At 51.0% G+C, this 55,984-nt stretch overlaps 4 protein-coding genes and 1 long non-coding RNA gene across 11 annotated transcripts; 4 read left to right on the top strand and 1 right to left on the bottom strand.

Annotated features, from left to right (window-relative positions):
- Positions 1–7,830: 7,830 nt before the first annotated feature.
- On the top strand, positions 7,831–15,848 carry LOC115503237 (sialic acid-binding Ig-like lectin 5). 3 transcript variants are annotated; one of them, XM_030299334.2, is made up of 9 exons: positions 7,833–8,035; positions 8,116–8,475; positions 8,644–8,922; positions 9,120–9,167; positions 9,579–9,836; positions 9,928–10,215; positions 10,940–11,036; positions 11,375–11,453; positions 15,574–15,848. In XM_030299334.2, the coding sequence occupies exons 1-9, from the start codon at positions 7,999–8,001 to the stop codon at positions 15,751–15,753; spliced, it is 1,626 nt and encodes a 541-aa protein (XP_030155194.1). In that variant the 5' UTR covers positions 7,833–7,998; the 3' UTR covers positions 15,754–15,848. The 3 variants fall into 3 exon arrangements, with proteins under 3 accessions (XP_030155195.1, XP_030155197.1, XP_030155194.1); XM_030299335.2 differs by lacking the exon at positions 15,574–15,848 and having other exon boundaries at positions 7,831–8,035; positions 11,223–11,461; XM_030299337.2 differs by lacking the exon at positions 15,574–15,848 and having other exon boundaries at positions 7,832–8,035; positions 11,311–11,461.
- Positions 15,849–17,906: 2,058 nt separating this feature from the next.
- On the top strand, positions 17,907–23,734 carry LOC115503254 (sialic acid-binding Ig-like lectin 8). Of its 2 annotated transcripts, XM_030299378.1 has the most exons (4): positions 17,907–19,179; positions 19,363–19,641; positions 19,867–19,914; positions 22,341–23,734. In XM_030299378.1, exons 1-4 carry the CDS (start codon positions 18,738–18,740, stop codon positions 22,427–22,429), a joined length of 858 nt encoding a protein of 285 aa, XP_030155238.1. In that variant the 5' UTR covers positions 17,907–18,737; the 3' UTR covers positions 22,430–23,734. The 2 variants fall into 2 exon arrangements, with proteins under 2 accessions (XP_030155238.1, XP_030155237.1); XM_030299377.1 differs by lacking the exon at positions 22,341–23,734 and having other exon boundaries at positions 19,867–20,822.
- On the bottom strand, positions 20,157–26,074 carry LOC115503307. The gene is made up of 2 exons (XR_003965341.1): positions 25,986–26,074; positions 20,157–20,437 (listed from the first exon to the last, which is right to left on the bottom strand). It is a non-coding gene; the product is annotated as an uncharacterized LOC115503307 (long non-coding RNA).
- On the top strand, positions 25,834–29,603 carry LOC115503246 (sialic acid-binding Ig-like lectin 14). Its single transcript, XM_030299361.2, has 8 exons — positions 25,834–26,122; positions 26,236–26,296; positions 26,362–26,745; positions 26,907–27,185; positions 27,379–27,426; positions 28,552–28,809; positions 28,905–29,040; positions 29,169–29,603. Exons 1-8 carry the CDS (start codon positions 25,994–25,996, stop codon positions 29,209–29,211), a joined length of 1,338 nt encoding a protein of 445 aa, XP_030155221.1. The 5' UTR covers positions 25,834–25,993; the 3' UTR covers positions 29,212–29,603.
- A 15,171-nt stretch (positions 29,604–44,774) lies between these two features.
- On the top strand, positions 44,775–53,426 carry SIGLEC10 (sialic acid binding Ig like lectin 10). 4 transcript variants are annotated; one of them, XR_003965321.2, is made up of 12 exons: positions 44,775–44,917; positions 44,998–45,378; positions 45,533–45,817; positions 46,096–46,143; positions 46,302–46,565; positions 47,893–47,940; positions 48,071–48,328; positions 48,415–48,699; positions 49,019–49,112; positions 49,208–49,355; positions 51,930–52,264; positions 52,961–53,426. XR_003965321.2 is itself a non-coding variant. In XM_030299307.2 (12 exons), exons 1-11 carry the CDS (start codon positions 44,881–44,883, stop codon positions 52,212–52,214), a joined length of 2,133 nt encoding a protein of 710 aa, XP_030155167.1. In that variant the 5' UTR covers positions 44,775–44,880; the 3' UTR covers positions 52,215–52,246; positions 52,961–53,426. The 4 variants fall into 4 exon arrangements, 2 of the variants coding, with proteins under 2 accessions (XP_030155167.1, XP_030155168.1); XR_003965320.2 differs by having other exon boundaries at positions 52,848–53,426; XM_030299307.2 differs by having other exon boundaries at positions 51,930–52,246.
- The last annotated feature ends 2,558 nt before the right edge of the window (positions 53,427–55,984 follow it).

The following is a 55,984-nucleotide window of genomic DNA, read 5'->3' as shown; positions in this document are numbered from 1 at the left end:
TGTCAGCACAGAGCCCGATGTGGGGCTCAAACCCACTAACTGTGAGATCGTGACCTGAGCTGAAATCAAGAGTTGAATGCTTAACTGACTGTGCCCCCCAGGTACCCCTGTAGTTTAGTTTATAAGTCAACTTCTAATGCTGTCATTCCCAACTCTGAGATTATATATAACGTATATATAGTACACAATGTATGTGTGTATAAACACACATATTTATATTTATGCTTATATTTATATCCTGCCAAGTTTTCCTCTTTTCACCTCTGCCCTCCACATTTCCACACACACTCCTTCCCTCTTGCCTTACAGGATTAATTTCCACAACCTGAAAATCCAAGGCCATTTCGATCCACAGCTGTCTTGGCTCTGCTCTTCCTTCTTCCTAGCATGCTTTTCTACTCCAGAATCATCAGATGTACACTTCTACTTGTCCATCTTACTCTGCTTAAGTCCCTCTTCCTCCAGGAAGCCCCTCTTGATTGTTGTCTCATTGAGCTGCCTCCTTAACCTGAGTTACTACATCACAACACTCGTCGTCATCATAAATTTCATTAAGCTTAGTACAAATCTCCTGGTATTTTCTTTCTTTTTTCTTTCTTTTTCTTAGTAGTAGAGTTTGATTTTTCTGAGTTTGAGCCTTGACTACTCTCACTGTCTAGCACAATGACCTTTACCTGAGGGTGCCCGCAAATTTTACGTGGAGACCATGTGGGTGTTGCCTCTCCAGGACTTTTTGGTGTCTCTGCAGAACCCCCAGGTCAGACCACATCACCGAGGCTGCAGGTCTCTTCACACCCCAGCCAGACTCTTCCCAGCAGCTCTGATGGGAGCCACCAGATGCTCACCCGGCCTGGGGGAAGTGGAGTTGTCAGCAAGAGAGACTGAGAGATAAAGCCCAGAGGACATGCCTGCTGAGGCCCCAGAGGAGCAGGATGGACCGTACAAGGTATGCAGAAGCTCTGGGAACAGTTCTCTAGAACTTGAGGGCAGACATAGGAAGCAGCAGATTCTGGGTTCCCTGCTCCTGAGATACTACTCAGCAATAAAACAAGTGACCCCCTGATGTATACGATAGCATGCAGGCATTACAAGAAGCCAGATGTAAAAGAGTCTACAATATGATTCCATCTTATGAAGTCCTAGTGTGACCCAAACTAAGCTATGGCGATAGAAATCAGTAAAGGCTGCCTCAGGGAGGGAGCAGTATGATGGAAATGTGTGTAGAGATGAAAATATTCTACATCTTGATTGGGGGGGGGTGAATACATTTATCAAAACTCATTAAAACCTGGGTACTATATATAAATACACTATACAAAATGTATTTATTATACACAAATATATTTGCATGTTATATATGATGAGTATACGTCATGCGTATATGATAACATGTATGTAAGATAGGGTAATGGTGGATACATGATATTATGCTTTTGTCCAAACCCATAAGACTGTACAATACACTAACAGAACCTTAGTTTGAACTATGGACTTTAGTTGATAATGATGTATCAATATTGAGTCCTTAATTGTAACAAATGTATTATGCTAATGCAAGATATTAATAATAGGGGAGACCGTGATGAGACGTGGATATATATGGGAACTCTCTGTACCATCTGCTCAATTTTCTGTAAAATTAAAACTGTTCTAAAAAATAGTCTGGGGGGGGGGCGGTGCGCCTGGGTGGCTCAGTTGGTTAAGCGTCCAACTTCAGCTCAGGTCATGATCTCATAGTTTGTGAGTTTGAGCCCTACGTCAGGCTCTGTGCTGACAGCTCAGAGCCTGGAGCCTGTTTCAGATGCTGTGTCTCCCTCTCTCTGCCCTCTCCTGCTCGTGCTCTGTCTCTCTCCGTCTCTCTCAAAAATAAATAAACATAAAAAAATTTAAAAAAGAAATGGATGGGAAAAGTTGTTTATAATCACACCAATGCAAAATAAAGAAAATATAAATATAAAACTACTTTTCTAATCTTGAATTAGCAAAAGTGAAAAAAAGTCCATCATACCAGGCACTCTTATGGGGTGTCTGCAGATTTAAATGCATTGGAACATGTCATGTTGGCTTCAAATAGAATTGGAAGAATCATCTCCACTTTCCACATAATGTATCAATGAGGAATGCATTTTGCTCTAAATTACGAGGCAGACTTTCAGGAACCTTAATAAATAAGGTTTTATTTTTCTTTCTTTTTTTATGTTTATTTATTTTTGAGGGGGCGGGGGGGGGGGGATGAACAGGGGAGGGGAAGAGAGAGAGAAAGACACAGAATCTGAAGCAGGCTCCGAGCTATCAGCACAGAGCCAGACGCGGGGCTCGGACCCATGAATCCTGAGATCATGCCCTGAGCCAAAGTTGGCCGCTTAACCGACTGAGCCACCCAGGCGCCCCAAGGGGCCTTTATTTTTCTCACAGAACACGATGTCTAGAGATGGGCTGCTAGGAGCTTCGATTTCAGCGGCTTGGCAGAGCCCACTAGACATTCTCCGGGGCACATAAGGAGGAGGGAGAGGGGCCGGCTCCTCCCTGGTTTTCTCACTCCTAGGTGGGCCCAGTCCTGACTCAGCAGCTTTCCTGGACTGAGACCCTTCCACACCGCCCAGATATTCCTGAACTCGGGACCGAATCCTGCTTCAGCACCACGGACAGCGCCACATCCAGCTTTGTCTGGGCGGGAGAGCGCGCTCCCCGGTGGGCAGGTGCTGGGAGAATTGAGAGGCTTGCGGACGGATTTGAACGGGATAGGTGCCCACCACCCCCGCTCCAGTCTAGCTTTGCCCTTCCTAGACTCCTTGACACCGCCTGAAAAGTAAGGCCTTAGGGTCAGTCATACCCTTCGTGTGGGACTGCTCACATGCCCTTGGTTTCTTGCCTCTCAGGGCCAACTCCACCCCCAATCTCTTCAGAGATCCCTCCTTGTCTGGGATAAACCTTTATTCTCTTCCTCACCTCTTACAGGCAGGAAGGGATTCTCTCCCCAATAAGCTGATCTCTTCCTCCCCCTTCCCCTCCCCCTTCTCTTTCCCTCCCCCCTGCTGTATCTCTCTCCCTCTTCCTCTCCACGTGTCCCTCTTTCCTCCTCCTCCTCTTCCCCCTTTCCTCCTCCTCCTCCTCCTCCTCTTTCTTCTTCTTCTTCTTCTTCTTCTTCTTCTTCTTCTTCTTCTTCTTTTCTCTCTCTCTCTCTCTCTCTCTCTCTCTGTCTCTCTCGCTCAGTCTCTGGCCAATACCCAAATGGATCTCTGGAGGACTGAGAACAAGACTCACCACCCTTTCCTGATTCTAGCTGTGTCCCAAATCCTGAAAGATGGTTTAAAAATATGCCTCTGTGTCTGTCAGATAAATGAAGGAATGGAATATCAGGAGCTGACTGAGGCATTGTCTTTGGGAGCCAAGGAAGACATTCAAAGTGTTTAGGCACATGTGGGACCTTGCTTAGATTGGGAAGAGTTCTGTGACCTCAGAGATGGAGCACTGTCCATGGGAGACTGGGAGGCTAAGTGAGCCTCCATGGAGGAGAGGAATTGTGGCACCTGGAAGAGTGTGGGGGAAAAGGGGAGATGTGCAGAGCTCAAGGGAAATGTGAGAAGAGGTAAAGACCCAGTCACAAGTTCTACCTCACCCTGAACCCAGGCTACAGATTCAAGTCTGGAGCTGGAGTCAGGGCTCCAGGCTCAGTCCCAACCTCTATCCCTGCAGACGAATTCAACAGTTCAGCCAGTACTTCCTGAGGTCTCCAGGGTGGGTCTGACATGGAGAGGATTTGTTCTCAGGAGTGTCTTGGTGTTCTGTTCCTCCATCTTCATAAGAGGGTCTCCAAGGGGGGCGCCTGGAAGGCTCAGTCGGTTAAGCATCTGACTTCATATCAGGTCATGATCTCATTATCTGTGGGTTTGAACCCCACATCAGGCTCTCTGCTGGCAGCATAGAGCCTGCTTCAGATCCTCTGTCTCCCTCTCTCTATCCTGTTCAAGCTCTCTCTCTTTCAAAACTAAGCATTAAAAAAAAAAAAAAAAAAAAAAGAGGGTCTCCCAGAAACCTATCTGGGGAAAACAGACATTTAAACTCCACATCTCTCTTGAAGGAAGTGGACTGGTCTTCAGAAGTTGAGAGGCAGGGTTCTGGGGCACAGGAGGAAGGAAACCCCCTGCCCCCCCCACACACACAATGTGGTTCAGAGAGTTAAGGGCTCCACTTTCACTTCCTCTGCAGTGGCCTGAGGGAGAGAGAGGTCTCCCTGTTGAAGGGAGAAGCTGGGGACAGAAACCATCCATTGAATCCAGAAAGCATCCCCCCCCCTTCTACCATCCCTCAGATGCCTCCCCCTCCAAGCTGGGAGAGGATAATCATAAAGTGTTAAGGGAATCTATCTAGACTATTCTCTGCATCCCAGGGATGCCAATGCTGCTGTGGTGGCCACAACTGTGAGGGCAAGAGAGGTCTGAGGAAGAGGTCTGAGTGGGGCTGTGGTCAGACACTCTGCCTGCTACCATGGTCCCTGGAGGATGGTGTAAGTATGATTTGTATCCTTCCATCAGTGACAGTGAAGGAGGCCTGTGCCTCCTATCCCATTCTGGACCGACTTTGACCCATCCACACCCACCTTCAGATCCGAAAAACATCATAATCCTTCTCTGGCCACAGACCCTATCAAAACCAAAAAGTGAGAACCTCCTCTGGGAGGGGCCCCCAGTTGGTCTCTGAGCATCAGATTTCCCCAAATTCAGACGAGTGGAAATAGTTTAGGATACAGAAATATGGGGGCGCCTGGCTGGCTCAGTTAGTGGAGCATACAACTCTTGATCTCGGGATTGTGGGTTTGAGCCCTATGTTGGGTGTAGAGATTACTTCTTTAATCCGCACTCTTAGTGAGGAGCCCAATGAGGGGGTTGGAACTCATGAACTGTGAGATCATGACCTGAGCGGAAATTAAGAGTCAGATGCTTAACTGACTGAGCCACCCAGCCACCCCTGTGTAGAGATTACTAAAAAAAAAAAAAAAAAGGAAAGGATAGAGAAATATGGCTTCCTATATATGAGACTGTCTCTGAACATGACAAACAGCCAAAGCTCCCCAGGAAAGAACCCCAGAGATGGGAACTCATCTCCTTATCTAGAGGGTGGGGAAGATGTACAGAGCCCTGAGGCTCATAGAAGGAGAGGACACTGTAGAGGTTGTACCCAGGATCACACTCCAGGGTCTGAGTCTTTTCCTCTTCTCCAGCTTGTACCAGATACCCCAAGCCTACACCCTTCTAACATGTAGTGCAGAGTCAATTCAGAATATAATTAGCACTTTGCCAGGAGCTTGCGTAAGAGGATGATTCTCTGCTCCCCAGACCCCAAGACCCCCACCCCTGAGTACTCATTCATGTCTTCAGATCCCAAGATCACAACCCCAGCACTACACGTCAGGTGACCTCCCCAGGTCTGTGATGGACAGAACCATCTGAGAAGGTCAGCCCATGGGTAAAACATGTATGTGATTTTCCAGGCCTGATCATAGGCAAATATGAAGGCTTTCCCTGGAGGGCAGACCCCTGCGGGTGGGGGTGGGGGGCTGGGAAGCTGCCCTCCCCACTCCAGACTTGGTGACAGCCAGTGCATCAAAATCCCAGAAGGGAGTTCCTCCCATCAAGGACTCAGACATCTCTGGCTGGTCATATGCTTTGCGCCCTAGGCCAGCTGCCTTCATTCCTACCTCTCTTTATCTGGGTTCTTCAGGTGCCTCTACCGAGGCCTCCTGATGGGGGAAGGAGGAGGAAAACTTGAAGACACTTTCCCCACCCAGACTCTGCACTGCTACCCCTAGCTCCCCACCCCCATCCCTTGCAGTCATTTCCTCTCAGTAATTCTCCTTCCACTGACCCACCCCCTACTCCTTGGTGATAAATTCCCACTTTTCCTTACTGTATTCAGAGTGGAGTACTGGCCTCTCTCCCCTCCTGCCACACCCCATTGTGGTGGTTCCTGTGGCCCCAAATACAGTCTTTACCTTTCCTTAATAAGTGTCACAAATAATTTTTTCCTTGACAATCATATTTTTTTCCCTTTAGCACCCAACCACCTTTCTCTGGGGGGGGGGAGGAAATGGAAAGCGGGGGGTGCTTTCTCTGATTTATCTTCTTGCTTGTACGATATACCATCGCAGTGTGTGATTAAAGGCCTTGTTGTTACCTTTCATTTTGACTCATTGTTGCTTCAATTGCCTACTTAGGTATCTCGCTTAGCTAAGCTCCAGCCACCACCTGGCTCAGCACCTACTACTGTTGCTGGTCAGGACACCTGGGTCCCCGAGGGCCTATGTGACTTGATGCCTGGCCAGAGACCTGGCTTGAGGAAGGAGAAGAAAGCCCACGGACAGCCTCCCCTCACCACCCCTCTGTGGATCCAAACAAAGGATTAAAACCAGCCCCTTCCCACCATTGAATTAGAACATGTTGTCATTCTCTGGTCCAAATATTGATATGAATCTCGCTGTTGGGCCCTGGTAGGAAATGGCGCAGGTAGGGAAGAAAGACTCTGCTCTGGGGCAGTGATGCAAGTGGAGTTTCTGCTGCTCAGGGCAGAGGTGGGGTCTCAGAGCTCCAAGTCAGGGTGAAGTTGGGGTGGGGCTCCGGGAGTCACTCCAGTAGTCCCTCCCCCACCCACCGCACCTGTCTTTCATTTTCAGTTCCTGAAAGTGTCTTAAATCACTCTTGCTTCCATTACCAAGGCTGCTGTCTCCACGTGGGCTTGGGTTTTCCTTTTCCCCAAAGTCACAACAGTTTCCTCTCTGACCTTTTGGCCTCCAGCCTCTCCCTTCCGGCTCTTCCCTACACTGGCCTCAGAGGGATCATGTTGATTACTATATGATCCTGCCCCTTTCCTGCTCAAGAACCTCCCATGGCTCCCCATTGCCTTCAGATAAAGCTCAAGCTTGTCTGTCTTCCCCCACTGCTTGAACTAGTTGAGGGTCAGGACTGATTCAAATCTGTCCTTTTTTTTTTTTTTTCTATGATAGTTTGTGAGTGAATGAATGAATGAACGATATAAGTGAGGGTGTGTGTTACTTGTCCAGATGAGGACTCTTTCATACCTCTGACACTATGTAGGCTAGCCTGACACCCATCCCGAGGAGGGCACCTCCACAAGGGTCCTGAGGCTCTGACTCTCCGGAGGGGCTGGCCAGGTGGGATTGTAACAACACTCCCACCTGCTGGAAGGGTGAACTTGCTTCGAGCTTATGCACTCCTTGCTTGCTGACTTCAGACCCTTTATCTGTACCAGAACTAGCTTGCTTTCTTTGAGGTTTGCAGCGCACTGACCTTGAGGAGTGAAGGACCAGACTTTCCCAGAAGAGAGGCGGGACTCCATTCGAAGACAGCTGCCGTGGATGCCAGCCAGTCTGTTCAGGGTCATGTATCAGGTCCATGACCAACCACTTGGGCACCTGCTTCTCCTGCACTCAGCTCCCCTCCCTTTTCCTGTGCCGTCTTCCCAGGTTGCCAGCTTCCTGAATAAAGCACCATCGACTCGTCTCTCGAGTATCGATTTTTTTTTCTTTTCTTTTAATTCCAGTATAGTTAACATGCAGTATTATGTTAGTTTTAGTTGTACTGGTTTACATGACTATTATTTATTTCCAAGCGGTGAGCAGCCGCACCTGACTTCAGGACCAGCTTTCTGTCCAGTTAACAGCTCTCGGCTACAGACAACTGGGCATGAGCCCAGGAGGCAGGGCTTGGGGGCTCCTGTCCTTCCTTACTGCCTTACTTGAGCAAGACCCTTGCCTCCTCTGAGTCTCAGGACCCGCCTGCCCCACGCAGAAAGGGGACCAGATTATCTCAAAGATTAATCACAGCTGACTGTGAGTCTGAAGTTCCCTTTTCTAGGTTTGTGGCCTCTTGTACCTACCACAGGCTTCCTGTCTGAACTTCCTCTGTCCTCCCACAGCCCACGGATTCCTTTCTCTGTCAGAGGGGCCACAGAAGGCAAACTGTCCCAGGGCATGACAGAGGGATGCCGCTGTGGCTGCTGCTGCTGCTGCTGTGTGGAGGTGAGTGAACTGAGGGGAGAGGGAACCCCATTTGGGGGAGGCATCGAAGCTCCGAGCTGAGTCTTTCCCTCTCTCTCCAGGGCCCCTGCTTCGGGTTCTGGGCTACCAGCTGGAGCTACAGGAGTCCGTGACTGTCCAGGAGGGCTTGTGTGTCCACGTGCGCTGCAAATTTTTTTTGCCCTGGTTTAGCTTTGGATTCATCTCCATATCTTGGTTCCAGAAAGGGGCAGATGTTTACTACGATCCTCCAGTGGCCACAAACAAACCAGACAGGAAGCTGCATGAGAGGACCCAGGGCCGGTTCTTCCTCCTTGGGGACCCCCAGACCGAGGACTGCTCCCTGTACATCACAGATGTCAACATGGGGGACAGTGGGACTTACTTCTTACATGTCGAAACACACTCCTATCTATATAATATGCTTTCTCTGAATGTGACAGGTATGGGAGGGGCCCAGGGAAAGACCCCAGGGTGTGGGGCATCAGAGATGGAAAAATGAAGGTTCTGTGCCTTTTGGGGGTGGTGTGGAGTGGAGACGGGCATGACAAGACACTGGGGAGGGCTGACAAAACACCGAGGGGCCCCAACATTGTGTCTGTCCTCACCAGCTCTGACCCACACACCTCACATCCTTACCCCGGGGACCCTGGAGTCCGGCCGCCCCGGGGACCTGAACTGCTCTGTGCCCTGGGCCTGCGAGCGGGGAATGCCCCCCATCTTCTCCTGGACGTCAGCCGCCTTCACCTCCCTGGGTCCCAGGACGCGTCTCTCCTCGGTGCTCACCCTCACCCCACGGTCCCAGGACCACGGCACCAACCTCACCTGTCAAGTGCAATTCCCTGCAATTGGTGTGATGGTGGAAAGGACCGTCCAGCTCAATGTCACCTGTGAGTGGAGGGCCAGGAGCACCCAGGTGCCTGAGGGGTGGGGCCAGGGCAGAGCTAGGCTGTGGTTTAACAATGGGGTCTTGGTAGCTAAGCGGGAAGGGAATCCCCTTATCTGTGGCCCCGGGTCCTGGGGGAATGGCCCACCACCCACTCCTCCGTTGCCATGAATGCCGAGGCAGCCTCATCCTTCTGTCCAGATGCTCCACAGAACACGGCCATCAGGATCTTCCAAGGAAACAGAATAGGTAGGAAAGAACCTCTTTTCTCCGGGGCTGGGGTGGAAACCCGGGCTCTGCCAGGACAGCCCTGCTTGGCTCTCAAGCTTCTGCTGGCCAGGAACAGGCCTGAGACACACACAAGAAGCCGGACACTGAGTTCAGACAAAGGGAGCGGTGGGCCGGCCAGAGGCCTGCACAAACTTGGACTCCCTGAAGTTAATGTTTGTGCCCCATATGTATCCCCTGTGTCAGCCCTCGGGCCTCCATCTGCTGGACGGTGGGGGCAGCTCCCGGGCAAACCATCCCGGCCTCGACTGCAGGCCTGCTGCCTGGACTCTGCCAGTCCCCTCCTCAGAGCGAGTGTGGACATCACAAGAGGAGAGAGTCACCGGCCTCACCCAACTCCTCTCTCCCTCTCTGCATCTCTCTCCCCCAAAGCCCTAGAGACTCTGCAAAACACCTCGTCCCTTCTCATCCGGGAGGGCCAGGACCTGCGGCTGCTCTGTGCTGCTGCCGGCAACCCCCCCGCCGAGCTGAGCTGGTTCCGGGGGTCCCCTGCCCTGAATGCCACCCCCATGTGCACGACCCACATCCTGGAGCTGCCTCAAGTCGGGGCTGCGGAGGAAGGAGTCCTCACCTGCCGAGCTCAGAACTCGCTGGGCTCCCAGCACGTCTCCCTGCGTCTCTCTGTGGTCTGTGAGTGTGGGGACCCCCGGGGGGGGGGGCGGGACGCCCGGGGCCTGGGGAGCAGAGGCGCCGCTGACCCTGCCCCTCCCCCCCCCCGCAGGCCCCCCGCGGCTGCTCGGCCCCTCCTGCTCCTGGGAGGGCGAGGCGCTGGGCTGCACCTGCTCCGCCCGAGCCCTGCCGGCCCCCACCCTGCGCTGGCGGCTGGGGGAGGGGCTGCTGGAGGGGAACCACAGCGACGCCTCCTTGACCGTCACCTCCAGCTCCGAGGGGCCCTGGGCCAACGGCTCCCTGAGCCTCAGGGGGCCGCTGCGCTCCGACCTCAGACTCGGCTGCGAGGCCCGGAATGAGCACGGGGCCCAGAGCACCGCCGTCCTGGTGCTGCGGCCAGGTCTGGGGGCTGTGGGAAGGTGGGGTGGGTGGGGGGTGTTACCTGGAGGACTAGGAGCTTGGTCCTTGCACCACATCCCTTGCTAGGGAAGCTGTGACAAAGTCCCTCACACTGGGCAGTTCAAACAATGGGGATTTACTCTCTCCCAGTTCTGGATAGAATCAAGGTGTCCACAGATCAGTTCCTTCTGAGACTGTGAGAACTGTTCCAGCCTCCCCCTGGCTTCTGGTGTTTGCTGGCAATCTTTGATGGTCCTCAGCTTGTGCAAGCATCACCCCTTCTCCGCCTTCATGTTTTCCTGGCACCCTCTTGGGTGCGCGTCTGTGTCCAAATATCCCCATTTTATGAGGACACTAGTCATATTGGGTTAGGGCCCACCCTAGCGATCCCATTTTAACTTGATTACCTTTGTAAGGACCCTGTTGCAAGGAAAGTCACATTGTGAGGGTGGAGGGGTGTACCAGAGGGCTGGGACTTCAGCATAGGAATTTGGCAGGGGACAAAATTCAGCCCCCAAGAGCTTCAGAGAGATGGGGCTGGGGCGGGGAGGCACCTAAGGCCCCAAATAGAGCAGCTGTAGGCTTAAGATCTTTAGTCCTGAGGCTAGGGGAAGGGGCCGGTCCAGCGTCCACAGGGCAATGGAATGCCATGTGATGGGTGGCGGGGGGACACCGGATGTCATGTATTGGAACTGGAGCTTACACAGAACTCAAATTTTCTGCAGATAAGCCAGAACCCAGGGCCAGTGGCGTCCTGGGAGTCGTCGGGGGAGCGGGCATCATGACCCTGCTACTTTCTCTCTGCCTTTGTCTCATCTTCAGGTGAGAGTGGGCTCCAGGGATGGAGGGAGAGGCCTGGAGTGGAAAGGGCATGAGGTCATGGAATCTTAGAGAGCCCGAGCTAGAGGAACTCGGGCTGCTGGGAACTCCAAGAGCCAGGAAAGGAGGCTGCGTGGTGGAGTGAAGCATCCCGTAGCCAGTCGGGCCAAGCCTGGGTTCTCTTCCCAGCCCCTGGTCCAGCTCTTGGATTAGGGGAAGCACTTGGAGACTGGACCCACACCCACCTGCCTCCTTCTATGCTCTTCGTGGGATGCAGGGGATGGTCTGCCCGCTGCACGCCCCAAATAACCAGGCTGAAAGTCGCGGGGCTGTTCCCTTAGAGTGAAGACCCTCAGGAAGAGAGCAGCCCAGCCAGTGCAAATCATGGATTTGAAGCCAGCCGGTGACTCAGGCTCTGGGGTGAGTGTCAGACCACGAGCTCCTATCCAGCCTATGCCTTTTGGAAGCCGCCCTCAGCGAATAATCGAGCATTTCCCTCTTAACATCCAACACTTGCTCCAGTTCCAGTTTTAAATTATTGATTCAACTGCTCTAATCCTTCTGCTTCTGATGGAGTGTGGATATAATCCAGTTGCTCGTTGGGGGGTATTTATGCCTCCTATGTCAGAGTATCGCATTCCCCTGGAATATTAGCCTTTTTCTTGTGGCGTTGGTTACCCAGAAGCGTAAGGGCCCTAGCTTAGTGTGGGTCAGACCCACTGAGTAGGGAAGTGGTGACTCGAGCCCTAGGGTAGAGACTGGGGCACCCCGAAGTCACACTTTGCGCATCACTCCCATTTTGCATCCTTCAAATCTACCACTGTCAATGGTAGATAAATATCAACCTCATTTATTGTATGCACTTTACGTATAATAAAACGCACCCATTTGAATGTGAATTTTGACAAACGTGAATGTTTTTTTTTTTAATTTTTTTTTTCCCAACGTTTTTATTTATTTTTGGGACAGAGAGAGACAGAGCATGAACGGGGGAGGGGCAGAGAGAGAGGGAGACACAGAATCGGAAACAGGCTCCAGGCTCCGAGCCATCAGCCCAGAGCCCGACGCGGGGCTCGAACTCATGGACCGCGAGATCGTGACCTGGCTGAAGTCCGACGCTTAACCGACTGCGCCACCCAGGCGCCCCTTGACAAACGTGAATGTTGAGAGCGTATGTAACCATGTTCTCGATCAAGATGTGGAACATTTCCAGGGCACCTGGGAGGCTCAGGTGGTTAAGCGTCTGACTCTTGGGTTGGCTCAGGGCATGATCTCACAGTTCATGGGTTCGAGCCCCATGGGTCTGAGCCCCGTGCTATGACCTGCTTGGGATTCTCTGACTCTCTCTTTTTCTGCCCCTCCCCTGCTCTCTCTCTAGCTCTCTCTCAAAATAAATAAATAAACTTAAAAGAAATAAACCATTAAAAAAAAAAAGATGTAGAACATTTTCATCATGTCCCTAAATTCCTTTGTTCTCCTGCCCAGTCAGTTCAACCTTTCCAGAAATCACTGATTTTTATCACTGTGGATTACTTTTGTCCCCTCTGGGACTTTATATCAAAGGAATCATGCAGGGGCACCTGGGTGGCTCAGTCAGTTATGTGTCCGACTTCGGCTCAGGTCATGATCTTGCGGTTTGTGAGTTCTAGCCCCGTGTCAGGCTCTGTGCTAACAGCTTGGAACCTGGAGCCTGCTTCGGATTCTGTGTCTTCCTCTCTCTGCCCCTCCCCTGCTCATGCTCCCTCTCTGTCTCTCAATAGTGAATAAACATTAAAAAAAAAACAAACTAGGGGGCGCCTGGGTGGCTCAGTCGGTTGAGCGTCCGACTTCACCTCAGGTCACGATCTCAAGGTTCGTGAGTTCGAGCCCCGCGTCAGGCTCTGGGCTGATGGCTCAGAGCCCGGAGCCTGTTTCCGATTCTGTGTCTCCCTCTCTCTCTGCCCCTCCCCCCGTTCATGCTCTGTCTCTCTCTGTCCCCCAAAAAATAAATAAACGTTGAAAAAAAATTAAAAAAAAACAAACTAAAAACAAACAAAGGAATCATGCAATATTTACTAATTTATCTGGTTTCTATCACTTCATGAAAAGACACAAAAATCCTAAACACGTATTCCTTCCATAACAGAGCACCATTCATCAAAATAAGTGTACTTGAAAACTGATAGAACAGCAAGGAGAAATAGACATACTGGCAATCGTAGCTGATTATTTCAAACTCTTCTCTCCATAACTGGTAGAACAAGTACACACAAAATCTTTTTTCTAAGTTTATTTATTTACTTCAAAATGGAGGGAGAGCACAAGCAGAGAGAGAGAGAGGGAGAGAGAGAGAGAATCCCAAGCAAGCTCCATGCTGTCAGCACAGAGCCCAACATGGGGCTCGATCCCACGAACTGTGAGATCCTGACCTGAGCCGAAACCAAGAGTTGGACGCTTAACTGACTGAGCCACCCAGGTGCGCCCCCCCCATATCATTTTAAAAGTTTAGTTTATGTAATTCCCCGTCTTGTTTCTCCTTGGTGGATCTTGGGGAACGGAACCCTTAACATGAGCTAAATCCCCATCTTGTTGTGAATCACGACATATATCTTCCATTTCTTTACCTTCAAATTCTCAATTTTTTTCCTTTAAGCGAACGTCTCTTGTAGTCAGTACAGTATAGTGGTTCAAAGTATGGACTCTGGAGCTGGACTCCTGCATTCAAATCCCATCTTTCCCTACGGACAAACTGGGTGACCTTGGGCAAGTGGCACACACCTCCATTTATTTTTGGTGACATGGGAATGTTAAGAGTATAGAGGGTAGTTACAAGAAGTGTCTAGAACACTAGCTGGCACGGGGTAAGCACAGCGTTCATTACTACAGTCAGAGTCGTTACCTCCTCTAGCGAGTAAGTCCTAAGAACGGTTTGTTTTGTAGCTATTGTTTTATTCCCTCTTGTGTCCCCAGAGACCAGAGAAATGCCCAACAGTTTCCTCTTAATCCGAGAATTACTTCTCGTTTTGCCTCTCTCAGCGCCTGTGTGAGGGCTTGTTTCTTTTTTTTTTTTTCTTAAGCTTATTTATTTATTTTTGAGAGAGAAAGAGAGCTAGAGCTTGCAAGTGGGGGAAGAGCATAGAGGGAGGGAGAGAGTGAATCCCAAGCAGCCTCTGCACTGTCAGCGAGGAGCCAGATGCAAGGCTCGAACTCACGAACTTCGAGATCATGACCTGAGCCGAAACCAAGAGCTGGACGCCCAACCGACTGAGTAACCCAGGCGCCCCTGTGAGAACTTGTTTCTTGCTGCTGTCTCCTGGGGGTGTCACGGGCAGGGAGCAGGTGTGGGCGAGGGTGTCTGGTTGCCATCTTGACTGCAGGAACTGACCTCTGTTCCACCTTCTAGAGCTTGTCCAGAAACGGGATATGTCATCCCTGCCTTGCTTCATATTTCTAAATGTCTCCTAACCCAGATGTAGAACTTGGAACATATTTGTTTTCTATTTGTTTAGTAATTGCCTCTCCTAGGAAACCATAAGCTGTGTGGTACCAGGAACTGTTATCTGCTTTGTCACCCCACACACTGCACCTCACACACTGGCTGGGCAAAGGACGGTACTATCATTGGAAAGAATTGGCTTTGAGTCCTGGCTCAGTGGTGCCTTTATTTTATTTTATTTTATTTTATTTTATTTTATTTTAATTTAATTTAATTTAATTTAATTTAATTTATTTATTTTATTTTAATTTAATTTAATTTAATTTAATTTATTTTATTTTATTTATTTTATTTTAATTTAATTTTATTTTATTTATTTTATTTTAATTTAATTTAATTTAATTTAATTTAATTTATTTTATTTTATTTTACTTTATTTTGAGAGAGTGATCAGGGGAAGGGCAGAGAGAGAGAGAGGGAGGGAAAGAATCTTAAGCAGGCTCTGTGCTGAGCACAAAGCCTGCTGACACTGGGTTCCATCTCACGACCCTGAGATCATGACCTGAGCCCAAATCAAGATCTGATGCTTAACTGACTGAGCCACCCAGGAGCCCCAGTGGTGCATTTATATAGATAGGTGTCTTTAGGACAATGTATGTATATAATCTCTCTTAGCCTTGGTTTTACTATTTATGTGATGAATGTGATAATAATATCTTCTCCCAGCCTTTAAAAAAAAAAAAAAAGTAGGGGACCTGGGTGGCCCAGTTGGTTAAGCACCTGACTTTGACTTTGGTTCAGGTTGTGGTCTCACAGGTCATGGGTTCAAGCCCCTCACTGGGCTCTCTGCTGTCGGTGTGGAGCCCACTGTTCCCTTCTGTCTCTGCCCCTCCCCTGCTCTCATTCCCTCAAAAATAAATACATTAAAAAAAATTTTTTTTAAACATAATGCAGTTAAGATAAACACCGACTAAGGGCTGGCCAACCTTAATTATTAAACATTCAAAAATAAATGAATGGGTGAATGATAAAAATTCCATCAGGGCCCATCCCCTTCTGGCCCTTGGCTGCTTTCTCCCAGACCCTGCTGACTGGCTCCAAATTCCTCCTCTTCTTTCCACTCAGGCGCATTGGCACCGGGTCTTGACAGACATCCCTGCAGACCCCCCAGCTTCTGCTGGGACTAGCCCCATTTCAGGAGAAGAACAGGAACTCCACTATGCTTTCCTCCGATTTCCCAAGCTGAAGCCTCGGGAACAGGAAGGCATCAACACCGAGTACTCAGAGATCAAGACATACAAGTGAGGAATTGTTTGTCTCCTAGTTCTGGAGCCTGGAAGTCTGAGATCACGTGTCAGCAGAGGTCTCTCTCCTTGGCTTGTACATGGCCGTCTTCTCCCTGTGAACTTACCTGGTCTTCCCTCTGTGTGTCCGTGTCTCAATTTCTTCTTCTTCTTTTTATTTTTTTAAACATTTTTTAATGTGGTTTTTTTTTTTTTGAGAGAGAGAGTGCAAGCAGGGGAGAGGCAGAAAGAGAGAGAGAGAGAGAGAGAGAGAGAGAGAGAGAGAGAAGGACAGAGGATTCGAAGCTGGTTCTGCTGATAGCACAGAGCCCAGTTCAGGGCTCCAACTCATGAACCATGAGATCATGACCGGAGCTGAAGTCGGAGGCTCAACCAACTGAGCCACCCAGGTGCCCCTCAATTTCTTCTTCTTAAAAAAAAATTTTTTTAATGTTTATTTATTTTTGGGAGAGACAGAGACAGAGTGTGAACAGGGAAGGGGCAGAGAGAGGGAGACGCAGAATCCGAAACAGGCTCCAGGCTCCGAGCCATCAGCACAGAGCCCGACGCGGGGCTCAAACTCACGAACCGTGAGATCATGACCTGAGCTGAAGTCAGACGCTTAACCGACTAGCCACCCAGGCGCCCCAATTTCTTCTTCTTATAAGGACGCCAGATATACTGGATTAGGGCCCACCCTAGCGACCTCATTTTATCTGAAATTGTCCCTTTAAAGACCCCACTCCTGTAGTCACCTTGAGAGTCCTGGTCGTATCCCTTCTGCCAATTCCTTCTAGTTTCCTAGTGTCCTGGTGTCTTGTCCAGCTTCCCACTGGACAGTAAGTAGTGTGTCCTGGCCGGTCAAATCCCCCCCCCCCATCTCCTCTCAGAAGGAGAATGGACTTCTCCCTATGTGTTTGGAGAATGCAAGGCAACATAAGTTAATGAAAGACTGCCTCCCCATGTTTAGAGAAACACAACTAAAATGTAAGGATTCAGGGGCGCCTGGGTGGCTCAGTCAGTTGAGCGTCCAACTCTTATTTCGGTTCAGGTCATGATCTCACAGTTTCATCAGTTCGAGCCCCATGTCGGGCTCTGCACTGGAGTCTGCTTGGGATTTTCTCTCTCTCTCTCTCTGTCTCTCTCTGCCCCTCTCCCCTGCTTGTGCATCCCCTCTCTCTCAAATAAAATAAAAATTAATTTAAAAAAAAATGTAGGGGCGCCTGGGTGGCTCAGTCAGTTGGGCATCTGACTTCAGCTCAGGTCATGATCTCGCAGTCTGTGAGTTCAAGTCCCGCATCAGGTTCTGTGCTGACAGCTCGGAGCCTGGAGCCTGCTTTGGATTCTGTGTCTCCCTCTCTCTCCGCCCCTCCCCTGCTCATGGTCTATCCCTCTCTGTCTCTCAAAAATGAATAAATGTTAAAAAAATTATAAAAATAAAATAAAATAAAATAAAATAAAATAAAATAAAATAAAATAAAATGTAGGGGTACCTAGATGGCCCAGTTGGTTAAGCTTCCAAAATTGACTTAAGTTGTGATCTCATGGTTCATGAATTCAAGCCCCATATCAGGCTCTGTGCTGACAGGGCAGAGCCCGCTTGGCATTCTCTCTCCCTCTCTCCCTGCCCCGCCCTGCATGGTATCTCTCTCTCTCTCTCTCTTCCTCTCAAATATATAAGCTTAAAAAAATAAAATGGAAAGATTCAGAAAGGTTGAAATGACAAGATGTTGAAAGAGATACCATGCACCACGCAAGCACTAAACAAAAGAAAGCTGGTGTTGGTGTCCTAAAATCAGATGAATGAGTCTTTGAGGCAAAAGGCATTAAGAATGGGCACTTTGTAGGGCGCCTGCGTGGCTCAGTCAGTTTAGCGTCCTACTTGTGCTCAGGTCATGATCTCAAGGTTTGTGAGTTCCAGCCTGCTTCAGATCCTCTGCCCCCCTCTCTCTCTGCCCCTCCCCCTCTCGTGCGGGCACCCTCTCTCTCAAAACTAAATAAACATTCGGGGTACCTGGGTGGCTCAGTCGGTTGAGCGTCCGACTTCGGCTCGGGTCACGATCTCACGGTCCGTGAGTTCGAGCCCCGCGTCGGGCTCTGTGCTGACAGCTCAGAGCCTGGAGCCTGCTTCGGATTCTGTGTCTCCCTCTCTCTCTGACCATCCCCCGTTCATGCTCTGTCTCTCTCTGTCTCAAAAATAAATAAACATTAATAAATAAATAAATAAATAAATAAATAAACAAACATTAAAAACAATGGGCACTTCATAAAGATCAAAGGCTTAATTCACACACACCCCAAATATACAAGTGTAATATGTAGGCATCTACAAATGGAATTTTGAAACACACAAAGCACATATAATCACAGAATTACAGTTACTTGTCACAGAGAGCTCCAGGTGCTGGACACTTACTGTTTTACAGTGACTCTTGAGGCCGTGCCCGGGGCTAGTGTGTGACCTCGTGAGCAGGGAAGGGATGCCCACCACGTGGATTCCGAGGGAGGGAGGACAGTGGGCCTCCTCACACCTCCTTCTAGCCTCCCCCATCTCCCAGGTCCTGATGCCCCCCGCCCCGCCCCACCAGCAGCACTGACTTCCACAGACATGTACGGCCTGTGATTCAGGTGGTCTGGCCCAAAGGAAGGAACCCTTTTTCACTTTGCAAAAAAATGACCCCAGAAGGGAGGGGCATTGGCAGGAAGGCGGGAGATGGGGCTCGAGCCCTGCACAGGGTGTGAATTTGGGCGAGGCTCTCACCCTCTCTGGCCTCTAGGCCCAGGGTCCCCAGCAGTGGAGATGTGGTGGTGGATGGCTGATTCCCAAGGGCTGTCCCGGCCCTGACAGCGTCTGCGTGCGAGGTTCCTTCTCTGAGGAGGGCCACTGTTCTGACATCACTGTCACCTTCCTGTCGGGGCCTCCTCTCAGTCCTGCAGCTCTTAGCTTCTGAGAGACAAACCCGGAGAAACAGGCTCCCCGGGGACCCGGCACCTCCAAGCCCAGACATGCTTCTGCTGCTGTTGGCCCTGCTCTGGGGGACGGAGGGGGCCGAGGGCCAGAGGGGGGCCGGGAGGGGGCCACAGGGGCATTACTGGCTGCAAGTGCAGGACGCAAAGGGGCAGGAGGGCCTGTGTGTGCGAGTGTCCTGCAGATGCTTCTATCCCCGGGAAGGCTGGTCTGAGTCTACCCCAGCTCTCGGCTACTGGTTCCGGAAAGGGGCCGGTGTACAACAGGATGTTCTAGTGGCCACAAACAACCCGGATGGAAAAGTGCGGCAGGAGTCCCAGGGCCGATTCCGCCTCTTCGGAAACCCCCAGGACTACGACTGTTCCCTGGACGTCAGAGACGCACGGAGAGGGGACTCGGGGACATACGTCTTTAGGGTGGAGAGGGGGCCTTCTGTGAGATATACTTACACACGGGACCAGCTCTCCGTGCGTGTGACAGGTAAGGAGCAGATTGTGGGAGAGGCCACAGGGGAAGGTTGGGGGTCCCAGGACAACCCGGGAGGGGCTGGGGGTGGTGCATGCTGGGGCTCAGAGGCAGGGGCTGGACCAAAGCTTGAGGCTTCTCTCAAGGCTGCACCTCGGACCCTCCTCCTGATCCCCGTGTCTCCCCATCTCCCCCCAGCCCTGACCCAGACACCTGACATCCTTATCTCGGGGACCCTGGAGTCTGGACGCCCCAGTAACCTGACCTGCTCTGTGCCCTGGGCCTGTGCGTGGGGCACGCCCCCCATCTTCTCCTGGACGTCAGCGGCCCTCGCCTCCCTGGGCCCCAAGACCCACCTCTCCTCTGTGCTCACCCTCACCCCACGGCTGCAAGACCACGGCACCGACCTCACCTGTCAGGTGACCTTGCCTGGGACCGGAGTGACCACAATGAGGACCATTCACCTCAACGTGTCCTGTGAGAACCGGGCCAGGGCCACCCGGATCCCTGATGGGGTCCTGAGGGCAGTTGGCTGGGGGGTCAGGGCCTGGGACCTTGGGTGTCGGGTCCTGGCATGTGGGCTGGGAGGGGGTCAGGAGGATCTCCACCCTCTTCCCATTTCTGCAGCTCCCGTGGGGACTGAGGGCCAATGTCCACCAGCCCTCTCCGTTGACGCCAATCTGCCATGTCTTTCTGTCCCAGATTCTCCGTGGAACTTGACCGTCACTGTCTTCCAAGAAAACGGCACAGGTAGGATAGGGGCTCTACTAGGGTGCAGGGAGCAAGGGCAGGGCCGGGTCCCTCTTGTGGGTCCCCCAGGGGCCCTCCCCCTCCCCGGCCCCCATGGCCCTGTGAGCAGCTGTCCCCTTCGGCCCCTCCCTCCCCCACTTCTGCCCTCCCCCCTGTTATCAGGAGAGCAAGAACAGGGCGACACTCGCCCGGCAGAACTGCCCCTTATCATGCACCTCCGGACGCCCTCACCTTTTATTTTCCTGCCAACCGTTTATCTGAGTGCTTTTGAACAGCTAATCTATTCACACGGACACGTATTCATAACGCCCAGCAAAGTCGGCCTCAGATGTCCAGTTCCCTCCCGGAAAGTGTCGCTGCTCTGAGCCTCAGTGTGTTTGCTAAGCATCTAAGGGGCCCTTTGCCGTCAGCAACACAGACTGTCCTCCTTCTGCTCTGTGACTGCGCAGTGTTCCTTCACGTGGGCGGGTTCTGCTTCTGCGTGCGCCTTCCACTAACGGGACATCACGGCGTTCCTTTCATTCTATTAACCGAAACGCTGCAGTCGATAATCTCGTACTCGTACCCACTTTCTCAGGTGTGTGTCTATGCCTTTGGGATAAATTCCTGAAAGTTACGTAGCTGGGTCACGTGTTCAATTTTTTTCTTATTGAGGCATAACAACTTGACATATAACAACTTATTAGTTTCAGGTGTGTAACGTCACGATTGGCTGTTTGTATATGTTGCAAAATGATCGCCTTGGTAAAACTGGGAACATCATCGTCCATAGTTACAATTTTTTGTTTCTTGTTTTGAGGGCTTCAAGATCTATTCTCTCGGCAACTTTCTAATATGCACAAGGCGGTATTGTTAACTATAATCACCTTGTTGTACATTACATCCCCAGGATTTACTTATTTTATAACTGGAAGTTTTTACCTTTATAAAAAAACCTTTAATGTTTATTTTATGTTATGTTTAAAAAAACGTTTAATGGTTATTTATTTTTGAGAGAAAAAGAGAGACAGGGTGCAAGTAGTGGAGGGGCCGAGAGAGAGGGAGACACAGAATCCGAAGCAGGCTCCGGGCTCTGAGCTGTCAGCACACAGCCTGATGCAGGGCTCGAACTCATGAGCTGTGAGATCATGACCTGAGGCGAAGTCGGATGCTTAACCGACTGAGCCACCCAGGCACCCCAGTTTGTACCTTTTTAAAATGTTTATTTATTTACTGGGGGGGGGGAGGGAGGGGCAGACAGAGAGGGAGAGGGAGAGAATCCCAAGCAGGCTCCGAGCTGTCAGCTCAGAGCCAGATGTGGGGCTCGAACGCACAAACTTCGAGATCATGACCTGAACCCAAGTCAGTGGCTTAACCAACTGAGCCGCCCAGGTGCCACCCCCCCCACACACCACTTTGAGTTTGTAAAAATAAACTGTCTGCCTTTCCTCCTGTGGTGTCCTCTCTGAAGGCCCTCCTCTATCCCACACTCCTTAGCGCCGATTCGGTAGGTCCTCTTAGATGTTCTTTGGACGTGTTCTGTCCTTGGTTGTCTTTGCACTCTCTGTTCCTCCTTCTTGCCGTGCCCTTCCCAGCCCTGTCATCATTTTGCCGCCCCTGCTTGCCTCTCACACTTGACTTCAGAAGCTGCCTCCTCCAGGAGGCCCTCCTGGATCTGCCAGTCTCATTTACATTGCCAGCTCCAAGGCTGCCCAGCCCAGTGTCCCCACCACCTCAACATGAGTCAGGTGGTGTTGGGAGCTCCTGTTCCTGGGTCCTTGTTCCCCACCAGACCATGAGTTTCTACGAGTAAGACCCCTTGGGGTACCCCTTGGGGTACGGTTCGTGAGTTCAAGCCTCGCGTCGGGCTCGGTGCTGACAGCTCAGAGCCTGGAGCCCGCTTCAGATTCTGTGTCCCCCTCTCTCTCGCTGCCCCCCCCCGCCTCGTGCTCTGTCTCTCTCTGTCTCTCAAAACTAAATAAATGTAAAAAAAAAAAAATGTAAGACTGAGTCCCCTTGGAGATGACTTGTTAAGTCAGTAAACAGGTATCAAGTGGAAATCCGAAGAAAGGACAGCGTTTGCTGGGTCAGTGTGGGTCCTGATGGAAGGATGCGGCATTTAGGGCAGGAATGACCACGTGCATGGGTGTCCTGAAGGCCCAGGACCCTCTGTCTGTGCTTCCTGGGGCCCGAAGCCGGCCAGACAGAGTCCATCGGGGCAGAGATAAAGCTATGTCAGAGATAAAGTGCAGAGAAAGAAGGGGCCTGAGCAGCCTCTGGGCTTATGCTCAGTGCCTCTCCCTGGATCCCTCTCCCAAAGGGAGACTCCCAGAGTCTCGATCTCAGTCCATGTCTGTGTGTCTGAGTCTGCCCCTCTCTGCTGGTGTCCACCTGTATCAATTTCTTTGTAATTCTGACCCTCAGTCTCTTTTTCTCCGCCGCCACAGCGCTTGGAGGATGGCTCATCTCTTTCAGTCCTGGAGGACCAGTCCCTGCACCTGGTCCGTGTCAACAGCAACCCCCCCAGTCAGGCTGAGCTGGGCCCCGGGGAGCTGACCCTGTGCTCCTCAAAGCCCTGGAACCCTGGGGTGCTGGGGCTGCCTCGGGCACAGGAGAGAGATGAAGGGGAATACCCCTGCTGAGCTCGGAGTGCGGTGGGCTCCCAGCACGCCTCCCTGAGCCTCTCTCTGCAGGGTGAGTGTCCAGGGGCTGCACAGTGGACCCTAATCCCTCAATGCCATTTGGCTCACTGGTCCCCGAGCAGGCAGCCCCAGAGCCCGCTGTCCAGCCGCCGGAAGGCCAGGGCACGGGGTAGCGTGCGGCTCAGGCACATGGGGTGCCACAGCAGTGACGCAGGGGGGCCTGGGGGACCGATGTCCAGAGACCAGCCGGGAGCAGAGGACACGGTGTAGCAGTCAAGCTCACGAATCCAGGAATCCATCCTCCTTCGCCTCATCGTCCTCGTGTGAGCGCTGCCCCAGGGGGAGGGGAGGCCTGAGGGGGGTGGGGATTGCGGCCGAGTCCCAGAACCAGCGCAGGAGGGACTGAACAGGTCAGAGGGCAGGGCAGGGGGGAGGCTGACCACAGTGTCCAGGACGGGACGGGCTGCGCCTGCTGTGCTCACGGCTGTCTACGCGGCCAGACCTGCACTCTCCCACCTCGTCCGCCCTCCAGCCCCTTAACTGGGAACCGGAGTGAATCAGTTGGCCCTGCATTCCCAGGACCAGACCGAAAGGCCCCGGTGTCTTCTCTCAGACTGAGATTCTTCAGGAAGGAGAAGCCAGGCCTGCAGGGGGCGTGGAGGAGGCCAACACCACCCCCAGTTAATCCCTCAGGTGAGTGACGTGGGCACCCAACATCCCACCATCACCTCCTCCAGGATGGCCCCAGGATTGCTTCACTCAGCACGGCCGAGGTTGAGCTGCCACGTTCCTCTTGAACCTTCTTCTCTGCTGGGATTCCCTCACATGGCTGGCATGGTCTCATCTCTAAGGCCAGAACTGGGGGTGTGGTTCTCCACCGTGACCTCCCTCTGTTCTGCCTGGTCCACTACATCACCTGGTCTTGTCCATCCTTCCTCTAAGCTCATCCTAGCTCCCGTCTCCTCCCCATCCTGACCTTGCTTGTTCCTGCGGCCTCCTCTTTTCCCCGGGCCTCTAATGCACCTGTCTCTTGCCTCCCCCTCCGTCCTCAACACTGAGTCTTGGGACACCATTATCATCCACTTTCTCCACAGTATGAAGACCTAGGATTCCTCTCCACAGTCCAAACTGAGGGGCAAACAGGCTAGATTTGAAGACCTGATGTGGTCTCTTTCCCACCGAACTCTCCACCCAGGTCCCTACCTCTCCCTGCATCTTACAACGTCTCCACACCCAGCCGGGTTAGGGTTTTCCTGACTCTGAGACTTTGCCTATGCTGTTCCTTCTCCTGAAATGCCGTTCCCTCCCCATTCCTGCCTCTCCAAGTCCTAATTACCTTCAGGATCAGTCTTAAATGCCACTCACCTGTGTGTGTGTGTGTGTGTGTGTGTGCGCGCATATGTGCGCACCTGTGTGCATATGTGTGGTTGTATGGTTTTGAGTGGAAGAGTGATAGCCAGTCATTTACTCATAGACTTATTTTTTAAAAATATCTGTTTCTTTTCTTTTTTAAAGTTTATTTACTTATTTATTTTGAGAGACAGAGGGAGAGAGCACAAGCAGGGGAGGGCAGAGAGAAGGAAAGACAGAATCCCAAGCAGGCTCCACGCCATCAGCGCAGAACCCGATGCAGGGCTCGAACTCACCAACTGTGAGATCACGACCCGAGCCAAGATCAAGAGTTGGAGGCTTAACCAAGGAGCCCCACTCATAGACTCGTCCGGAAGTATCGTGGAACACCTGCTACGTGCCAGCATTTTCATGGGTGCCAGGGTACGACCATGAACACAACTTCAAAATCTCTGTCATCCGAAGGACTTGAGTCGGGGCGCCTGGGGGGCTCAGTCGGTTGAGCATCCGACTCCAGCTCAGGTCATGCTCTTGCTCGTCCCCAGTTCAAGCCCCACCTCGGGCTCTGTGCTGACAGCTCAGAGCCTGGAGCCTGTTTCTGATTTTGTGTCTCCCCCTCTTTCTCTGCCCCTCATCCACTCACACTCTGTCTCTGTCTCTCAAAAATAAATACACATTAAAAAATTTTTCAAAGGACTTGAATAGACACTTCGGCAAAGAGGATACACAGACCCCCAAGGAGCACATGAAAAAAATAATCAACATCATTAGTCACTAGCGAGATGCAAGTCTAAACCACATCTGTTAGGACAGATGTTCTACTTAAAAGAAGAAGAAAGAAGGAAACCAGTGTTGGCAAAGATGTGGACACATGGGAACCCATGCACATGGCTTGCAGGAATGAAAAATGGTGCAGCCTTGTGGAAAACTCTTTGGACTTTCCTTCACGAGTTAAACACGGGGGCACCGGGGTGGGCTCATTCAGTCAGTCGAGTGTCTGACTCTTGATTTTGGCTCAGGTCATGATCTCACGCTTGTGGGATCGAGCCCTGCATCAGACTCCACGCTGACAATGCAGAGCCTGCCTGGGATTCTCTCTCTCTCTCTCTCTCTCTCTCTATCTCTCTCTCTCTCTCCTTCTCTATCTGCCCCTCCCCCTCCCCTGTGTGTGTTGTGTGTGTGTGCGTGTGTGTGTGCGTGTGTGTAATTAGTATTAGAATTACCATATGGTCCAGTGGCCCCACCTCTGGGTGCATATGCAGGATGGAGAGCAGGGGCCAAGAGATGTTTACACACCCATGTTCGTAGCAGTATTATTCACGATAGCCAGGTAAAAAGCAGCCCAGGTGTCCCTCAACAGCTGAACAGATAAACGAAATGTGTTCTAACCCATCATGGAATATTATTCAGCCTTAAAAAGGGCAGAAATTCTGACACATGCCGCCACACGGATGAACCCTGAGGACGTTATGGCCGATTGAAATGATTCCACTTATATGAGGTCTCTAAAGCAGTCAAATTCCTGGAGACAGGAAGTACAACAGTGGTTTCCGGGGCTGGGGGGAGGGGGAAATGGGGGGTGGCTCCTTAACGGGAACCGCTTTAAGTTCTGCAACTTGAAAAGAGTTGTTCCTGTTTACCGCAAGTCCAAAATAATCCTGCACTTGGATTTTTAGAAAATAACCAGTAGGCCACCAGGACACATAGCAAAGTCACAGATGCCTGCAGCTCTGCACCCCACGGGGACAGCACCGTCGTCTAGGGAGGAAGTGGTACCATGGGTGGGGACCCTGTCACCAGATTGACCTGGTCAGACTCATCTGTCGTGTTTCCAGCTCCCCCGACACAGATGTTCACTAAGCACTTGGGGAATGGATGAATGAATGAACGGTTCCTGCCTTCACTTCACCCAGCATCCCTTCTTTCCTTCTACCGCGGATGTTCACAGACCTCAAGAGTCCTCCACCTCGCAGGACCGACCACTCGAGGGTCTGGATGAGGCTCTGACCCTCCAGGTGTAGACAGCAGTTGACTAGCTCCCTGGTGTAGACAACACTGCTCAGACAAGCACCTCAGATGGGAAGATCTTAGGAGACTCACCGTGTCCCATGCCTCACGTGCTCTCAGAGGCCCCGGTCCAGGCCCCGTTGGTGGAGGGAAGCGTTCTGCTCCTGGTCTCTCCTGTGGGGGTCTCCAGGAGAGAGTGCGGGGGGTCACCAGCACCTTGCAGATGGGAGGTGAGCTCCGCAGCGGCAGTTCCCCTTTTGCGAAATCGTGAGGCCTCGTGCTCCTCCCCAGCTTCCCGTGGGCCCCCCTCAGCCTCCCTCTGCCTTCCCTTCTCCACCCACAGGAAGCCCAGACATCTGTCTCTAAGATGTTGTTGCCTCTGCTGCTGCCCCTGTTGTGGGCAGGTGAGTGGGCGGAGGGGAGAGGGCCAGGCGGGCGGGGGCCGCTACTGACCCTCGATTCCCTGCAGGGTCCCGGGCTCAGGAGAGGAGATACTGGCTGCAGGTTCTGGAGTCACTGGTGGTGCAGGAGGGTCTGTGCGTCTCCGTGCCCTGCAATTTCCTCTATCCCCTGAATAGTTGGAATGACTCTTACCCTGTGCATGGCTACTGGTTCCGGGAAGGGGCCAACGTAGCACAGGATGATCCAGTGGCCACAAACAACCCAAGTCGAAAAGTGCAGAAGGAGACCCAGGGTCGATTCCGCCTCCTTGGAAACCCGCGGGACTACGACTGCTCCCTGGACATCAGAGACGCACGGAGAAGGGACTCGGGGACATACTTCTTTAGGGTGGAGAGAGGGCCTTCTGTGAGATATAATTTCCTACAGAACCGGCTCTCTGTGCGTGTGACGGGTAAGGAGTGGGGTCAAGGAGAGGACATGCATGGGTCCTGAGGGCCCCAGGGCAGGCCACCTGATTTCCATCCTGGCTGGGAGGAAACGGCTGGCCTGGTGTAGAGGCTGCTTCTGGGGGCACACGCAGGGCCTGGGTCTCTGTCTCTCTTTCTCCCTCAGCTCTCACAAGGACACCTGACATCCACATCCAGGGGCCCCTAGAATCTGGCCAGCCCAAGAACATTACCTGTAGCGTGCCCTGGGCCTGTAAGAGGGGGACGCCGCCGACCTTCTCCTGGATCGGGGATGCCCTCACCTCCCTGGGCCACGGGACACACTTCTCCTCGGTGCTCACCCTCACCCCGGGGCCCCGGGACCACGGCACCGACCTCACCTGTCGAGTGACCTTCCCTGGAGCTAACGTGAGCACAGAGAGGACCATCCAGTTCGACGTGTCCTGTGAGTGCCAGGCCAGGACGCCAGGGTCCCTGAGGACAGTGGGTGCTGGGGGTGGGGGAGGCAGGGCTCGGGTGGGATACTTGGGGAGTATTCTTGGAAGCACAGGTTCAAATGGAGAGAATACCCGGCCCCCCCCCCCCCTCGTGACCACCTCACAATACTGCAGGTGACCAATTATTTGTTCCTGTTCCAGATGCTCCGCAGAACCTGATCATCCGCATCTTCAGGGGAAATAGCACAGGTGGGAGAGACCTGGGGCACAACTGATGTCTCAGAGGTCAGATAAGGGAATGTTGTAAGGGTCTGATGGAATGAAACCCCATGGCTCCTTATCCCCTCCCTGGTCCCGCCCCCTGGCCGGCCTCTCTAGAATCACTGTGAGTCCTGTTCCACCATGTGCTGTCACCACGGCTGCCTCCTCTCCCCTGACCTCTCTCCCCTCCTTGCCATCATTCCCTTTTCCTGATTCTCCGCTTCTCCTGTGACCATGACATTGCACTGTCCCACAAGGCATCTTAAATACAGCTTCCTGTTGCCAGGCTCCGGGCCTCTGGCTGCTTCCTGCGTGACCCCGTGGGTAAGCCCGTCCCCTGGTGCCCTGAAGACCCTCACACATCTCTGTCCCGTCCCGATCGTCCTGAGTGCACTCCCCTGCCACTGGTGGGAGGGCCTTCCTCCTGAACAACCTGAGTCAATATCCTGGAAGTCACTTTAGACATTTCTGTGCCTCGCCCGACACTCCCCCCATGACTCAGTGAGTTTTGCAAACTGGACTTCCTGAAAATGTCACAGCGGCTCTCTTCCCCCACCCCCACAGCAGCAGCCCCGCCTCGGGCCTCTGTCTCTCTTACCTGGACACGGTGAGACCACCTGCACCCTGGTCCGGCCTTCTCTGTTCAGTCTCTGTCCCCTCCCCGTCCTGCCCGCTGCAGTTGGGCCCAAATGCGTCTCTACATGCCCTAGATCGGACCCTGTTCCTCCCCTGCTCAAAACCCTCCCATGGCTCCCCGTGGCCCTCAGAGGAAAGGCTGAGAGCATCACCTGTGTGTGAGCCTCCGAATCTTCCCTGCAAGTGGTCAGACCTACCTGTGTCCACACCCCTCCTCGGCATCACGCACCAAAGTCCACGTCCTGGGATGTTCTCTGCCAGGTCTAGACATGGCCAGCTCTTGCTCAGAGGTCCATCTGCCTGTCCTGGGATCACCGGGTACCTGTCCTCACTTCCCCTGATGGGTCTTCACTCTTACTTGCCTTAGCTTGGAACGCTTGTCTGCGAGACACTATATTCCACCCCCCGTGTCTGTGGAAGGACAGAGGGAGAGAAGGGGCTCCCAGTCCTGCCCTTCTGACTCTCTCTGTCCCCCAGTCCCAGAGGCCCTGGGCAATGCCACCTCTCTGCGAGTTGAGGAGGGCCAGTCCCTACGCCTGGTCTGTGACACTGACAGCCACTTCCCCGCCAGGCTGAGCTGGTCCCGGGGAAGCCTGACCCTGAGCCCCTCCCAGCCTTCAGATCCCGGGGTCCTAGTGCTGCCCCGGCTGGTCTTGGGGGATGGAGGAGAATTCACCTGCCGAGCTCAGCATCCGTGGGGCTCCAACCACGTCTCCCTGAACCTAATTGTGCAGGGTGAGTGCACGCAGGACACCTGCATTCCGAGGTGGGGCTGTGGACAGGACCAAGGTGTGGACTTAAGGAAACTCACTCCCATCCTCTTGCCCCAGGAATCTCCTGTTCCTGCCCCCCGATATCTGGGGAGCCGTGGAACACCTGGCCTCTTGTCCTCACCCTGCTCAGAGGGGCCCTCATGGGGGCTGGCTTCCTTCTCACCTATGGCCTCACCTGGATCTATTACACCAGGTGAGAAGCCCTTTCTCAAGACGTCCCAGATTTGGGCGACCCCTTGGGTGACGTCACATTCCTTGTCCTCTCCAGAGCAAACCCTCCACGGAACTGGTCTCTCATTTCGGAACTGTGTTTTCCACCAGGTTCAGAGGCTCCAAAGAGGATAAGGCTGCAGGTTGTAAGTGAGCCCCCTTCCTCACCGTGATGCCGATGCCTGACGGCTGAAGATCCATCCAGCTATCACATCCCGAGACTCACCCTGGCACAGCTCTTGTGGAGCAAGGCGGTGCCGGATGGCGTGGCCCTGCCCCTCTTCTCCAGAACTAAAGTCTCTTCACCTCCGCTGCCCGAGAAGCTTCCTGGTGGTTCTGCACCAATGGCGGGAGAGGGCAAGTGAGGGGATGGATAAAGCTTTGTTATTATTAATTTGAATTATGTAGCCCCTTTGTAACATTTTGCTTCTACCTTAATGTGGTTGGGATAAGCCCATAATTCAACCCCATACTATATTGTTATAAATCTCATAATATTATTATTTTTAAAACAGCGAATGTTAAAGAGATCTTTTTTCTCTCTTTTTTGATGTTTCCTTTCTTTTTTTCTTCCTTCTTTTTGAATCCAAATTAGTTAACATATAGCATAATAATAATTTCAGGAATAGAATTTAGCGATTCATCGCCTACATAGAACGCTCAGTGCTCATCCCAACAGGTGCCCTCCTTAATGTCCCTTGCCCATTTAACCCCCACCCCCACCCAATACCTCACCGGCAACCCTCAGATTGTTCTCTGTATTTAAGAGTCTCCTAAGATTTGTCTCCCTTTCTGCTTTTGTCTTATTTTTGCTTCCCTTCCCTTATGTTCATCTGTTTTGTCTCTTAAAGTCCTCCTATGAGTGAAGTCATAGGATATTTGTCTTTCTATGACTGACTAATTTTGCTTAGCATAATACCCTCCAGTTCCATCCACGTAGTTACAAATGGCAAGATTTCATTCCTTTTGATTGCCGAGTAATACTCCATTGTATATATATACCACATCTTCTTTATCCATTCGTCCATCGATGGACATTTGGGCTCTTTCCATACTTCGGCTATTGTTGATAGTGCTGCTATTAACATTGGGGTGTACGTGCCCCTTCGAAACAGCACACCTGTATCCTTTGGATAAACACCTAGTAGTGCAATTGCTGGGTCATAGGGTAGTTCTATATTTTTAATTTTTTGAGAAACCTCCATACTGTTTTCCAGAGCAGCTGCACCAGTTTGCATTCTCCACAGCAGTGCAGGAGGGTTCTTCTTTCCCCACATCCTCGCCAACATCTGTTGTTTCCTGAGTTGTTATAAAGAGATCTCTTTCATTAGAAAAAGAAACCATTTCATGTTTATCCACATATTAACCACTCGATTGCTCTTAATTTCTTTGTATACATTAAGATTTCTCTACAGCATCACTTTCCTTGTGCCTGAAATATTTTCTTATATTTCTTGTGGCATAGGTATGCTGGTGATGAATTCTCTCAGCTCTTTTTTGTCTAAAAGCTTCTGTTTACATTAGCTTGGAAAGATATTTTTTTATTGGGTAAAGAATTTTAGGATAACATTGTCTTCCCTTTCAGTTCTTCAAATTCTTTTGGTTTTCATAGTTTCTTGTGAGAATTCTGTAATTCTTATCTTTCTTTGTTTGTAGTTTGTCTTTTTCTCTGGCTGGTTTTAATATTTTCTCTTTTTCCCTGGGTTTAAATCATTTGGTTAATATATGCCTTCGTGTGTGTGTGTGTGTGTGTGTGTGTGTGTGTGTGTGAAGGAAGAGACAGGAAGATGGGGGGAGTGGTAGAGGGGAAAACAAAAAGAGAGAAAATATTATCCTGTTTGGAATTTGTTGAGTACCTTGGATCCGTGGATTTATAACACTGATCAAACTTGTAAAAATTGAAGCCAATATTTATTTCAATTCTTTTTTTCTATTCTTATTCTCTCATATCCCCTGGGCCTGTCCTTTTACATATGGTTATGTGGCCTGATAATATCTCTTAGGGCCCTGAACATCTGTTTGCCATTTTCCAGCCTTTTTTCCTCTATATTCTGCTGTTTGAACAGGATCTACTGATACATCTCCAAGATCACCAATCATTCTACAATGTTGAATCTGCTGTTGATCTTATTCAGTGGAACTCTCATCTCAGATAATATATTTTCTTCTTTCTTTCTTTCTTTTTTTATTTTCTTCTTTAAAAGTTGCATTTCCTTTGGGGCGCCTGGGTGACTCAGTCGGTTAGGCGTCTGACTCTTGATCTCAGCTCAGGTCTTGATCTCACGGTTCGTGAATTCAAGCCCTGCATTGGGCTCTGCACTCATGGTGCAGACCCTGCTTGGGATTCTGTCTCTCCTTCAGTCTGCCCCTCCCCATTTGTTCTCTCTCACTCTCTCAAAATAAGTAAATGAACTTAAAAAAATTTTTTTAAGTTACATTTCCTTTCTTTTTAATCTTACACTCCTTCTCCATATAATGGTGACGTTTTCCTTTACATCCTTGAGTATATATTGCACATACTTATAATAAGTTTTTTAATGTCTTTGTCTCCTAGATCTGCCTCCTGTGTCATGTCTGACCCTGATCCCATTGGATGAATTTTTCTGTTGAGTGTCACGTGTTCATAATTCTTTGTATGTCTGGTAAGTTTTCACTGAGTGCTGGACACTGTCAGTTTTATGTGGCTGACTGCATGCTTTTGTTGTATTTCTTTAAACACATTGGTCTTTTTTTTTTTTTAAGGCAGTTAGGTTACTAGCATGTTGGGCCAATATTTTTAAGACTTTTTAATTTTAGCCCCTCCTAAGATAGGTCTAGTGTTGGGCTAATTTTCTTTCACTTGAATGCCATCACCCTGTTGGAGCTTTCACTGAATACTCCATAGATTCAAGAAGGTATCTTTACTCTGGCTGGAGGGAATATACACATGTCCAAGCCCTTTGTGAGCTCTGGGAATCTTCCAACTAATAACTCTCTGGTAATTGCTCTCTCCTTAGAAATTGTTCTCATTTGGGTTCATGGGGTTTCACCCTATGCTTGTGCAGATCCAATGACTCCAGGACCTTTCATTGAGACTCTGAACCCTTTCTCCACAATACTCCTGTCTGAAACTCTGACCTACATATTTTAGCCACGCTCGACTCAGTGAAATTTCAGTCCCTTTTATGGTGCCCTTACCCTTTTTCTCACTCTGCTATCTACAAACAAACTCCTCACAGAAAACCTCAGTGATTATATGGTTCACCTCATTTTTGTCCTTCTCTCAAGGATCACCATTCTTCCATGTATGAAAAGAGAAGTTTCTTGTATTTTGTTTGATATTCTAGTTGTTTACAGGAGGATAATTCTGGACCCTATGACTCTCTCAGGCTCAGAAGCAGAAGTCTCCAGCAGACTGTTTGTTTGCTTATTTATTTATTTAATTTTAAAAATATCTTTATTTCTTTTTTAAATTAATTAATCAATCAATTTTTAAATTTACATCCAAGTTAGTTAGTATATAGTGCAACAATGATTTCAGGAGTAGATTCCAGTGATTCATCCCCTATGTATAACATCCAGTGCTCATCCCAACAAGTGTCTTCCTTAATGCCCCTTATACATTTAGCCATCCTCCCTCCCACAACCTCTCCAGTAAACCTCTGTTTGTTCTCCATAATTAAGAGTCTCTTATGTTTTGTCCCCCTCCCTGTTTTTATATTATTTTTGCTTCCTTTCCCTTGTGTTCATCTGTTCTGTGTCTTAAATTCCTCATATGAGTGAAGTCATATGATATTTGTCTTTTTCTGACTAATTTTGCTTAACGTAATACCCCTAGTTTCATCCACGTAGTTGCAAATGGCAAGATTTCATTCTTTTTGATTTCCGAGTAATACTCCATTGTATGTGTATACCACATCCTCTTTATTCATCCACCCATTGATGGACACTTGGGTTCTTTCCATACTTTGGCTATTGTTGATAGTGCTGCTATTAACATTGGGGTGCGTGTGTCTCTTTCAAACACTACACCTGTATCCTTTGGATAGATACCTACTAGTTCAATTGCTGGGTCGTAGGGTAGTTCTATATTTTTAATTTTTTGAGTAACCTCCATACTGTTTTCCAGAGTGGCTGCACCAGTTTGCATTCCCACCAGCAGTGCAAAAGGGTTCCTCTTTCTCCACATCTTCGCCAACATCTGTTGTTGCCTGAGTTGTTAATGTTAGCCATTCTGACTGATGTGAGGGGGTATCTCATTGTGGTTTTAACTTGTATTTCCCTGATGATGAGTGATGTTGAGCATTTTTTCATGTGTCGGTTGGCCATCAGGATGTCTTCCTTGGAGAAGTGTCTATTCATGTCTTTTTGCCCATTGCTTCACTGGATTATTTGTCTTTTGGATGTCGAGTTTGATAAGTTCTTTATAGATTTTGGATACTAACCCTTTATCTGATATGTCACTTGCAAATATCTTCTCCCATTCCGTTGGTTGCCTTTTAGTTTTACTGACTGTTTCCTTCTCTGTGCGGAACCTTTTTGTTTTGATGAGGTCCCAATAGTTCATTTTTGCTTTTGTTTCCCTTGCCTCTGGAGATGTGTTGAGTAAGAAGTTGCTGCGGCCATGATCAAACAGGTTTTTGCCAGCTTTCTCCTCTAGGATTTTGAAGGCTTCCTGTCTTCTGTTTAGGTCTTTCATCCATTTTGAGTTTCTTTTCGTGTATGGTGTAAGAAAGTGGTCCAGGTTCATTCTTCTGCATGCCGCTGTCCAGTTTTCCCAGCACCACTTGCTGAAGAGACTGTCTTTATTCCATTGGGTGTTCTTTCCTGCTTTGTCAAAGATTAGTTGGCTATGTGTTTGTGGGTCCATTTCTGAGTTCTCTCTTCTGTTCCATTGATCCTGAGTGTCTGTTTTTGTGCCAGTACCATACTGTCTTGATACTTATAGCTTTGTAATACAGCTTGACATCCAGGATTGTGATGCCTCCAGCTTTGGTTTTCTTTTTCGGGATTGCTTTGGCTATTTGGGGTCTTTTCTGGTTCCATACAAATTTTAGGAGTGTTTGTGCTAGCTCTGTGAAGAATGCTGGTGTTATTTTGATAGAGATTGCATTGAATATGTAGATTGCTTTGGGTAGTATTGACAGTTTAACAATATTTGTTCTTCCAATCCAAGAGCTTGGAATATTTTTCCATTTTTTGGTGTGTCTTCTTCAATTTCTCTCATAAGCTTTCTATAGTTTTCAGTGTATAGACTTTTCACCCCTTTGGTTAGGTTTATTCCTAGGTCTTTTATGTTTTTTATTTATTTATTTTAAAGATTTTAATTTTTGTAAGTAATCTCTACACCCAACTCTCAACCCCAAGATTAAGAGTTACATAATCTACTGACTGAGACAGCCAGGTGCTCCCCCACCCCCTTGAAGTTTTAATAACTGTTTTATTAAGATACAACTTATATAACACAAAATTCATTGTAAGTGTACAGTTCAATGGCTTTTTTAGTAAATTTATAGAGTTGTGTAGTCATTGTCACACATTTTTATTAGCCTAAAGAGGACCCTTGTGCCCATTTGTAATCAATACCAGTCCTTTCACAGCTCCAGGAACTCATTGATCTGCTTTCAGTCTCTAATGAACTATTTTATGAATATTTCATATACATCGAATCACATAATATAAAGTCTGTTGTGCCTGATATCTTTCACCAGACATTAGGTTTTTGAGGTCCAAACATGTTAGAGCACATGCCATTAGTTAGTGGCATTTTATTCTCAATGTTATTACATTCTATGAATATACACCACATTTCATTTATGCATTCACCAGCCGAGGGACATTTCAATCATTCCCAGTTTTGGCTTTTAAGAATAATGTTGCTGATTCCACTCCCATTCCTATTCTGGTTCAGGATGATAGAAACTCCATTCCAGTGGGATGAAGCAAGAATATAGGCGCCCTCTCCTCCAAGTCTGAAGTTGAGGGCCACGGCACCCTCCTATGAAAGGGCAGGTGGCTACCCCACTTCTCATCCCCTGCCAGCTACGTGTTGAAGACCCTAAATTCCAGGTGAACACAGCTGAGAAGTTAGAGGCTCTCTTCTTCAAGCTGCCCCCTATCCACAGGGCAGAGGCTCTAACTCTGAATACTGGTACTGGTAGGGAAGAGCATGATGGATAGTATTTTCTAGAATGACAGAAATGTTTAATAGCTTGACAAGGGTTTTAGTTACATGAATAAATGCCAGCTCACCAAGTGATGTCTCTGAGCTCCCAGGGGTATCTGTTTTAGTCAGTTCAGGCCGCTATAACAAAGCATCACACACTGGGTAGCTTATGGACAACAGAAATTTATTTCTCACAGTTCTGAAGGCTGAGAAATTCAAGACCAAGACACCGACATATCCGGTGTCTTGTGAGAACACACGTCCTGGTTCACGGAGGGCTTTTCACTTGTCCTCATGTGGCGGGAGGGGTAAGGGTGCCGTCTAGGGTCTCTTTTATAAGGGCACACAAATCTCATTCAGGAAACTCTACCCTCCTAACCTAATCACCTCCCAAAGGCCGCACCTCCAAATACCACGGCACCGGGGATTCGGGCCTCAGCACTTGAATGTTGGGGGGAAGATACAGCATTCAGTCCACAGCAAAGGCTAAAGCCACATTTGGTAAATATTCGCACAGTCATTCATGTTACTCTGGATTAGGGGCGGGGTGGGGGGGCTGCTGTGTGGTCATTTTGTAGCTTAGACAGTGTTCTTGTTTGTGTCTGTGTTAAGACAGGACTATGGAGAATTCTCATCCTTAGCTTGTTCCATCTCAGTCACAGAGTGGACTCGTCTGGTGTGATATCCTGTGAGATCATTAAAAAAAAATTTTTTTTTTAGGTTTTTTATTTTTGAGAGAGAGAGAAAGAGACAGAGCACGAGTGGGGAGGGGCAGAGAGAGAGGGAGACATAGAATCTGAAGCAGGCTCCAGGCTCTGAGCTGTCAGCACAGAGCCCGATGCGTGGCTTGAACTTGTGAACCTCGAGATCATGACCTGAGCCAAGGTCGGATGCTTAACCGACTGAGCCACCCAAGTGTCCCATGATCATTTATATTTATTTTATTTTATTTTATTTTATTTTATTTTATTTTATTGTTTTTAAATTTATATCCAAATTAGTTAGCATACAGTGCAACAATGATTTCAGGAGTAGATTCCTTAATGCCCCTTACCTATTTAGCCCATCCCCTTCTCCCACAACCCCTCCAGTAACCCTCTGTTTGTTCTCCATAATTAAGAGTCTCTTATGTTTTGTCCCCCTCTCTGTTTTTATATTATTTTTGCTTCCTTTCCCTTGTGTTCATCTGTTCTGTGTCTTAAATTCCTCATATGAGTGAAGTCATATGATATGTCTTTCTCTGACTAATTTTGCTTAGCATAATACCCTCCAGTTCCATCCATGTAGTTGCAAATGGCAAGAGTTCATTCTTTTTGATTGCTGAGTAATACTTCATTGTATGTATATACCACATCCTCTTTATCCATTCATCCATTGATGGACTTTTGGGCTCTTTCCATACTTTGGCTATTGTTGATAGTGCTGCTATAAACATGGGGGTGTATGTGTCCCTTCGAAACAGCATACCAGTATCCTTTGGATAAACACCTAGTAGTGCAATTGCTGGGTCGTAGGGTAGTTCTATTTTTAGTCTTTTGAGTAACCTCCATACTGTTTTCCAGAGTGGCTGCACCAGTTTGCATTCCCACCAGCAGTGCAAAAGAGATCCTCTTTCTCTGCATCCTCGCCAACATCTGTTGTTGCCTGAGTTGTTAATGTTAGCCATTCTGACTGATGTGAGGGGGTATCTCATTGTGGTTTTAACTTGTATTTCCCTGATGATGAGTGATGTTGAGCATTTTTTCATGTGTCGGTTGGCCATCAGGATGTCTTCCTTGGAGAAGTGTCTATTCATGTCTTTTGCCCATTGCTTCACTGGATTATTTGTTTTTTGGGTGTCGAGTTTGATAAGTCCTTTATAGATTTTGAATACTGACCGTTTATCTGATACGTCGTTTGCAAATATCTTCTCCTATTCTGTCGGTTGCTTTTTAGTTTTACTGATGATCATTTATATTTAATAGGAGAACACCGGGGCCTGGCTGTGAATGCCAGCATGGTCTGCTTTACTCTTTATTAAAGGGGAAAAAATGAAGATAATAGAGTAAAAAGATAGGAAGTTGAGAAGTAAATGGGGATCACATCACCGATAGTCTTGGTTCTTCACGTAAAGAGCTGGCATTTCACTTTGGAAAATGGATACTTCACACTGAGTGTCAAAACACACACCAGTGAGTAGCAATCACGTCTGATAATAAAATACTGAACCTGCAGCATTTTCCCTTTACTAGAAATTAGCGAATCCAAATGTATCCTAGATCAGTATTTCTCTCAGCATCTTGCTTTTTAATATGCCATCTTGACTTGAAGAGAAAAGGGAAGGCCCAGCTGAGGCTGCCTGTGTGTGATATTACACGACCCCAACCTAGACAGTGGGACCTGAGTAAGACCACATGCTATAGACTGGGTCCCCCCAAAATCTGTATGTTCAAACCTACCCACCAATGTGATGATAGTAAGAGGTGGTACCTTTAGGATGTGATTAGGTCATGAGGGTGGCGCCCTCATGAATGGGATTAGCGCCCTTGTGTAAAAGAGGCCCCAGAGACTCCCTTGCCCTTTCCACCACATGAGGGCATGGCGTTTTAGAAAATGGTCATCTGTGAACTAGAAAGTGGGCTCTCACCAGACATGGAATCTGCCAGCGCCTAGATCTTGGATTTCCAGCCTCCAGGACTGAGAGAAATGAGTGTTCCTTCCTTAAACCACCCGGTCTGTGGTAATTCTGTTATAGCGGCTGGACGGATGAAGACACCACAGGAATGTGTTTTCTTATGCGGCCATCACATGGTGAGTGTGCCCGGGTGGGACTCCATTTGAGAACACTGTGTGAGCAGGGGCAGTACTGAAGTGTTTTAAATTTGGGGGAGGGTAGGGGCCCCTGGGCCGCTCTGTTGGTTGGGCCTCTGACTCCTGACTTTGGCTCAGGTGAGTTCGGCTCGTGAGTTCGAGCCCTGAGTTGGGCTCTGCGTTGACAATGTAGAGCCTGGTTGGGATTCTCTCTCCCTGCCTCTGTCTCTGCCCCTCCTCCACTTGCTCTCTATTTCTCCCTCTCAATATAAATAAAAATAAACTTAAAAAAAAAATTGGGGGGGGTTAGGGGCACCTGTGTGGCTCAGTCAGCTGAATGTCTGGCTTCAGCTCAAGTTGTGATCTCATGGTTCATGGGTTTGAGCCCCATGTTGGGCTTTGGGCTGACAGGTAGGAAGCTTGCTTCCTCTCTCTCTCTCTCTCTCTCTCTCTCTCTCTCTCTCCGCCCCTCCCCCGCTCTCCCTTTCTCTCTCAAAAATAAATAAACGTTAAATAAAAAAAATAAAATAAAATTATTTTGTGGCAGGGGAAGGAAGAAGAGTGGTTCCTGTCACTGCTTTAGTAGGCTCTCCCTGGCAGAGACTGTGTTTATTGAGGTGCAGTGAAAGGAGCAGTCATAATTTCTAGGTGCAGTGAGAACGAATGCAGCCTTTTGGGAAGAGCCCCGTTTGCAAGTGTGTGCGGCAGCGGAGAAACATTCCCCGAGTTCTCCAGGACCAAGACCGCACAGACCCTGGTGCCTGGGGCTCCAGAGGGGTCGGTCGGAGCTGCGGGGACGGAGCGCCTCCTGGGGGCTACGTGCGGAGCTGCAGTAGAGGCAACTGAAGCCCCTGGGACAGGTCGCGTGCGGGACAAGCGGCAGGAAGAGGCTGGTGTGTGTGCGTGTTGGGGGGCTGGTTTGTCTAAGATGCCCCCTTCCCCAGATAAAGGCTCCTCACCACCCTCAGGGCCTCCACTACAGCCAGACCTGGACTCTTCATCCTGCACTGGGACCCCGCCCCGCATGGCTCTGGTCCTCAGGTCCACATCCCTGCACCCTCCTGGGGCAGAATCCTGAACTAATTACCTCTCTCTCTCTCTCCCCTCCCCAACCTCTCCCGCCCCTTTACCTACCCCCCACCCCCACCCATCCACCTATCTACCTTTGACCCCACTGTGAGTTCAGGGGTGGAGGGAGCCTGAGCCCATGCTCAACATCTATTAATGAAACGAGAGGGGAGGCTTGCAGGGCTGGGTGTTTGTTCTAAAGGAATCCGTTCAGGGGTGCCTCGGGGGCTCAGTCAGTTGATTTCTGCTCTGGTCAAGATGAGTTCAAGACCTAGGTGAGGCTCTGTGCTGACAGCCCGGAGCCTGCTTGGGATTCTCTCTCCCTCCCTCTCTGCCCCTCACCGACTCTCGTTCTCCCAAAAATAAACATTTTCTTTTTTTAACGTTTATTTATTTTTGAGAGCGGGCGAGAGAGAGACAGAGTACAAGAAGGGATGGGGCAGAGAGAGAAGGAGGGAGACCCAGAATCCGACGCAGGATCCAAGCTCCAAGTTGTCAGTACAGAGCTTGGTGCCAGGCTCAAACTCACAAACTGGGAGATCGTGACCTCAGCCGAAGTCAGACGGTCAACAGAAGGAGCCACCCAGGTGCTCCTAAAATAAATAAACATTTTTTTTAATTTATTTTTTTTAATTTTTTTAATGTTTATTTCTGAGACAGAGAGAGACAGAGCATGAATGGGGGAGGGTCAGAGAGAGAGAGACACAGAATCTGAAGCAGGCTCCAGGCTCTGAGCTGTCAGCACAGAGCCCGATGTGGGGCTCGAACTCACAGACTGTGAGATCAGGACCTGAGCCGAAGTCGGAAGCTCAACCGACTGAGCCACCCAGGCGCCCCTAAACATTTTTTTTTAAATAAAGGAATACTTTCAGAAAAAATCTGAACATTCTTTGCCCCAAAAAAGATTCTCGTGGCCTCAGCTAGCTGCTTGGCCCTTGTCTGGCCAAGGCTGGGGGATGGGCAGAGGTGATCTGGTCACACTGAGGAAGGGTGGAGAATTCTGAGGGGGGCCCAAGAAGCCACAGGAAATTCAGAAGGGTGTGGGGGTGGGGAAATGTTGGGGACAACTCTGAACTGAGAACAGTGGGAGGGGCAGCCATGGGAAGAGCATTCCTGGAAGTGACAACCCCAAGTGTCACACATCACTGCCCCCCAAGTGGGAACAGACTTAGTAAATGTGAGAAACAGAGCTGGGATCACTGGTGGAATGCAAAAGCAAAGCAAAAGAGGGTTCAGAGTGAGTTTGGGGAGGTCATCGGGAGACAGGGTGAGCAGTTTGGATTTTCTCCTAAATATAACAGGACACCACTGCAACTTTTTTTTTTTTCAACATTTATTTATTTTTGGGACAGAGAGAGACAGAGCATGAACGGGGGAGGGGCAGAGAGAGAGGGAGACACAGAATCGGAAACAGGCTCCAGGCTCTGAGCCATCAGCCCAGAGCCTGACGCGGGGCTCGAACTCACGGACCGCGAGATCGTGACCTGGCTGAAGTTGGACGCTTAACTGACTGCGCCACCCAGGCGCCCCCACTGCAACTTTTAAGTAAGAGAGGGACTCGGTCTGATTTATATTTGAAAACATTTTTTAATGTTTGTTTATTTCTGAGAGAGAGAAAGAGAGAGCATGGGAGCAGGGGAGGGGCAGAGAGAGAGAGGGAGACACAGAATTGGAAGCAGGCTCCAGGCTCCGAGCTGTCAGCACAGAGCTTAACTCGGGGCTCGAACTCACGAACCACGAGATCATGACCTGAGTTGAAGTCAGATGGGTAACCAACTGAGTCCCCCAGGTGTCCCTAATTGAAAAGTAACTCTGGCTGCTGTGTTGACAAGGCACCATGGAGAGAGCAAACTAGAAGCAGGAATAATCAATCAGTCACTGCTGTCCTACAGATGAGCGAGGGTGATGGGTTGGACCCAGGAAGTGACTCTCCATTGAGGGTGATTCTGCCATCCAGGGGACAGGTGGCAATGTCTGGAGTGTTTTTAGTTGTCACAGCTAGGGTGGACGGGGTGCTACTGGCATCTGAAGGCTGGAGGCCAGGGCTACTGATGAACATCCTGCCAGGGACCCCACCCCTCAGGAACTATTTGACTCAAAATGTCAGTAGTGCTGGTCAGCCTGGGTGGCTCAGTCTGTTGAGCATCCAACTCTTGATTTCGGCTCAGGTCATGATCTCATAGTCATGAGATTGAGTTCCAAGTGGGGGCTGCTTGAGATTCTCTCTCTCCGTTTCCCTTTGCCTTTCCCCTGTGCTCGCTCTCTCTCTAAAAATTTTTTTTTAATTTTTGAGAGAGAGAGAGAGAGAGAGAGAAGCAAGGGAGGGGCAGAGACAGAGGGAGAGAGAGGATCCTAAGCAGGCTCCCGTGCTGTCAGTGTGGAGTCCAACACAGGGCTCATCCCACAAATTGTGAAATCATGACCTGAGCCCAAATGAAGTGTCAGATGCTTAGCCAACTGAGCCACCCAGGCAACTGCCCCAAATTGAAAAAAAAAAAAAAAAGTGTCAATGGTGCTAAGATTGAGACATCTTGGATGAGAGTAATGAATGGTAGTGGGGTGGGGATAAGTGGATGGAATTTTTTTAATATCTAAGAAGTTGAGCTGATGGATCTGGTGGGTAATTGTACATGGGAGTAAAGAAAGTAAAGAAAGTAAAGGAAGCTGTCAGGCCAATGCTCAGGTGTGGGCAGAGCTTGGTGCCGCATAATATTTAGAGAGATGAAAAGCAGGCTTGTGGTGAGAAATAGTGCTTCATGGTGCATGTTAAGCTTGAAATGCACACTGCAGATTCCTGAGTAGGTGTCTAATAGACAGGAAAGGGTCAGGGCTGAGATACAATTTACACTTATCAGCTCGTTTATTGTTGTTGTGTTTTGTGGTTATCTATTTTGGCTTGCTTTTTATTTTTATTTTTGAAAGACAGAGATAAAGAGAGTGAGCTGGGGAGAGGAACAGAGGGAAGGAGAGAGAGAGAATCCCAGGCAGTTTCCATGCTCAGCATGGAGCCCAACACAGAGCTCAATCCCATGATCGTGAGATCATGACCTGAGCTGAAATCAAGAGTCAGACCTGGGTGCCTGGGTGGCTCAGTCATTTAAGTGTCTGACTTTAGCTCAGGTCATGATCTCATGGTTCGTGGGTTTGAGCCCAGCATCCGGCTCTGTGCTGACAGCTCGGAGTCTGGAGTCTGCTTCCGATTTTGTGTCTCCCTCTCCCTCTGCTCATGCTCTCTGTGTCTCTTTCTCTCAAAAATAATTAAGAAAAGGGGCACCTGGGTGGCTCAGTCGGCTAAGCATCTGGCTTCGGCCCAGGTCATGATCTCACCACTCGTGAGTTTGAGCCCGCATCAGGCTCTCTACGGTCAGCATGGAGCCCGCTTTGGTTCCTGTCTCCCTCTCTCTCTCTGCACCCGTCCCCCCAGCTCATGCTTTCTCGCTGTCTCAAAAATAAACAAAAACATTAAAATAATAATAATTTTAAAAAAAGAGTCAGACACTCAACTGGCTGAGCCACCCAGGCGTTTAACTTCATTTTGAAGAAACTTTAGACTCACAGGAGTTGCAAAGAAACGTACAGGGACATCCCGTGGACTCAAATCTCCCCCCTCCTCCGTGTTATCATCTTCCACAACTAAGTACAATCTGAAAATCAAGGAATTGTCTGCACACAATCAGGGCAAGCCCATGTCAAGACCCAGGCCTCCCTCCTCTGTGGGAGGCCCCTCCTCTGTGAGCTCCATGCTGTGATATCTCTAGACAAGAGCCTCCCCTGGGAAAAGGGACCCTGGCTCTCCCCCGATAGAGCCCAGGTTGGGCAGTGGGGACCCAGATCAGAGTGCAGAAGGAGGTGGGTATTAGGGGCTGGAATGTGCCCCCTTTGCCCCGTTCATATGTTGAAGCCTTAACCCCAGTACCTGCGAATGTGACTGTATGTGGAGATAGAGCCTTTAAATGGGTAATTCAGTTAAAGCAAGGCCATAGAGCAAGCTCAAATCCAGTAGGCTGGTGTCCTTCTTTTTTTTTTTTTTTTTTTTATGTTTATCTATTTTGAGAGAGAGTGCAAGCAGGGAGGAGGCGGAGAGAGAGGGAGAGAGAAAGCATCCCAAGCAGGCTCCGCGCTGCCAGCCCAGAGCCTGACTTGGGGCTCGATCTCACAAACTGTGAAATCATGACCTGAGCTGAGATCAAGAGTTGGCCGACCGAGCCACCCAGGCGCCCCAGGACTGGTGTCCTTCTACGAAGAGATCAGGACACAGGCACACAAAGAGAGATGGCCACGTGAGAGCTCAGTGGGAAGATGATGTCTACACCCCAGGGAGAGAGGCCTGGGAAGCAACCAACCTGTTCTTCCAGCCCTACTGACGCCTTCATCTTGGACTATCTTGGACTCCAGCCTCCGAACTGCGGGCAAGATGTTTTCTGTCGTTTGAGCTGTTCTGTCTGTGGTGCTTTGTTACGGCAGCCCAAGCACGTGGCACGAGAGCAAGGACAGAGGTGGCCACAGGTCACCTCCTCCAGGAGGCCTCTTCTGGTTTCCCAGGAAGAAGTGACCACGCCTTTGTCGTGAACATCTGTCCCAGCATCGGCTGGGGGGTGGCAGCGAGGGGGAGCAGTTACGAGCACTTCAGTGCTTTTCCATTTCTCAGAAGCTTCATTTACCAAACTGGGTCCCCTTGAGGTCAGACACCGTGACTGATTTGCCTGTGTCCTCAGGAGGCCGCGTGGCACCTGCACACACAAGGTCCCAGGCACGGAGGTTGACTGTGGGGGCAGGTGCTCCCATCACAACAGGTATTCCCAGCAGGGGCATCCAACCTTAGGGCAGAAGAAGAATGGGAGCTTGAGAGGTGGACTGAGGTCTTGGCATGGGTGCTTCCGGTGGACCTGGGGGCGGAAATCAGCGAGCCCTCCCAGTGAGGAGGAAGGGGTGGGACTGACACCAGCCTAGGGGTACCAGATTTGGCAAATAAAAACACAAAGGCGCCCAGTTAAATTTGCATTTCGGATATGAACGCCGAATAATTTTAGTATAACAATGTCCCGTTGCGATATTCGGGACATACTTCTGAAAAGAAAAAAAAAATCATTCATCGTTTAACTGAAAGTCAGCTTTAACTGGGGCACCTGGGTGGCCCAGTCGGTTAAGTGTCTGGCTTCAACTAGGGTCATGATGGCACGGTTTGTGAGTTGGAGCCCCTGATGGGGCTTTCTGCTGTCGGCACAGAGCCCGCTCCAGATCCTTTGTCCCCCTCTCTCTCTGGCCCTCCCCTGCTCTCTAAAGTCGACTTTGACTGGAGATTCTGAATTTTAACTGGCAAGACCCGTCAGCCCCCCGCCCCCCACAACCCCCTTCCTGCATCCACTCTTGCTGTTCCCCACTGCCCTCCTTCCCCAGGGGCCCCCGTCTGAAGAAGGGCTCATTGTACACTTTCACTTCTGCTTCCTCAGACACCTAAGGCCCAGCGGGAGAGCCCCGACCCCGCACCCACCCAGCCCCCATGGCCTCACCCACCTTCCACTCCCTCCCCCCCCCAGGGGACCCCCAGAAGGACCAGCTCTGCCATCCCGAGCACCAGGCAGCCTCGCCCCGCCCCGCCCCACCCCCCAGGAAAGATTCAGAGTCCTAGCGGAGGGTGAGGTGGGGCTGGAGAGTGACAAGATGGGGGGGGAGGGGGGCGGGAGCGAGTGGAGGTGGGGCTCAGGACCGGTCACCTGGCCCGGGGTACAGCTTTCGCAACTGGCGGTTCCCCTTCGTCAGTGGAGGCGTCCGGGGGACGAGCCTGTGTGAGGGCAGGTCCAAGTGCACCCTCGTGCAGAGATGGTCCTGTCGCTGCTGTTGGCCCTGCTGTGGGGCGGTGAGTGGGCCACGGGGCCAGAAGGGGCCTGGGTGGGGGCGCGGGCTGGGCTTGCAGCTTGAGCCCTCTGTCTCCTTCAGGGTCTCAGGCTCAGGCCCCAGGATTCTCCCTGCGAGTGCAGAGCGTGGTGATGGTGCAGGAGGGCCTGTGTGTGCACGTGCCCTGCACCCTCTCCTACCCCCGGATAGGCTGGACGGAGGACACCCCCGCCCTCGGCTCCTGGTTCGTGGTGGGGACAGACACGAACAAGGGAAGACCGGTGGCCACAAACAAGCAGGATCAAGAGCAAGGTGGCTCCGGGGGCCGGTTCCAGCTCACTGGGGATCCCCGGAACCGCAGCTGCTCCTTGCTGATCAGAGACGCCCAGGTGGAGGACTCGGCACAGTACTTCTTTCGGGTGGAGAGAGGCAGTTACGTGCGGTATAATTTCGTGGAAAGCCCGCTCTATCTGGAAGTGACAGGTATGGACGGGGCTCCAGCAGGACTGGGCGGGAAACTCTCCTCCTCCCTGCCGTTCCCCAACCCCCCCCACACACACACCGTGGGGAGCAGATCACGGGTCACCCCTGCGGCACCCCCTCCCAGGGCTAGGATTGTGCCCTCTCTTTGCCCCAGCCCTGACACAGAAGCCCGATGTCTACGTCCCAGAGACCCTGGAAGCGGGGCGCCGGGCGACACTCATCTGTGTGTTTAACTGGGCCTTTGAGGAATGTCCAGCCCCTACTTTCTCCTGGATGGGGGCCGCCGTCACCACCCCAGGGCCCGGACGCAAATCCTCCTACTTCTCAGTGCTTTCTCTCACACCGAGACCCCAGGACCACGGCACCCACCTCACGTGCCGGGTAGACTTCTCCAGAAAGGGCGTGAGCACAGAGACCACCGTTCGACTTAACGTCACCCGTGAGTCTGGTGGCCAGGGCATCAGGGTGTGCAGACGGGCACGGCGGGACGTGGCCGGCGGGGCATCCGGACAGGTCGGTGGGGAGTCGCATCACGCTGCCTCGGCCCTGGGAGGGGCTTGGGGACGCCATCTGCTCCCCAGCCACAAGCATCTTTGACACCAGTTTGTCACTCGCCTCCCGGAGGATATCACGCTTTCTTTCCCCCCGAGGGGGTTCCCTCTTACTGCCAGGAGCCCCACGGTCCTCCCCCCAAGCCAGGTCTCAATCTTGTTGCAGATGTCCCCAAAGACCTAGTTATCAGCGTTTCCAGAGCCAAGGCATCAGGTACCTATTGAGGGCCTGGGAGGGTGGGGCTGGTCCTCTGCGGAGGGTGGAGGCGAGGGAGACAGAGGGCGAGGGAGACTCTGTTCCTCCTTCAGCTTCTCTCTCTCTCTCTCTCTCTCTCTCTCTCTCTCTCTCTCTCTCGGCTTCTGTCTCTGCAGCCCCGGAGCCCCAGGGAGACAGCCCATATCTGGAAGTCCAGAAAGGCCAGTTCCTGCAGCTGGTCTGTGCTTCCGAGAGCCAGTCCCCTGCCACCCTGAGCTGGGCCCTGGAGGACAGAATCCTCTCTTGGTCTCACCCCTGGACCCCCGGCCCCCTGGCTCTGGTGCTGACCCGGGTGACGCCTGGGGATTCAGGCTGCTACACCTGCCGAGCGGAGAACGGGCGTGGCTCCCAGAGCCGCACCCTGAACCTCTCCGTGCAGTGTGAGTGCGACCATCAGGAGCCTGGTTTCCAGAAAGGGAGAAGGAAGAGGGGGGCTGGGGCTGGGGGGCAGGGCCCCGGAGCTCAAAAGGGACCTGGAACCCCAGGCCGAGGGGGCTGACAATTCTGATTCCAACTCCAACGTGGGTTTTCCACCACACCACCAAACAATTCTCTGATGCCTGCTGGGTGTTCTGCAACTCAACCCGGTTGAACACTGTCTACCTGGAGGTGGTGGCAGATCTCACAGGTGAAGGGCTCGGTCCCGCAAGGTCCCCCCGCTCCTTGGGCCCCCACCTCAGAGGCCAGTCACAAGCCAAGTTGACCAACTGGCTCTATATCGGAGTTTCCCATGACCCCCCCCCCCCGCCCACCTTGAATTCAATTGATTTGATAAAATGGGGCACAGAACTCAGAGGAACACTGCACTTACTGGATGGGGGGTTATTATAAAATGATACAACAGCAGACAGAAGAGATGTGTGGGGGGCAAGGCCGTTGCCTGCGTACCTCCCCGTGTTCACCAGTACTGAGGCTCTTCAAACCCCATTCTCTTGGGTTTTTATGGAGGCTTCAACACGGAGGCAGGATTGACCAAAGCTTTGGCCACTGCCGTCCGATCCCACCTGCAATCGCTCTCCCTTCCCCGGAAGTCAGGGCAGGGATGGAAAGTCCCAAAGCTTCAGTCACCGAGGTTGGTTCTCTGGCCACCAGCCACCCCCCCTCCCCACCCCAGGTGCTTTCCAACGGTCACCTCATTTACATCAACCCAGGTGTGGTTTGAAAGGGGTTTGTTATGAATATCAAGACACCTTTATCGCTCTCGTCTTTCAGGAAATTCCGAGGGTTTTAGGAACTCTGTGCCAGAAATGGGAGAGATATGTATATTTATTTAATTTTTTTAAGTTTATTTATTTTGAGAGAGAGAGTGTGTGTGCATGAGTGTGTGTGTGTGTGTGTGTGTGAGCAGGGGAAGGGCAGAGACAGAAGGAGACAGAGAATCCCAAGCAGGCTCCATGCTGTCAGCGGAGAGCCCGATGTGGGGCTTGAACTCACAAACCGTGAGCTCACGACCTGAGCCAAAACCAAGAGGCAGACACTTAACTGACCGAGCCACTCAGGTGCTCTTATATATTTTATTATAAATCACAAGCATAGAGACCAGCCCTTCTTACCAGTCTGTTCCCTTGGGCCACTCAGTGGAGAATCAGTCACTAGGTGATTCCATGCTCGGCCGCCCTGCCCTCTTTGTCTCCAAGGACCGTTCTCTGCCCTGAGGGAACCCCCCCTCCCCACCCTTCTAGAGCCGGCACCCTGTCTCTGTTTCAGATGCCCCAGAGAACCTGAGAGTGATGGCCCTACAAGCAAACAGGACAGGTATGAAGGGGGACAGAGAACCTGGGCCTCTCGGTGCCACACTGGGGGCCTCGGCGTCTGGAATGCTGCCATGCAAAAGGGTCCCTGTGCCCTCAGCTGAGCCTCTGAACTCGCCTCTTCCTTCCCGCAGTCCTGGAAAACCTTGGGAATGGCACGTCCCTCCCAGCCCTGGAGGGCCAAAGCTTGCGTCTGCTCTGTGTCGCCCACAGCAACCCCTCAGCCCAGCTGAGCTGGGCCCTGCGGGGACAGACTCTGAGCCCCTCCCAGCCCGCAGACCCCGGGATCCTGGAGCTGCCTCAGATACAAACGGAGCATGAAGGAGTCCTCACCTGCCGAGCTCAGAACTCGCTGGGCTCCCAGCACGTCTCCCTGCGTCTCTCTGTGGTCTGTGAGTGTGGGGACCCCCGGGGGCGGGACGCCCGGGGCCTGGGGAGCAGAGGCGCCGCTGACCCTGCCCCTCCCCCCCCCCCGCAGGCCCCCCGCGGCTGCTCGGCCCCTCCTGCTCCTGGGAGGGCGAGGCGCTGGGCTGCACCTGCTCCGCCCGAGCCCGGCCGGCCCCCACCCTGCGCTGGCGGCTGGGGGAGGGGCTGCTGGAGGGGAACCACAGCGACGCCTCCTTGACCGTCACCTCCAGCTCCGAGGGGCCCTGGGCCAACGGCTCCCTGAGCCTCAGGGGACCGCTGGGCTCTGGCCTCAGACTCGGCTGCGAGGCCCGGAATGCACATGGGGAACAGAGCGCCGCGGTCCTGCTGTTGCCAGGTCTGCGGGCCAGCTGGAGGCCCCACCCCCACCCCCGACGAGTGGAGGCCGAGTGGGGGCAGGGGCAAGGTCCTGTGGTTGGAGCAGGACCTGGGATGGTGCACGTGGCACCTGCGGCTGGGAATGCAGTGGGCAATCCAAACTGGAAGGCCTGTCGCCTGGGTCCGGGGCGCAGAGGGGTTTCCAAAACTTGGACAGAAGGGGTTGCAGATAAAACTCCTGGAATGGGAGCTGGAACCTGGGCGCCCGGTGGCAGGTGGGCGTGAGGCCCCACGTTAACGGGGGAGGCTCAGAGCTGGCTGACCGTCTCCTTGCACAGATAAGAAGGGACTCCTCTCAAAGGCGTTGGGTGGCGGAGTATTTCTGGGAATGGGCATCACGACGCTCCTTTTCCTCTGCCTCATCCTGGTCACGTGAGTTGGGAGCCGGCGCGATGGGGTGTGGGAGCCGGGGCTGGGGACCGGGGAGGTGCCAGGGCGCACAATCAAGGGGCTTGTTCCCCGGGCAGGAAGACTCTGAGGAAGAAACAGGCCCAGGCAGGGACTCCGGCCCACGCAGGGGCTCCGGCCCACGCAGGGGCTCCGCCGAGGCCCAAGGCCACGCGGAGAAGCACGATCCTGGACTACATCAACGTGGTCCCCAATCCTGGTCCCCTGGTGAGTGGCTCCGTGTGCTGCCTCTACTTTCCCTGCTCAGACTCCCGGCCCTCGCCCTCGCCCCTCCCCTGCCCTGTCCCAACCCTTTTCCCCCAAGGGACATCAAGGTGGAAAAGGTATGGGTGTTGGATTCGAGTCCTGTGAGATCTTGACCAAATCACTCGCTCTCTCTGAGCCTCCATTTCTTCCTCTGCTTCCTTCGAGAGCTGGTTTGAGGATGAGAACACATCATGCACTTGCTCAAAATGTAGCGGCTCGCGCGTTCTTATCACCCCGATGAGGTTACTAATTCTAATTAATGATGTGATCATTCTTAACATCATGGAGAGTCCGTGTATTTAGTGATTAAGAGCGCGGCTCTGAAGTCAGCTCGTCCGGGTACAATCTTGGTTTTATCGCGGTGTGTTCTTGGACAAGTCTCTTAACTTCTCTGTGCCTTAGTTTAAAATGGGGGAAATGGGGGCGCCTGGGTGGCTCAGTCCTTAAGAGTCTGACCTCAGCTCAGGTCATGATCTCATGGTCTGTGAGTTTGGGCCCTGCATCGGGCTCTGTGCTGACAGCTCAGAGCCTGGAGCCTACTTCGCATTCTGTGCCTCCCTCTGTCTCTGCCCCTCCCCTGCTTGCACTCACTCTCTCTCTCTCTCTCTCTCTCTCAAAAATAAACATTAAAAAAATTTTTTTTAAAGAAAATGGGAGAAATAGTAGTATCTATTACCTAGGATCATTCTAAGTACTCGCTATGCTCATGGTACCTGTAAACATTTAGAATAGTAGCCGGCACCTAGTAAGTGTTCTACAAATGCCGGATAGTTTTAGGAGAGAACATTTATTTGTTTATTTACTTATTTATTTTTATTTTTACTTTTTTTAAGTTTATTTAGAGGGGAGGTGCGCATGCGCACAAGCAGGGGAGGGGCAGAGAGAGAGAGAGAGAGAGAGAGAGAGAATCCCAAGCAGGCTCCCTGCTGTCAGCACAGAGCTCGAACCCACATCAGATCACGACCTGAGCCGAAACCAACCGCGCCCCCCCCCCCCAGGCGCCCCCAGGAGAGAACATTTGTATGCTGATGACTCCAAAACTTGCATCTCTCAAACTCACGCTTGACCTTTAGACTCCTATCCAACGGTCCGGGCGGCATGTCTGTTTGAGTGTCTAACAGGCGTCTCAGATTTCGCCCGTCGGAGTCGAATTTAGGACTAACTCCACTGCTTATGCTCTCCACGCGGCCCGGCTCGGCAAACAGCACCGCGTCCGCCCGGCTGCCCAAGCCCGTCTTTCGCTCCTCTGTCCTCCACCACCCCACGATCAACCCATTAGCGAGACCCCTTCCAAATACACCCAAACCGCCTCTTCGGGTTCTGCCACTTCCTGTGTGTGCCCCCCTGCTTCCGCTCTCCCCGCCCCGGCTCTCTTTCCGTGGGCATGGTATCCTTTAAAAACCCAAATAGGGAGGCCCCTGGGTGGCTCAGTCGGTTCAGCGTCTGAATCCTGATTTCAGCTCATCATGATCTCACCTTTGGTGAGTTCGAGCCCAGCATCAGGCCCTGTGCTGACGGTGCAGAGCCTGCTTGGGCTTCTCTCTCTCTCCCTCTCTCTGCCCCTCCCCTTCTCTCTCTCTTTAAATAAACTTAAAAAAAAAAAAGAAACCCCAAATAGGGACAACTAACCCCCCGTGGAATACTACTCAGCCATCAAAAGGAACAAATGATTGAAAGAAGCTACTGGTTGAAAAAACCTTAGAGACAAAAAAAAAAAAGAAAGAAAGAAAGAAAAATGCCGATCTCCAATGGTCACGTATGCAGGATTCCATGTTTCTAACACCCTGCAAACGATCAGACTGTAGAGACCGAGGACAGATTAGTAGTGGCCAGGGTTAGGGACGGGAGGGCAGTGAGGACTAGAGAGGAGCAGCAGGTGGGGAGAGCTTTGTGGGGAGGAACAGTTCTGTGTCTTGACTGTGCTGTGGGCTGCACGGATCCGCCTGTGTGTGTTCGCTGTGGCTGCCATAGCAAAGGACTGCAGCCGGGGTGACTTAAGCCACAGACGTTGTTTATTGTTTGTTCCTGCCCCAAGATGTAATCCTAGTTCTTTTTTTTTTTTTTAATTTTTTTAATGTTTATTTATTTTTGAGAGAGAGCGAGAGAGAGAGAGTGCCAGCAGGGGAGGGTCAGAGAGAGAGGGAGACCCAGCATCCGAAGCAGGCTCCAGGCTCTGAGCTGTCAGCACAGGGCCCGAGGCGGGGCTCGAACTCACAAACCGTGAGATCGTGACCTGAGCCGATGTCGGTCGCTTAACTGACTAAGCCACCCAGGCGCCCCAATCCCAGTTCTTAATTAGTGTCTGGTGCATGGTGAGCTCTCGAGTATTTGTGGAAGGAGGGAAGGAAGGAAGGAAGGAAGGAAGGAGAGAGAGAGAGGGAGAGAAGGAGGGGAGGGAGGGAAGGGAGGAAGGAGGGGAAAGAGAGAGGGAGGAAGGAGAGGAGGGAGGGAAGGAAGGGGGAGGGAGGGAGGAAAGAGGGGAGGCGGGAAGGAAGAATAGAAGGAGGGAAGGAAGCCTGGTTGTTTCTCTCCCAGGCTCGCAATCGCAATCGGAACCAGAACCGGAAGGCCATGCCGAGCAGTCCTTCCCAGGCCTCTCCTCCAGGCGCTCCCTCCCAGGAATGTAAGAAAAACCAGAAGGAGCTACATGCTGCTCCCCACACTTGTCCAGGACCCAGATCATCCACGCAAGCCTCAGAATCAGAGAGTAACCAAGAGAATCTCCATTATGCTGCCCTCACCTTCTCGGGCCTCAGACCCTGGGACACCCGGGAGTCCAAGGACACAGGCCCGGAGTACGAGGACATCAAGTTTCACTGACGGTCTCCCGGGCTGCAGGGCTGGGATCCGGGGTAGGCGGAATGGAGAGGGTGAGGAAGACGAGCATCCTCTCTCTCTCTCTCTCTCTCTCTCTCTCTGTCTCCCTCACCCTCTTGGTCTCCAAGCATGGGTCCTCCCATTCCAGACCCGATCATTTGGAAAAGCTGGACGCATCTCTCTGGATACACTATTCTGAGAGGCAAGAGAAATCTTCTCTGCCACCTCCCCCCGCCCCCCCTGCAGCTGATCACACAGGCTCAGTTTCTCAAAGGTGGGAGGGACTTTAAAGGCAATTAACCTATCATCTTTGCGGGGTCAGCCAGCTAACCTCACAGGTCAAGTCTGACCCGCCGCCTAATTTCGAGCCAAGAGTGTTTTCCACATTTTAAATGGTTGTGGGGAGGGGCCAGCTCAGATGGGAGAGCTTACAACGCCTGATCTCCGGGGTGGTGAGTTCAAGCCCCAGGTCAGGTGTAGAGATTACTAAAATAATAATACTAATAAACTTAAAAAAATAAATGGGGAATCGAAAGAAAAATGTTTCCTGATACGTGCTAAGGATATGAAATTCCACTTCCGGTGTCCACAAATAAAGTTTTATTGGATCACAGTTGCGCCCATTCTTTTATGCAGGACTCTGGCCCACGGCAGGCAGAGCTGAGTCCGAGATGTCTGCTGTCTGGGCATCTGCAGGAAGAGTTTGCAGAATCTTCACCTAAAGTAAACACAGCCACTTATTTTTACAGAAGAGGAACAGAAGCAGATGTTCAGAGTGAGTTCAAGAGCAGCCACCGCAAAGATGTCCTGCTGGGCGACAAGACAGGAAGTCCCTCAGGGCAAGGACACCACGTGGAGACTGGGCGCAATTGTGCCCTCCAACCCATGAACCTGAGGAAGAACGATCGCAGGAGGGCATGGTACTGGGAACCCTCTCAAAATGTAATGGAAAGCAAAGCTCACCATGTACTCTGAATCGACCAGCCGGTGAAGAGAGAAGATGGGTCTATTTCTCCGAGGGGAGCAGGTCCTTCCTCCTTCCCCAGAGGTCAGAGTCCTAATTGCTTCACAGAAAGCTCTCATGGGGGATGGTTGCTACTTGCCAGGCAGAAAATTGAGGAGCCCAGAAGAGATGTTGGCCTTTGAATTAAAAAAAAAAAACGTTGGGGGCACCTGGGTGGCTCAGTCGGTTGAGCGGCCGACTCTTGGTTTTGGTTCAGGTCATGATCTCCCGGGTTGTGGGTTCAAGCCTGGCATGGGGCTCTGTGCTGACAGAGCGAAGCCTTCTTGGGATTCTCTCTGCCCTCTCCCCTGGCTCTCACCCTCTCTCTTTCTGTCTCAGAAATAAATAAACATTTAATAAATAAATAACAGGGCGCCTGGGTGGCTCAGTTGGTTAAGCGTCCAACTTCAGCTCGGGTCACAATCTCACGGTTCGTGAGTTTGAGACCCACTTGGGGCTCCATGCTGACAGCTCAGAGCCTGGAGCCTGCTTCGGATTCTGGGTCTCCCTCTCTGTCTGCCCCTCCCCTGCTTGCACTCTGTCTCTCTCTCTCTGTCTCAAAAATAAATAAACATTTTAAAAATTTGATAAATAAATAACAATAATAATAAAAATAAAGCCGCACTGGAGAAATCTGTGGAACCGAGAGCGTGTCCACACCCCAACAGCTGCCTGGCTCTAAAAGTCTTTCCCCATGGGGCGCCTGGGTGGCGCAGTCGGTTAAGCGTCCGACTTCAGCCAGGTCACGATCTCGCGGTCCGTGAGTTCGAGCCCCGCGTCGGGCTCTGGGCTGATGGCTCAGAGCCTGGAGCCTGTTTCCGATTCTGTGTCTCCCTCTCTCTCTGCCCCTCCCCCATTCATGCTCTGTCTCTCTCTGTCCCAAAATAAACGTTGAAAAAAAAATTAAAAATAAATAAATAAATAAATAAATAAAAGTCTTTCCCCACTGCTTTGTCATCCCGCCTGAAGGGGGCGCTCTTGAGCGAAAAGGACTCGGAGCCTTGGGGGGCTTTTGGCTGGACTGGGACATAAAAGGCCCATCTCTGACCATGCTTGTGGTCCACAGGGTCAAGAGCTAAAGAGCAGGGAAAGGGTTAGAGGGGAGGGCGTATCATTTCAAAGGGTGACAGCTTCCACAAAGAGGAAGGAGCTGGTGGTGGACAGGTTCATGTTTTCCCAGGTGTTTGGCTAAGGTCCTGAGGCTTTGTGTCCTGAGAGAGAGAATAACCGGATGTTCGCAGACAAGCCCCGCTTCGCCTAAACCCTCTCAGATTCCAGAGCTATTGATCTGTGGAGACATTTGTAACACGGACTAACACATATTGAGCACTTACGCCAGGCGCTTCGGTGAATGCTTATTATATTATCCCACTCAACGCAGAAACTCTTAAGGGAATTTTTGACTGGGGAAGTCTCCCTTCATCTTGCCAGATCCCAATTAACTGGTTCATATAAGGCAGCCCGAAAAGGTTCAGAACTTAAGGAAAGAACAGATGTTAATCCAGGAGAATTTAACAAAACCTCTTAATTTGTCTACCCAAGGTAATTGTCAGTACTAATGAGCTGAGGGGCGCCTGGGTGGCTCAAGACAGTTGAGCATCTGATGGGTTTTTTTTTAAGTTTATTTGTTTATTTATTTATTTAGCGAGAGTGTGTGGGAGGGGCAGAAAGAGAGGGAGGGAGAGAGAGAATCCACACTGTCAGCGCAGGGCCTGATGCGAGGCTCGAACTCACGAACCGTCAGAACGTGACCTGAGCTGAAACCAAGAGTCGGATGTTCAACCCACTGAGCCACCCGGGCACCCCAAGCATCTGCCTCTTGATTTTGGCTCAGGTCATGATCTCAGGGTCGTGGGATCGAGCTCTGTGCGGGGCTCCACATTGAGCATGGAGCTGGCTTAAAATTCTCTTTTTCTCTCCCTCTGCCTCCCTTCCCTATTCATGCTCTCTCTCTCTCTCTAAAATAAAGTAATAATAATATAATAATAATAAGCTGATTCTTGCACTGGTTTCTTAGCCACTACTGGCAAGATTTATCTAATTCTGTTCATCCTTTTAGGGACTAAAGATCCCTTCTCTCCACCCCCACCCCTCACCATAATCTTAGAAAGACAAAAACAAAAAACAAAAAGCAAATCGTCCACAGTGGCCAGCTGCGTGGACACAGTCTGGCCGCTGCCTCCTCCAGAGATGAGGTGACAGACTCTCTCCCTCTCTCTTTTTTATTGTTTATTTACTTTTTTTTGAGAGAGAGAGAGACAGAGAGACAGAGTGTGAGTGGGGGAGGACAGAGTGAAAGGAGACACAGAATCTGAAGCAGGCTCCAGGCTCCGAGCTGTCAGCACAGAACCTGAAGCAGGGCTTGAACTCACAGACCTCGAGATCATGACCTGAGCCAAAGTCAGTCGCTTAACAGACTGAGCCACCCAGGTGCCCCTGGGCTCTCCTCTCTTTATACCTGAAATGATTGACAGGACTCCTGTCCAATCACAACTTTTCTCCTCTTTCGAGCCACTAAGAGGCAGGTTCTGACTTTTCTCTAATACAAATGTTACAAAGAAGTTAGCATGTACAAATTTTGATGACTTAGGGCCAGATGTGAAAACTGAAGACCAGCTCATAACTTTTTTCCTTTTATTAATCACAGCTTACAAAACTTCCTTCTTGTGAATGAAATGGCCTGAGCTTTGTGGTACCAAGATCTCCTGGTGACAGTTTAACAATCACTCTGGTTCTCAGATGAAGATCACTGTGTAGCAAATAATGAAGA

This window comes from Lynx canadensis, chromosome E2 (assembly GCF_007474595.2).
Source record: "Lynx canadensis isolate LIC74 chromosome E2, mLynCan4.pri.v2, whole genome shotgun sequence".
Lineage (NCBI taxonomy): Eukaryota > Metazoa > Chordata > Mammalia > Carnivora > Felidae > Lynx > Lynx canadensis.
Note: the sequence above shows the minus strand (reverse complement) of the source record. Positions and strands in the feature narration are given on the sequence as shown.

Excerpts from the sequence above, each read along its gene's own strand:
- LOC115503246 (XM_030299361.2), top strand. The coding sequence starts at position 25,994 with ATGCCTCACGTGCTCTCAGAGGCCCCGGTCCAGGCCCCGTTGGTGGAG. Across the intron at positions 28,810-28,904 it reads CCTGAACCTAATTGTGCAGG|GAATCTCCTGTTCCTGCCCC; the intron begins GTGAGTGCACGC and ends CTCTTGCCCCAG. Across the intron at positions 29,041-29,168 it reads ACCTGGATCTATTACACCAG|GTTCAGAGGCTCCAAAGAGG; the intron begins GTGAGAAGCCCT and ends GTTTTCCACCAG.
- LOC115503237 (XM_030299334.2), top strand. The coding sequence starts at position 7,999 with ATGCCGCTGTGGCTGCTGCTGCTGCTGCTGTGTGGAG. Across the intron at positions 9,168-9,578 it reads CTTCCAAGGAAACAGAATAG|CCCTAGAGACTCTGCAAAAC; the intron begins GTAGGAAAGAAC and ends TCTCCCCCAAAG. Across the intron at positions 9,837-9,927 it reads CCTGCGTCTCTCTGTGGTCT|GCCCCCCGCGGCTGCTCGGC; the intron begins GTGAGTGTGGGG and ends CCCCCCCCGCAG.
- LOC115503254 (XM_030299377.1), top strand. The coding sequence starts at position 18,738 with ATGCTTCTGCTGCTGTTGGCCCTGCTCTGGGGGACGGAGGGGGCCGAG. Across the intron at positions 19,180-19,362 it reads GCTCTCCGTGCGTGTGACAG|CCCTGACCCAGACACCTGAC; the intron begins GTAAGGAGCAGA and ends ATCTCCCCCCAG. Across the intron at positions 19,642-19,866 it reads CATTCACCTCAACGTGTCCT|ATTCTCCGTGGAACTTGACC; the intron begins GTGAGAACCGGG and ends TTTCTGTCCCAG.
- SIGLEC10 (XM_030299307.2), top strand. The coding sequence starts at position 44,881 with ATGGTCCTGTCGCTGCTGTTGGCCCTGCTGTGGGGCG. Across the intron at positions 48,329-48,414 it reads CCTGCGTCTCTCTGTGGTCT|GCCCCCCGCGGCTGCTCGGC; the intron begins GTGAGTGTGGGG and ends CCCCCCCCGCAG. Across the intron at positions 49,113-49,207 it reads CTCTGCCTCATCCTGGTCAC|GAAGACTCTGAGGAAGAAAC; the intron begins GTGAGTTGGGAG and ends TTCCCCGGGCAG.